This window comes from Saccoglossus kowalevskii, chromosome 12 (genome assembly GCF_978046115.1).
Source record: "Saccoglossus kowalevskii chromosome 12, keSacKowa6.1, whole genome shotgun sequence".
NCBI classification, from domain to species: domain Eukaryota; kingdom Metazoa; phylum Hemichordata; class Enteropneusta; family Harrimaniidae; genus Saccoglossus; species Saccoglossus kowalevskii.
The window spans coordinates 9756866-9828954 of record NC_140652.1 but is presented as its reverse complement, the minus strand read 5'-3'; the positions used below and the strand labels follow the sequence as shown (position 1 = coordinate 9828954).

Below are 72089 nucleotides of genomic sequence, written 5' to 3'. Positions count from 1 at the left end.
GTATTGTCCACGGAAATGTGATTGAAGGAGACAAAGTCTTTTGATTTTGTCAATTTCGGTTACACAAACACTAAGGTTTATGTCACGAGTGGTTTCGGTCACGATTGTATCTTGAATGGGATTGGTTCGTGCGTTTTCCTGTCCTTCATACACGCTTTCGTTTCTGGGCACACACACACACTTGAATATCAGCGGCACTTCCGGTTACACTTTCGTCTTCGATTTCACGATGTTTCGCTGATTTGGATGATAAATTTTCGGATACATCTTTAGAATCAAACAACTTGCATTCCGGCTATTTCTCTCAATCAGACAACCAGCTTGGTCCCATCCACCATAGAGTAGATTGTTCTAAATCTTCTGGGGATAATCTTCGGGTGAGAAGGATTAGATACAGTGTGTACATGTCGAAATTCTTGATTATGTTTTAGAATTCAGACATATTTTGTATTTCTCAACGAACGATACGGCGACGAACACGTCGTGTTCCTACAACTGCTCCCATTAATTCGAGACGGGGAAGAGTAAGAGATTGGTTTTTCACGAGACAAGATTCGCCAGTTTCCGTGAGTATATACGCGGTTGCTCCATATGCACGCATGTAGGCATCGGAGAATACATGAAGCTCGACGTTATTTACATCAGTAGTGAAATATTGTCGTGGTATATCGATATTGCAAATATTATGAAGGTCTTTAGTAGAAATTACCATTCATCCAAGAGTTCACTAGCAATAGGTTGATCCCAGTCATGATTACTTTTCCAGAGGGACTATATGATTAATTTCGCTTGAATTTGTATAGGTGTAGATAGACCAAGTGGGTCATATACCCTGGCAGTATAAGCCACGATTTCACGTTACTTCGTTTAAAGACGGTATCGCAGGTGTTTTAATTTTCATTGTATGATATGAGTATTCCACTGTAATCCCAATATACCAACATTGGTAGCGGTAAGTTAGTCAGAAATAATGTCACGAATAAATGGGATTGAAGTTTGAGAGTAGTTGAAGGATTGAGATGAGAATATAAATTAATCGAATCAAAAATATTAATAGAGTTCAAACGATCAGTTGTAACCTGCTGATGAGTTTACTTGTATAGGTTACCAATTTGCTTGTAGAATGTTGTGAGTTCCCCAACAAAATCCACATTCGATCTTGGTCTCGGCACCAACATTATGTGGTGGATGAGATATAGTTGCGTTGTATATAGTAATAGACGTCCATGAGACAAAGTCAGAACGCTAGTAACGATTGGCTGATTTGTAGATAACGTGGTTATTGTCTCCACGTCCGTCGGCGTCTAGTCGCTTTAACCCAGCAATTCGTTTACTGAGAAAATTTATATTTTTTTTTGTTATTGCAAAACCTAAGTATAAAGTCTAGTTTTTAGCGAGAGTCGTGGGTATTTCAGAATCGAGACACTTAATTTAAATTGCGGAGAAGTTCATATGTTGTTACAGTGGTCAACAGACGATGGCTTGATAGAGGGTCCGTCATTAATGACACTGTTTATCTTACGTTGCGTGAAAATCATAAAATGGCTGTTGCTTCAACTTTGTACTGTGGAATGCGACATTTTAGTTCAATTGTGGAAGGTTGAATTTGACGACTTAAATTAAGTTGGACCATAATAAAAAAAAACTAAATGTATCAAAGTTTAGGGTTGCATTTATTTGCAAAGGTCGTCACTGTTGGCTATTTTTGTGACCTAAAAAACATAAATAGTTGTGGTGTTATGCAAAACGATGCTTGGTATGATAACGTGCACTAATAGCAGTCGAGGTGACCTGGCACTGCAAACCGTATTCAGTCATCAGTTTAGTTGACACGCTAATAATTTGCTGAAATTTACATTCGGAGTTGCTTGTGAATATTCAACATATCAATTAATATATCAGTTTAGTAAATGCCTTCTGAATTCGAACCTATAAGGACATTTGAAAATATAGACCTGAGACATGTGAAGAGGCATGCACAGTTACATTTTGATTACCGCCGTTTCGATTTTCTAGACTGGTATGTCAAAACATAGTTTAAATACATTCAGTCTTTGTTCCACGATATTAGCACACCTCTTCTCCGTTATGGAGAATATGTAATAATTGTTGTTGAACAAAAAAATCTTTCACACATTTATTGTTACTTTTTACGAGAGTTACTATAGGCTGATTTGTAGATATTATGGTCACTGTCTTCATGTCCGATGGCATCAAGTCGTTTCGACTCAGCCTTCTGTTTTATGAGAGAATTTTTAGCATTTGTTAAAAGACCTAACTAAGAAGTCTTAGTTTCCGCTGGAGAATCGAGGCACTTAATTTAAATGGCGGAGAAGTTAATATAGATGTTTCAGTGCACTACACAAAATGTTTTAATCAAGGATCTGTCAATAATGGCACTGTTTATCTTATGTGGAGTGAAAATCAGAAAATGGCTGTTCAACTTTGTACTGACATATTACTAAAGTTTAGTGTAATAATTGTTTAGTATTTTTTTGTTTGTGATGTTTATCTTAAGTTTATCCAATGTTACCTTCCTTTCGATTTAATCGACTATATTTTAAACCTGCCATGATATTAGGAAGATAATTTTTATTCATACACTGTTTGTTCCATGATACAAGGAACATATTCGGAGAATTACACGTCCTCTGTGTTCGGAGAATTTGCCTTGGTTGTTGTTAAAACATACCACCATGGACACAATTGTACGTCGCCTATTACGAGGATTACGATTGGCTAATTTGTAGATAACGCGGTCGCTGTCGCCAGGTTCGTTGGCGTCGGGTCGTTTCTACCCAGCATTTTGTTTTCTGAGTGAATGTTTGGCATTTTGTTTACAAGACTTAATTAGAAAGTCTAGTTCTCGCGAGATTGGTGAGTATTTCAGAATCGAGACATTTAATCCAAATTAAAGAGTTCATATGTTGTTTCAGTGGCCTACAGACTATGGCTTGATCAAGGGTCCGTCATTAATACCACTGCTTATCTAACGTTGGGTGAAATCCTTAAAATGGCTGTTGTTTCATCTTTGAACTGTAGAATAGCGACATTTTAGTTCATTTGTAGAAAGGTGAATTTTACCAATTAAATTAAGTTTGTCCATAATCAAAAAAAAAAATAATGTATCAAAGTTCAGGGTTACATTATGTTTCCAAAGGTGTATTTGAGAATCGAGACACTTAATTTAAATTGCGGAGAAGTTCATATAGTTGTTACAGTGCACTACACAAAATGTTTTGATCAATGATCCGTCTTTTACGACACTATTTATTTTACGTGGCTAGACAATCAGAAATTGGATTTTGCTTCAACTTTGTACTGATATATAATATTGATTAAAGTTTAGCGTGACCATTCTTAAGTGCATTTTTTGTTTGCGGCGTTTTCTTTGAATATGTTTCTTGAATCGGCCAAATCGCTGTTTCCGCAGGACCCTTTATGCAATTTTACCGACATTTTGATTTAATCGATTACATTTTAACCCAGACTTGCATAATTCATGTTTGAGACTACAAGACAGGGATAAACAACCCTGACTCTATCAAATGGCAATTTGATTTTAGTGCACAAAAACTGATTCATATGTAGATGTGTGAATATTGACGACAAATTTATCGCATAATACAAATCGACACAGAGTTTGATTTTATCAATCCTATGTTGAGGTAGCGTCACCTAAAACCATAAATAGTTGTGATGTTATGCAAAACGATGATTGGTTTGATAACGCGCAAAATTGCCAGACAAGTTAGCAGACACTGCTGACTATAGTCACTCATATATTTAATCCACACCCTATTGATTTTCCAAAAACAAAATCGGATTTTACTTGAGATTATTCAATATATATCTGAATATATCAGTTTAGTAAATGCCTTCTAAATTCAAGAACATACGATTTTTTTTAAATATTCACCTAGGTCACAAGAAGATGGATGACAGGCTCGAGTCCGGTTAACTCCGATTCAATTTTCCAGACTGGTACGGCGAAGTTGAACAACTTTAGTCACATGCATTATTTTTTCTACGATATGAGTAGACCGCCTCTGCTTTACGGGAGTATGTCATAATTATTGATAACTATATAAACTTTGACACAATGTACGTCACTTATTACAAACGTTACAATTGGCTGAACTGTAGATAACGTAATCATTGTTTCCGGGCCCATTGGCGTTGAGTCGTTTCTACCAAGCCGTGTTCTTAGGAGAATTGTTAGTAGCTTCTCTGTTACACTGAATAAGTGGACAAACAACAAGCAAGTATACTTCATTGTACAGAGGTGAGTATTTGAGAATAGCGACATTTTAGTGCATTGTGGAAGGGTGAATTTTACCATTTAAATTACGTTGGTCCTAATCAAAAAACTAAATGTATCAAAGTTCAGGGTTGCATTATGTTTGCAAAGGTCGTCACTGTTGGCTATGCTTGTCACCTGAAACCATAAATAGTTGTTGTGTTGTGCAAAACAATGTTTGGTATGATAACATGCACTAAAGCCAGACGAAAGGACCTGGCACTGCAAATAATAGTCAGTCATAAATTTAGTTCACCCGCTACTGATTTGCTCAAATTTAAATTTGGAGTTGCTTGTGAATATTAAATATATCAGTGAATATATCAGTTTAGTAAATGCCTTCTGAAGTCGATACTATGAGGACATTTTTAAATATCAACCTATGACATGAGGAGAGGGATTAGAAGTTAGAGTTTGATTACATTTTTCTCCGTTATGGAGAGTGTCATATTTGCTTTGACACATTGTACGTTACTTTTTTTTACAAGAGTTACTATAGTCTGATTTGTTGAAAACGTGGTCACTGTCTCCATGTCCGTTGGCGTCAAGCCGTTTCTACCCAGCTTTTTGTTTTATGAGAAAATGTTTAAATAATTCAGGTCAATTTGATCAAGGGTCCGTCATTATTAACACTGTTTATCTTACGTGGCGTGAAAATCAGAAAATGGCTGTTGCTTCAATTTTTTACTGACAAATAAATAAAGTTTAGTGTGATAATTCTTTAGTTCAAGTTTTGTTTGTGGTGTCTTATCTTATGTTTATACAATTTTACCATTCTTTCGATTTAATCGACTATATTTTTACCTATACTGCCATAATAGTAGTAAACTAATTTATATTCATACACTGTTTGTTTCATGATATAAGGAACATATTCAGGGAATTGCACCCCCTTTTTGTTCGCAGAATTCGTCATGGTTGTTGTTTAAACAAATCACCATGGACACAATTGTACGTCACCTATTACGAGAGTTACGATTGGCCAATTTGTAGATAACGTAGTCATTGTGTACTGGTCCGTTGGCGTCGAGCATTGTTTTTTACAAACTTAAGTAGGAAGTCTTGTTTTCGCGGGAGTGGTGAGCTTTTCAGAATAGAGACATTTAATTTAAATTGCGTAGAAGTTCATATGGTTTTTATCGTTTCCAATGGCACTGTTTATCTTATGTGGCGTGAATATCAGAAAATGGCTGTTGCCTCAACTTCTTACTGACATATAACTAAAGTTTAGTGTTATAGTTCTTTAGTAGAATATTTGTTTGTGATGTTTTATCGTATGTTTATACAATTTTACCATACTTTCGATTTAATCGACTATATTCTTATCCAGACTGCCATGATAGTAGTAAACTAATTTATATTCATACACTGTTTGTTTCATGATATAAGGAGCATATTCAGGGAATTGCACCCCCTTTCTGTTCGCAGAATTCGTCATGGTTGTTGTTTAAACAAATCACCATGGACACAATTGTACGTCACCTATTACGAGGGTTACGATTGGCCAATTTGTAGATAACGTAGTCATTGTGTACTGGTCCGTTGGCGTCGAGCATTGTTTTTTACAAACTTAAGTAGGAAGTCTTGTTTTCGCGGGAGTGGTGAGTTTTTCAGAATAGAGACATTTAATTTAAATTGCGGAGAAGTTCGTATGGTTTTTATCGTTTCCAATGGCACTGTTTATCTTATGTGGCGTGAATATCAGAAAATGGCTGTTGCCTCAACTTCTTACTGACATATAACTAAAGTTTAGTGTTATAGTTCTTTTGTAGAATATTTGTTTGTGGTGTTTTATCGTATGTTTATACAATTTTACCATACTTTCGATTTAATCGACTATATTCTTACCCATACTGCCATGATAGTAGTAAACTAATTTATATTCAGACACTGTTTGTTTCATGATATAAGGAACATATTCAGCGAATTGCACCCCTCTCTGTTCGCAGAATTCGTCATGGTTGTTATTTAAACAAATCACCATAGACACAATTGTACGTCACCTATTACGAGGTTTACGATAGGCTAATTTGTAGATAACGTGGTCATTGTGTACTGGTCCGTTGGCGTCGAGTCATTTCTACCCAGCATTTTGTTTGGTGAAAAAAAATTAGAATTTTGTTTACAGAACTTAAGTAGGAAGTCTAGTTTTCGCGAGAGTGGTGAGTATTTCAGAATAGAGACATCTAATTTAAATTACGGATAATTTCATACGGTTGTTGTCATCATTAATGGCACTGTTTATCTTACGTGGCGTAAAAATCAGAGAATGGCTGTTGCTTCAACTTTGTACTGAATAATAATTAAAGTTTAGTGTGATAATTCTTTAGTTCAATTTCTGTTTGTGGTGTCTTACCTTATGTTTATACAATTTTACCATCCTTTCGATTTAATCGGCTATATCCTTATCCAGACTGCCATGATAGTAGTAAACTAATTTATGTTCATGCTCTGTTTGTTTCATAATATAAGGAACATATTGTGCGAATTACACCCTCTCTCTGTTGGCAGAATTCGTCATGGTTGTAATTCAAAGAAATGACCATGGACACAGTTGTACGTCACCTATTACGAGGGTTACGATAAGCTAACTTGTAGATAACGTGGTCATTGTCTCCATGTTCGTTTGCATCAAGCCAATACTACCTAGCCTATTGTTTTATGAATAACTTTTGTAGCATCTTTTAAAAGACCTAACTGAGAAGTCTTAGTTTTCGCGTGTATTTGGAAATCGAGACACTTAATTTAAGTTGCCGATAAGTTTATACTGTTGTTATAGTGCACTACACAAAATGTTTTGATCAAGGGTCCGTCATTAATGACCTTGTTTATCTTACGTGGCGTGAAAATCGGAGAATGGCTGTTGCTTCAACTTTGTACTGACATATTACTTGCAGAATTCTTCATTGTTGTTGTTTAAACAAATCACCATGGACACAATTGTATGTCGCCTATTACGAGGATTACGATTGGCTAATTTTTAGATAACGTGGTCATTGTGTCGAGGTTCGTTGGCATCGAGTCGTTTCTACCCAGCATTTTGTTTTCTGAGAGAATTTGAAGCATTTCTTTTACATGACTTAAGTAGGATCTTGTTTTCGCGAGAGTGGTGAGTATTTCAAATACGAGACATTTAATTTAAAATTGGGGAGAGGTTCATTCGGTTGTTATCATCATTAATGGCACTGTTTATCTAACGTGGCGTGAAAATCTGAAAATGGTTGTTGCTTCAACTTTGTACTGACATATAACATACTATAACGTTTAGCATTACAATTCATTAGTGAAAACTTTGTTTGTGGCGTTTTATTGAATATTTTTCCTGAATTGGCCACATTTGTCTTTTCCGCGGTAACCTTTATGCAATTTTACCTACGTTTCGATTTAATTGACTACATTCTTTTCCAGACTGCCTTGATAGTAGTAGCTAACGTGGTCATTTTCTCTAGGTCCGTTGGCGTCTAGTGGTTTCTTCCCAGCTTTTTGTTTTCTAACAGAATTTGTAGCATTTGTTTACAAGACCCAAGTAGTTAGTCTAGTTTTCGCAAGAGAGGTGAGTATTTTAGAATCGAGACACTTAATTTAAATTACGGAGATGTTCATATGGTTGTTATAGTTGGCTACAGAAAATGGCGTGATCAAGGGTCCGCCAATAATGACACTGTTCAATTTACGTGGCGTGAAAGTTAGAAAGTGGCTGTTGCTTCAAAATTGTACTGACATATAATATAGACTAAAGTTTAGTGTGACAATTCGGTTGTGCAATTTTGATTTGCGGTGTCTCATCTGTATGTTTTTCTTGAATTGGCAAAATCTGTCTTTCTGCAGCATACTTCACGCATTTTTACCCTCGCTTCGAATTAATCGAGTATATTCTCAACCTGACTGGCATGATAATATTATACTAAATTATATTCATAAACTTTTTTTGTCCATGATATAAGTAACATATTGGGTGAATATCACCTCTTCTTTTTTACGTACAGTGTGTCATAGTTGTTGTTAAAAAATCACCATGGGCACAATTGTATGTCACACATTGCGAGAGTAACGATTGGCTGATTTGTAAATAACGTTGTCATTGTCTCTAGGTCCCTCGGTGTTGAGTCGTTTTAACCCAGCATTTTGTTTTCTGAGAATATTTTTAGCATGCTTACAAGACATAATTATGAGGTCCGTTTTTCGCGACAGTAGTGAGTATTTGAGGAGCGAGGTAGTTAATTTAAATTGCGGTTGAGTTCATATGTTGTTAAATTGGACTAGAGACAATGGTTGATCGAGGGTTCGTCACTAAAGGCACTGTTTATCTTACGTGGCGTAACAATCATGAATTGGGTGTTGCTTTAACTTTTTCCTGACATATAACATAGACTAAAGTTTAATGTGACAATTCTTTAGTGCATTTTTTTTGTTTGTGGTGTCTTATCTGAATATTTTTTTTGAATTGGCCAAATGTGTCTTTGTTTTTCGGCAACACCCGTAATGCAATTTCACAGTCGATTCAATTTTCTCCACTACATTCTCACCCAGACTGGCATGATATAAAATTGCAGCTGTTACTTTAATTTTGTACTGACATAAAACATAGACTAAAGTTTATCGTGACAATAATTTAATGAACTTCTTGTTTGCGGTGTCTTATCAGAATATGTTAATTTTTCTTTAATTGCACAAATCTGTTTTTCCGCAGTACCTTTTATGCAATTCTATCGTCGTTTCAATTTAATTGAATATTTTCTTACCTAGACCACCATGTTAGTAGCAAAGTAATTTATATTCAGACACCGTTTGCTCCACGATATAAGGAATATATTCACCTCTTTTTGTTATGAAGAATTTGTCATAGTTGTTGTTAAGTAAATCACCATGGACTCAATTGTTCGTCACCTCCTACGAGAGTTACGATTGGCTGATTTGTAGATAACGTGGTCCTTGTCTCCACGTTCGTTGTCATCGAGTCGTTTTTACCCAGCATTATAGTGCATTAGACACAATGGTCTGATCAAGGTCCTTTACTAATGGCACTGTTTATCTTACGTGGCGTGACAATCCTAAATTGGCTGTTGCTTCAACTTTGTTCTGACATATAACATAGTCTATAGTCACAATTTTTTAGTGCATTTTTTATTTGCGGTGTCATATCTGAATATTTTTCTTGAATTGGCCAAATCTGTCTTTCTGCAGCACCGTTAATGCGATTTCATCGTCGTTTTGATTTAATCGACTACATTCTCACCCAGACTGGCATATATTTTTGCAGTTGATGCTTTAATTTTGTACTGACATAAAACATTGACTAAAGTTTATTGTGACAATACTTTAGTGAATCTTTTGTTTGCGGTGTCATATCTGAATATTTTTTTTTCTTGAATTGCACAAATCTGTCTTTCCGCAGCATAGTTTGTGCAATTTTACCGTTGTTTCGATTTAATTGACTACATTCTTACCTAGACTGCCATGATAGTAGTAAACTACATTATTCATACACTTTAGTTTACGATATACGTAACATATTCGGAGAATTACACCTCTTCTTTGTTACGGAGAATTTGTCATAGTTGTTGTTAAAAAAATGAAATGGACACAAATTTGTGTCACCTATTAAGAGGTTTACGATTAGCTGATTTGTAGATAATGTGGTCCTTATCTTCGAGTTCGTTTGCATCGAGTCGTTTCTACCCAGTATTTTGTTTCCTGCGAGATATTTTGGCATTTTGTACAAGACATAACGAGGAAATCTAGTTTTCGCAATAGTGGTCAGTATTTGAGAATGGAGACACTTAATTTTAATTGCGGAGAAGTTAATATGGTTGTTATAATGCACTACAGACAGTGGCTTGATCAAGGGTCCGTCACTAATGGTACCGTTTAACTTACATGGCGTGAAAATTAGAAAATGGCTGTTGTTTCAACTTTGAACTGACATATAACGTAGACTAAAGTTTAGTGTGACATTTTTAGTGCACATTGTGTGTCTCATCTGATTGTATTTCTTTAATTGTTCAAATCTGTCTTTCTGCAGCGTACTTGTCGCATTTTTACCCTCCCTTAGAATTAATCGATAATAATCTCACCCTGCCTGGCATGATAATATCAATCTAATTTATATTCATACACTGTGCGTTCCACGATATAAGAAACATATTTAGAGAATTACACTTCTTATTTGTCACAATTTTTGTTAAAACAAATCACCTTGAACACAATTGTACGTCACCTATTACGATAGTTACGATTGGTTAATTTGTAGATAAAGTGGTCATTGTCTCTATGTTCGTTTGCATCAAGCCAATTCTACCTAGCCTATTGTTTTATGAATAACTGTTTAGCATCATTTAAAAGACCTAAATAAGAAGTCTTAGTTTGTGGTGTCTTACCAGCCAGCTGACAGTTAGCATATGGGTTACGATACGCTTGGTCAAGACTGGCCACTAGCTTTTGATTATTTTGATATCATAGTTGCATCTATGTAAATCCGTCTCCATGGTAATAAAAAAAAAACTTAGTAAAATTTTAAACTAAGAGACCTACCGTTACATGGTTTGGTGCCATGTGTACAAGAAAATAATGTGATTATCGTAGAACACATAGATATACATATAGATTTTGTATGTGCCTTTCTGGTGTATCTTCGGCTTTGGATTACTCCTCTTGTTGTGATGAGGTTGTTTCTTGAAGTCCCCACGCGACTGTCATTTATTTAGTAACTGTAATTTGTCGTTCCTCACTATAGTCTAATGTTTAGAATGTCAAAACATGTTCTCTTTTATTTTAATTTTGAAAGTTTTACTCAGACGATCGATGAAATAAAACAGTGTAGTGACGTGCCGAGTAACCTGCTAAATTCCGACGCCAAATTCTATTTTGTCCAGCCAGTGTACAAACGTGCGCCGGTGTCGGTGAAGATCACGGTGACCAGTAGCCCTGAGTAGAGTACTGTAGGTTGGCCTTCTTCCGCTGATCATTCGGCCCCCACAGTCCTGAGAAGTCGTATAGCCTGAGGATTCGACACCCGCCTACAGATTTATGGCGGAGAACCGTTCTGCAGTTTTCATGATTGTAACTATCTAAAACATCGATCAACCAATCTAGCGATCACAAATACCTTTTTCGCGGCCAAAAAAATGAACCTACAGTACTGGAACGTTGGAGAAAACTAGTTTTGTGCAACGAAACAACGTTTTGTTAATAAATACTTCTTGAACAAGATGGTGGCGTATATTTTCGGTTGACGTTGGAAAATGTCGATTTGATCGCCCGAGTTAAGGTATTTAGAATAGTTAGACGTATCGATCTGCTTATTTTTTAATTGCAAAGCTGAATGCCTTTTCAATCGTAACCCATATGCTGACTGTCAGCTGGCTTTGTTTTTCATAATTGCTTTTTTGAAGGCAGAATTTGAAGTTGACAAAAATAGTATCACATTATTATAAAATAGGTATACAAAATAGTTAGGAACACACTGATTTTTTTCATGATGAATGCTTGGGAATATTTTAGAATAACAGCAAAATAGGGAGGAAATCCATCATACTTGTAGTTACCCCCTCCCCCCGCAAAAAATCGATGTACTGTGTATTTGTTAATTTGTAAGGAATCATAAGGAAACACGAATCAAAACCCAGATAATCTAGTTTTGTTTAATGGTAACATTTTTTATTCGGGCAGTAAATTAAAAATATACTCTCAGGGTGGTAAATTTGTTTGATAGCAGATCATACTTTTTGACTTGATTTGATTTACATATCTAAGTCAGTCATGCCTAGTTTTGGTAATTTTAATGTTGCATTTTCTTTTTGTACACCAGTCACCGTAAAAAATAAACCGGCCATCTAGAGGAATGTTTAGTAAAATGCAAAATATATTATAAATGACAAATAGATCTATTAGAACAGAATTGACAACATGCCATATATTACACCACTGATGCTTGTCAATATGTATGCCTTTTTTGCGTGATTGCAACAATTTTCATTTGCATTAGTACCACAAGTCAAATTTGTTTTCGTATCACAAGTTATATTACATATTTGCAGCATTTGTGTACAGTCCTTTAATATCAATAATGCCTTTAATATGCATTATATACATTGCATGTGCCCAATATTTAACACACTCAACTAACAAGATGTACTAAATGTGGGTGTTACTGTTGAATCTTAGGAGCATTCTGGTAATTAATGATGAATGGAGTACAACAAAGGGAGGTGTGTCCAGTTTTCATCGCCATATATCTATCCTTGCTAAACAAGTGTTAAAGTGTATGTGACTGCACCAAAAGCAACAGACGAAGACAAAAAAGATGCTGAGAAGAACGGAATCAACTTGATTGTTGCTGATGAAAAGGGGCAAAACTCAAACCCAGAGTGTTTGGTCACCTATCGGAACATTCATTTCCCAACATTATATCAAATTGTAAATGTGTATTATTGGACACATTTCAATTACAGGAAATGAGACAACTAAGTTGAATGAAAATTGTTTTGATGAAGCCAAAGTTGTTTTATTTTTGCACGTTATTCCAGAATAAAACATCTTTGCTAAAGAAGCGTACACTCTATTGCAGGTGGAAATGCAGCAACCATGATTTTGGAACAAGCAAATAAGTATGATGTCGTGTTTTCTGTTGGAGTAATGACGTATAACCACTATGACCAAGTATTCAAAACTACACTTGTTGATCACAAACAGTTTTTGCCCCTCCCAGAAGAAGATCTTTTGTCGTTAATATCATAAGGCCGGAAACGCACCACCCTAGAAATGTGCTTCCAGTTGGTCGAGTGGAAGGTGTTGTAAATCTGAAAGGCTATGACATCGTGGCTGAGGCATTGAGTGCGAGTGTAGAGTTATATCATGAAATGGTTAAAAACAAAGCAGTATTCATGCCAACATGGATCTTCCGTGGGCTATCCAAGAATGGAAGTGTTGACAAAAAATAAGTTTTATAAAGTCATCCTTCCTCGACATTTTTTCAGAGTCATGTGGTGGAAAAGAACAAATAAGGAAATATCTTCACCGAAGTCACCTTTTCGTAATGCCAACTCGAAGTGAACCTTTTTAATTAGTTGCTTTAGAAGCAATGGCCGCCGGGGTTTCTTTTCTTGTCATGCAATGTCACGCAATGTTTATTAAGGAATACTTGCTCGAGTTTAGTAGTCAACTGATTGCAGATGTCGGAGTCAATGAAATGAAAAGACAGGATGAAATCGACGAATGGAAGACCAAAGTAAACAGTATTCTTTTTGATGATCACAGCATCGCGTTTGAAGACTCGTTTGAAGAACGTGGGAGCTATTAAAAACTCGAAGAAAGAATTTTTACTGGAATAACGAATTTGATTCTCGTCATGTTGATTCAGATTTATATTCATATTGCCGACTGCTATCCTTACCCGACACATTTCCTTTTAATTTGAAACAAATGGAAAACATATTGGTTTTTAAATGTCATTGCACAACTGTCAATGTGATATCCGTATTTGAATTTCGATGTTGACTTGTACACGACGACAATATTAATAATGTATTTGCATTTTAGTTTCTGTGAGAAACGACCCATAAAATAGAAAATAAAAATAAAGTTCAATGTTCACAAAATACTCAAAGTACTCAAGTACAAGTACTCAAATCATGCTAGCCCTACACTGTGTTATCGGGTAATAAAATGGACAATGCCTTTACATCCCGCCCTAATCAGTCACGATAGTTTTGTATTCGACTGCCAAAAATAGCGACCATGCCTTGGCACACTCAAGACTATCGCCCCGAATTACCTGGATTGATTATTCAAATATATATTTATTGACCTAACGCTGTCACGCGATGACCGTTTTTATGCCGTTATGAAAAAAAAAATAATAGCTTCGTTCAAAACGCCTCTTTCGCGGACGTACGTCCGCCATTCTGAAAGACTACTTTTTAACGTAAGATTACCCAGAATGTTCTATCAGTAATGTCATTTGTAAAAGTTATACAGCCTCGAGACTATAGCCACGATAGACGGAATAACCATTTAAATGGTTAAATATAAGTTTACGTCGATCGATCCTAGTCTATTATGGAGGTATTGAGGCATTCGAAAGAGGTGCTCACAATGTCAAATCTACCATGGAAATGTAGTTTGTTTTAGGAGGAGGGAGATAAAACAATGTATTAATTCACATTGTATACTCCACCCAATAACTGAATTGTACAAATATATGGAGAAATGATGATACTATATGGTATGAATCATGAAGTTGAATGTAAACAAAAACATTACAACTCGAATTAGCACATGCGTTTGATATTATTATTTCCTTAGAACATAGTAAAATATATTGTGTAGTGTCAGAAGCAGTCAATTATCATGGCAGAAGTTTGCATTGTATTCTTTTCCTGGGATGATTGGGCTAAATAGAATAGAAATGTTTAACCATGTATTTTTTTCAGATTAATAATATAAGTAAAATCGAAAAATAATCTCGAAACGCGATCTTAAAATCAACTTAAAATTTGATTTTAATTTGTCATCGATCAAATAGAAAGGCGGTTTAAAAACTTCAATAGTCAATACTGATTTCCGAAGTGATGGATTTTTACCAAAACTAAATAATTGTTCTATTTATATACATGTAATTATTTACGAGCACACATAACGAACTCCTGCCAAAATGAACATCATTTGGTCTACCCGTTCATCAATGTTATGAATTAAAAAATCATTAAAGATAATTCATTTTATTGAATAAAAATTCAATTTTGCAAAACTAAATTCCGTAAATACCATTTCAGCAATTGGCAACTATATTGGTTTATGCTTTGTAACTGTACTATGAATATCTTTATTAAAATTCAGTTTTTACATGCTGGCTGGCACCGCCATACCAAATTTTGATTCAACTATTTTAACTAAATCATCTCGATTTGCTTTCTGAAGTAAGTAGATTAGTGTAAATGGGTTGTTGCTTGTTAGATGTTCTTTTTCGATCAACTTCTCAAACAAGTCAAATGGTCTGCCATTTTCTTTTAGGGTTTCTCTTGCTATCTTTTGAATAGGCGGATTCAATGCACCAGTCATGTCAACCATTGTTTTGAGATCTGTTAAAACAAATAAGTACATATATTATGAACACATGTAATACTGTAAAGTTAATAAAATAGTTAATTTGAACACTTAGCTTATGTCACGTTGCTAAATAAATCAAAATAGTAAAGTATAGATGAATCCGTGTGTCGAGTCATGTAGCAAATTTGACATACGGCTGATCACTTTGACTCAAGTGTCTGTAATTAGTCATGTCACCAGTAGTTTAACTGCAAAAATATGTCTGTCTCTCTAACGTCTGTATCATTCTACAACCAGCTTACAATTGTAGTGTATATTCATCAATATGATACAATATATGCCAACACGTAAAGGGTTTCCTTAATGTGACACGTTTAACTCAAAATTATGGGTCAAATAACATAGTCAGGTTTTCACTTTGAGCAAGTTAAGCTTTTGTGTACACAGTATTAGATGCAAAAGTTATTTACGACAAACGGGAATTTTCAATACAGAAGCAAAATATTTATTCATTAAATTTATCTCATGACGTTGAAAAATATGGAGATCGGATATATAATCTTTTGGTACTTGTACAGTTCTTACTAAAACTTAAATATCTGATTTATCTGCCATTGTAAATGAAATCACGATAACAATAAGTGTTTTCTAATGTATTTCTTTATATTAATAATATATGTAAAATCAAAAATATAATCTCGAAGTGCCATCTTAAAATAAACTTAAAATTTTATTTTAATTTGCAATCGGTCAAATAGAAAGGCGGTTTAAAGATATTTAATACTTATTACTAATTTCCGAAGTGATGGATTGTTACCACAAACAAATAATTATTCTATTTGCATACATGTAATTATTTATGAGCACAAAAAAACGAACTCCTGCCAAAATGAACATAAATTGGTCTACCCGTTCATCAATAAAATGCACTAAAACAAAATTAATTCATTGCAGATAATTTAATTTATTGAATAAAAGTTAAATTATACAAAACTAAATTCCGTAAATATCTTTTCAGCTATAATCAATTATGTTGATTTATGGTTTCTAACTGTATTATGGATATATTTACGAAGCGTGAAATACCTGCTTATATGTAAATTAACAACTTTTTGGCGGAGAATATTAAGATAGAACTACCATTTTTCTATAGTATTATAAAAATGATTATGAAATATGTGTTCACTTACCATCTTTACCAATATCGCCTGCCAACGTGTTTAAAAAATCCCTTAAGGGGTCACAAGGTGAAGTTGCCATTGTCTGTTTTTGTCACTTAAAATGATGTATGTTATGACTATCTAAGAATACAAAATAAAAAGGAGAAAAATGAAATCAATTTTTTATATTGCATTTAAATATGTACAGGTTAAGATTAGTTGAACTAATTTGGGAATGTTTAAATTCCGTTTATATTGTACGCACTGGTTTTGCTTCACGCGAAAAATAAAATAAAATACGATCATGTAACAGTACAAATATGCCTTGAAACATGTATGCTGGCCTGTGATAGCAGCTAGCACTTAAGGGCGTATTATCCCCTACCAAATAGCAAGGGTAATTTAAAACATTAAAATCACAATACAATCAATATAAAACAATTACGCATTGCTGCAAGTGTATGCCAAGATAACCCACTGAGAGTTTCCTGTGCGTGTGCTAAATTAGCTGAAAAATTGGTGTTCGTTTATATCGGTGTTTATCAACAGGACAAGGCGTACTACTGTTCCACAATAATTCGTACATGCCACATTTACAGTAGAATGCGAAGTGTGTTATCCTGGATTTTACATAGTGCATCCTCTACCGTCCATATAATCTCAAATTCAGGCAACTGGTTCATGATACAGGAACACTCGTTTTCTGTTTCATGCCTTGACTTGATACTGTGAATAACAAATTCCAGAGGATCACTCGAGTCTTTGTTTGCCTCTTATTACGACGGCTTGTTTGAATTGCAGCCTTAGCCAAATATGCAAAAACGAAAAATATACCTTGTGCCTGGGTAAAAATAAAATATTTTGAACGATAGGGTGGTGAATAGTTGGCATCAATTCATATTGGAAAGGCACAACGGGAAATGCGTCACCGTATATCCCCATCATTTGAAATGACTGTGGCTGAGGCTTCATAGCAATTCTTGTAGTTAGGTTTAGGATTTTAGGACAGACTAAGCAGGTTGAGAACTTTTCAAATTAAATAGTGGCAAATTCGTCAGAAAAGTTCAGTAAAGTTATGATGTAAACGTGGTTGATTAAACTTCCCATGTTGGTGGTATCTTTTCATTCGTTGGGCATAGAATGGTGAATAATATTGGTACTGAGTTGAAGAATACGCTCACGCTCAGAATGGTTTTTAATTTTATGACATATCATCGGCCTTCAACAAGTTTTATTCGTTTCTGTGAATAAATCACATACTTATATGGTTATCCCCTCATCAATAGAGTGGCTGAGCGCAAAAGGTTCATTTTCTATGGGAATTAGGGTTATTAAAATGTAGCTCATTGCGAATATCATTTGTGTTACTAATATTGAATTTATGCATTTTTTTATTTTAAAAGACTATCACTAACAGTACAAAAAACTCTTTGAAACCCTGTAAGCTGGTCGGTGACACCGATTCCTACTTAAGGTATCAAATCCCTTGCCCCATATCAAAAGAAAATCAAAACAAAACGTGTGTGTGTGCAGATAACCCGCTTTGCTCTTGTGTGTTATCTAAACTTGTCTGTACCCTTGTCTAAGTGCGCGTCAGTAAATACAATATTTACCATGAAAAGAAAACTAATTGTTTTCTTGACTCCGGCAAGCAAGTTTCATTTCATCGTAAAAATGTACCTTCCAGCGTATTCATCGCAAAAAATGAAATGCGTTATCCTGAATGTGAAACAAGGAATTCTCCAATTTCTACGTACTGTTAAACTTAGGCAGCGATTTATAACAGTACTCGTGACTATTTATGACCCGTTTTAAGCCTTGACTTAAAAAGTTTGATTGAAAAATTCCAGAAGGTCACGGCAACCTTTGTTCTGCCGCTTGTTACTGGAGTGAATCACAACTTTAGCCATGCAGAAGCAAAAAAAAACTGCCTAAAATAAACTGCTTTGACTGATAGGTACAATGATTATGAACCACCAAACGACTCGACGCTAACGGACCTTGAAACACTGGACACGTTATGCACAATTTAGCCAATCGTAACTCTCGTAATAAGCGATGTACAATGTGTCAAAGATCAACAACTATGACATATCCCTCTTAACGGAGAAGAGGGGTACTCATATCGTTCAACAAACAGTGTATGTAATTAAATTATTTTAACTTTGACATAACAGTCTAACAAACCGAAACGGCGGTAATCAAACTGTAACTTTGCATCTCTCTTCTCATGTCTTAGGTGGATATTTAACAATTTCCTCATTGTCTCGAATTCACTAATATATTGAATATTCACTAGAAACTCCGAATTTAAATTTCAGCAAATCATTAGCAAGTGGACTACATTTATGATTGACTATGGTTTGCAATGCTAGGTCACTTCGTCTGGCATTAGTGAACGTTAACATACCAAGCATCGTTTCGAATAACACCACAACTAATTATGGTTTCAGGTGACAAAAATAGCTAACAGTGACGAAATAATGCAACCCTATACATTTAGTTTTTGCATTATGAAGCAATTTAATTGAAATGGTAAAAGTTACCCTTCCACAATTGAACTAAAATATCGCTATTTTCAAATACTCACCAACGTACAATAAAATATACGATCTTATTGTTCGTCCACTTATGTAATGTAATAGAAAAGCTACTAACAATTCCCTTAAGAACACGGCCAGGTAGAAACGACTCGACGCCAACGGGTCTGGAAACAAAGTTCACGATATCTACAGTTCAGCCAATCGTAACGTTTGTAATAAGTGACGTACATTTAGTTAATTTAGTTATCAATAACTAAAACATATTCCTCGTAATGCAGAAAAGGGGGACTCATATCGTAGAATAAACAGTGCATGTAACTATTTTTTTCAACTTTCCCGTAACAGTCTGTAAAATTGAAACGGTGGTAATACTTCAACATTTGCGCACATTCTTGAATTTTGAAGGCTTCTACTAAACTAATATATTAGCTGATATATTTGTATTATGCAATAAATTTGTCTTAAAATTTCGCACATCTTCATTTGAATCATTTTGTTTGCACTAAATTAAATTGCAATTTGATAGAATGATGACCGTTTAGCCCTGTCTTGTAGTTCCAAACATGAATATGGCATCTGTAGCAATAATGCACCATATGTCATCACTAGTCCTTGCTATTTGCACTTAAACAACTCGAGAATAACAACACTGATATTCAATGACCGTAACTGTCGCCTGGCGGAAAAACATTATTTAAAAAATAATACAACTCTTTCAGGTCACTTTTTTATTATAGAAGAAGTGAACAGTAAACACCACATCGTATTCTTGTGTTGTATTCCCACTTAATTCAATAGTATTGAATTACATGTACAATCACGACTGGTTATATACTATTATCATGTCTTATGTAGTGGCAAATTATAAAAATAAATCGCGCACTATGAAAAAAGTTATGCGTGTGTTGACGCTTTAAATTGTACATTGAATACGTTCGATGAGAACAAAAGAGATAATAGCGAAAACTGGACTTTCTCGTTGTTTGGCAACTTATGGATAGAAACAACTCTATGACAACGTAGTGCTGAATAGTTATCACATTGAACGTTGAACAATGTAAATACTAGTAGTCAATACAAAATTGAAGCATATTTTCTGATTGTCACGCCATATAAGACAAACCTTGCCAATAGTGACGGAAACTTGATCTAGCCATTGAATGTAGAGCACTATAACAACCATATGAACCAAGTAACTTTATATGGTTCAATTCACTCTTCCGCAATTTAAATAAAATGTCTCTAAAATACTCACCATTATCACGAAAATTAGATTTCCTATTTATGTACTAAAAATGCTTTAAAAAATGCTCGGTAAAAACGACTCGACCTAATGACAATTACCACGTTATCTACAAATGTAGTCGATTAAATCTAAACGTCTGTAAAATTGCATAAAGATACCGCGGAAAGACAGATTTGGCCATTTCAAGAAAAAATAAAAATATTCAGATACGACGCCACAAACAAAAATTACTGAAGTATTGTTACACTACACGTTATGCTATGTTATATGTCATTACAAAGTTGAAGCAACAGCCATTTTATATAATGCCAGTCTGGGTTAAAATATAATCAATTAAATTGTCTGTAGTCCAATATAACAATCATATGAACTTCTCCACAATTTAAATTAAATGTCTTGATTCTGAAATACTCACCACTATCGCGAAAAATAGACTTCCTACTTAAGTCATGTAAAAAAAAATACTAAATATTCCCTCAGAAAACAAAATGCTGGGTAGAAACGATTTGACGCCAACGGACCTGGACACAATAACCACTTTATCTACAAATTAGCCAATCGTAACCCTCATGATAGATGACGTAACATTGTGTTCACGGTGATTTGTTTAAACAACAATCATGACAAATTCTGCGAACAGAGAGGAGGTGTATTTCGCCGAATATGTTCCTTATATCATGAAACAAACAGTGTATGAACATAAATTAGTTTAGTACTATCATGGCAGTCTGAGGAAGACTAGTCGATTAAATCGAGCGGATGGTAAAATTGTATAAACATAAGATAAGACACCACAAACACAAATTCTACTAAAGAATTGTCACACTAAACTTTAGTTATATGTTAGTACAAAGTTGAAGCAACAACCATTTTCTAATTTTAACGCCACGTAAGATAAACAATGTCATTAATGACGGACCCTTGATCAAAACATTTTGTGTAGTGCACTATAACAACTGTATGAATGTATCGGCAATTCAAATGAAGTATCTCGATTTCCAAATACACGCGAAACTAAGACTTCTTAGTTAGGTCTTTTAAAATATGCTAAAAAGTTATTCATAAAACAATAGGCTAGGTAGTATTGGCTTGATGCAAACGAACATGGAGACAATGACCACGTTATCTACAAATTAGTTTATCGTAACCCTCGTAATAGGTGACGTACAACTGTGTCCATGGTCATTTGTTTGAATTACAACCATGACGAATTCTGCCAACAGAGAGAGGGTGTAATTCGCACAATATGTTCCTTATATTATGAAACAAACAGAGCATGAACATAAATTAGTTTACTACTATCATGGCAGTCTGGATAAGGATATAGCTTAAATTAAATTTAGATTAAATCTAAAGGATGGCAAAATTGTATAAACATAAGGTAAGACACCACAAACAGAAATTGAACTGAAGAATTATCACACTAAACTTTAATTATATGTCAGTACAAAGTTGAAGCAACAACCATTCTCTGATTGTTACGCCACGTAAGATAAACAGTGCCATTAATGATGACAACAACCGTATGAAATTATCCGTAATTTAAATTAGATGTCTCTATTCTGAAATTCTCACCACACTCGCGAAAACTAGACTTCCTACTTAAGTTCTGTAAACAAAATTATAATTTTTTTTTCAGCAAACAAAATGCTGGGTAGAAATGACTCGACGCCAACGGACCAGTACACAATGACCACGTTATCTACAAATTAGCCTATCGTAAACCTCGTAATAGGTGACGTACAATTGTGTCTAAGGTGATTTGTTTAAACAACAACCATGACGAATTATGCGAACAGAGAGGGGTGCAATTCGCTGAATATGTTCCTTATATCATGAAACAAACAGTGTATGAATATAAATTAGTTTACTACTATCATGGCAGTATGGGTAAGAATATAGTCGATTAAATCGAAAGTATGGTAAAATTGTATAAACATACGATAAAACACCACAAGCAAATATTCTACCAAAGAACTATAACACTTAACTTTAGTTATATGTCAGTAAGAAGTTGAGGCAACAGCCATTTTCTGATATTCACGCCACATAAGATAAACAGTGCCATTGGAAACGATAAAAACCATATGAACTTCTCCGCAATTTAAATTAAATGTCTCTATTCTGAAATACTCACCACTCCCGCGAAAACAAGACTTCCTACTTAAGTTCTGTAACAAAAATGCTCGACGCCAAAGGACCAGTACACAATGACTACGTTATCTACAATTTAGCCAATCGTAACCCTCGTTATAGGTGACGTACAATTGTGTCCATGGTGATTTGTTTAAACAACAACCATGACGAATTGTGCGAACAGAGAGGGGGTGCAGTTCTCCGAATATGTTGCTTATATCATGAAACAAACAGTGTATGAATATAAATTAGTTTACTACTATTATGGCAGTATAGGTAAAATATAGTCGATTAAATCGAAAGAATGGTAAAATTGTATAAACATAAGATAAGACACCACAAACAAAACTTGCACTAAAGAATTATCACACTAAACGTTAGTTATTTGTCAGTACAAAATTGAAGCAACAGCCATTTTCTGATTTTCACGCCACGTAAGATAAACAGTGTCATTTATGACGAAAACAACCGTATGAAATCTTCTGCAATTTAAATGTCTCTAATCTGAAATACTCACCACTTTCGCGAAAACTGGGCAAAAAATGCTTAAAATTTTCTCAGCAAACAAAATGCTGGGTAGAAACAACTTGACGCCAACGAACCAGGACACAATGACCACGTTATCTACAGATTAGCCAATCGTAACCCTCATAATAGGTGACATAAAATTGTGTCCATGGTGATTTGTTTTAACAACAACATCTATGACAAATTCTGCGAACAGAGAGGAGGTGTAATTCTCCTAATATGTTCCTTATATCATGGAACAAACAGTGTATGAATTTGAATTAATTTACTACAATCATGGCAGTCAGGGTAAAAATGTAGTCGATTAAATCGAAAGGATTGTGAAAATGTATAAATGGTACTGCGGAAAGACAGATATGGCCAATTCAAGTAAATACAAATATTCAGATGAGACACCACAAACAAAAATTGCACTAAAGTATTGTCATACTATACTATGTTATATGTCAGTACAAAGTTGAAGCAATAGCCATTTTCTGATTTTTACGCCACGTAATACAACAGTGTTATTAATGACGGTCCCTTGATCAAATTGACTTAAATTAACTAAAACTAAGACTTTTTTAGGTCTTTGAAAAAAATGCTAAACATTTTCCTATAAAACAAAAAGCTGGGTAGAAACAGCTTGACGCCAACGGACATGGAGACAGTGACCAAGTGTACTGCAAATCAGCCTATAGTAACTCTCGAAAAAAAAGTAACGTACAATGTGTCAAAGCTATTTTTTCAACAACAAATATGACACTCTCCATAAAAAATGTGCTCATATTGTAGAACAAAGAGTGCATGTATTTAAACTATTTTTTGACATAGCAGTCTAGAAAATTGGAACGGCGGTAATCAAACTCTAACTTCTAATCCCTCTCCTCATGTGGATATGTAAAAATTCCCTCATAGTCTCGTATTCAGAAGGCATCTACAAACTAGCCAATCATAACCTTCGTAATAGGTGACGTACAATTGGGTCCATGGTGATTTGTTTTAACAACACTAAATAATGGTCACGCTAATCTTTCGTCTATGTTATATGTCAGTACGAAGTTGAAACAACATCCAATTTATGATTGTCACGCCACGTAAGATAAACAGTGTCATTAGTAAAGGACCTTGATCAGAAAATTGTCTCTAATGCAATATAACAACCATATTAACTTCTCCGCAATTAAAATTAAGTGTCTCCATTCTCAAATACTGACCACTATTGCGAAAACTAGATTTCCTCGTTATGTCTTGTACAAAATGCCAAAATATCTCGCAGGAAACAAAATACTGGGTAGAAACGACTCGATGCAAACGAACTCGAATATAAGGACCACATTTTCTACAAATCAGCTAACCGTAAACCTCGTAATAGGTGATATACAATTTTGTCCATTTCGATTTTTTAACAACAACTATGACAAATTCTACGTAACAAAGAAGAGGTGTAATTCTCCAAATATGTTACGTATATCGTGAACAAAAATTGTATCAATATAAATTTGTTTACGTCTATGAAGGCAGTCTGGGAAAGCATGTAGTCAATTGAATCGAAACAACGGTAAAATGGCACGAACTCTGCTGCGGAAAGACAGATTTGTGCAATTCAAGAAAAAAAAATATTCAGATGTGACACCGCAAACAAAAAGTTCACTAAAGTATTTTCACAATAAACTTAGTCAATGTTTTATGTCAGTACAAAATTAAAGCATCAACTGCAAATATATATGCCAGTTTGCGTGAGAATGTAGTCGATTAAATCGAAACGACGATGAAATCGCATTAACGGTGCCGCAGAAAGACAGATTTGGCCAATTCAAGAAAAATATTCAGATAAGACACCGTAAATAAAAAATGCACTAAAGAATTGTGACACTAAACTTTAGACTATGTTATGTCAGAACAAAGTTGAAGCAACAGCCAATTTAGGATTGTCACGCCACGTAAGATAAACAGTGCCATTAGTAAAGGACCTTGATCAGACCATTGTCTCTAATGCACTATAATGCTGGGTAAAAACGACTCGATGACAACGAACGTGGAGACAATGACCACATTATCTACAAATCAGCCAATCGTAACTCTCGTAGTAGGTGACGAACAATTGAGTCCATGGTGATTTATTTAACCATAACTATGACAAATCCTCCGTAACAAAAAGAGGTGAATATATTCCTTATATCGTGGAGCAAACGGTGTCTGAATATAAATTACTTTACTACTAACATGGCGGTCTGGGTAAGAAAATATTCAATTAAATTGAAACGACGGTAGAATTGCATAAATGGTACTGCGGAAAAACAGATTTGTGCAATTCAAGAAAAATTAACATATTGTGATAAGACACCGCAAACAAGAAGTTCACTAAAGTATTGTCACGATAAACTTTAGTCTATGTTTTATGTCAGTACAAAATTAAAGTAACAGCTGTAATTTTATATCATGCCAGTCTGGGTGAGAATGTAGTGGAGAAAATTTAAACGACTGTGAAATTGCATTACGGGTGTTGCCGAAAAACAAAGACACATTTGGCCAATTCAAAAAAAAAAATATTCAGATAAGACACCACAAACAAAAAATGCACTAACGAATTGTCACACTAAACTTTAGTCTATGTTATATGTCAGGAAAAAGTTAAAGCAACACCCAATTTATGATTGTTACGCCACGTAAGATAAACAGTGCCGTTAGTGACGAACCCTCGATCAACCATTGTCTCTAGTCCACTTTAACAACATATGAACTCAACCGCAATTTAAATTAACTGCCTCGCTCCTCAAATACTCACTACTGTCGCGAAAACCGGACCTCATAATTATGTCTTGTAAGAATGCTAAACATATTCTTAGAAAACAAAATGCTGGGTTAAAACGGCTCAACACCGAGAGACCTAGAGACAATGACAACGTTATTTACAAATCAGCCAATCGTTACTCTCGTAATGGGTGACGTACAATTGTGCCCATGGTGATTTTTAACAACAACTATGATACACTGTACGTAAAAAAGAAGAGGTGTAATTCTCCCAATATGGTACTTATATCATGGACAAAAAAGTGTATGAATATAATTTAGTTTAATATTATCATGCCAGTCAGGTTGAGAATATACTCGATTAATTTGAAGCGAGGGAAAAAATGCGTGAAGTATGCTGCAGTAAGCAGAGAGACAGATTTTGCCAATTCAAGAAAAACATACAGATGAGACACCGCAAATAAAAAATGCGCAAACGAATTGTCACACTAAACTTTAGTCTATATTATATGTCAGTACAATTTTGAAGCAACAGTCATTTTCTAACTTTCACGCCACGTAAACTGAACAGTGTCATTATTGGCGGAGCCTTGATCACGCCGTTTTCTGTAGCCAATTATAACAACCATATGAACATCTCCGCAATTTAAATTAAGTGTCTCGATTCTAAAATACTCACCGCTCTTGCGAAAAACTAGACTATCTACTTGGTTCTTGTAAACAAATGCTACAAATTCTGTTTGAAAACAAGAAGCTGGGAAGAAACTACTAGACGCCAACGGACCTAGAGAAAATAACAACCTTATCTACAAATTAGCCAATTGTAAACCTCGTGATAGGTGACGTACAATTGTGTCCATGGTGATTTGTTTTAAAAACACTAAAGAATTGTCACGCTGAACTACGCTCTATGTTATATGTCAGTACAAAGTTGAAGCAACATCAAATTTATGATTGTCACGCCACGTAAGATAAACAGTGCCATTAGTGACGAACGTTGATCAGACCATAGTCTCTAATGCACTATAATAACCACATTAACTTCTCCGCAATTCAAATTAAGTTTCTCGATTCACAAATACTAACCACTTTTGCGAAAACTAGATTTCCTCGTTATTAAAAAATGCCAAAAGATCTCGCAGAAAACAAAATGCCGGGTAGAAACGACTCGATGCAAAAGAACGTGAAGACAAGGACCACGCTATCTACAAATCAGCTAACCGTAAACCTCGTAATAGGTGACATACAATTTTATCCATTTCGATTTTTTAACAACAACTATGACAAATTCTCCGTAACAAAAAAGAGGTGTAATTCTCCAAATATGTTACGTATATCGTGAACAAAAAGTGTATGAATATAAATTTGTTTACTCCTATCAAGGCAGTCTGGAAAAGAATGTAGTCAATTAAATCGAAACGTAGGTAAAATTTCATAAAGGTTACCGCGGAAAAGACAAATTTGGCCAATTCAGGAAAAATATTCAATAAAACGCCACAAACAAAATTTTCACTAATGAATTGTAATGCTAAACGTTATGCTATGTTATATGTCAGTACAAAGTTGAAGCAACAACCATTTTCAGATGTTCACGCCACGTTAGATAAACAGTGCCATTAATGATGATAACAACCGAATGAAACTCTCCGCAATTTTAAATTAAATGTCTCGTATCTGAAATACTCACCACTCTCGCGTAAACAAGATCCTACTTAAGTCATGTAAAAGAAATGCTACAAATTCTCTCAGAAAACAAAATGCTGGGTAGAAACGACTTGATGCCAACGAACCTCGACACAATGACCACGTTATCTATAAATTAGCCAATCGTAATCCTCGTAATAGGTGACGTACAATTGTGTCCATGGTGATATGTTTAAACAACAACAATGAAGAATTCTGCAAGTAATATGTCAGTACAAAGTTGAAGCAACAGCCATTCTCTGATTTTCACGCCACGTAAGATAAACAAGGTCATTAATGACGGACCCTTGATCAAAACATTTTGTGTAGTGCACTATAACAACAGTATGAACTTATCGGCAATTTAAATTAAGTATCTCGATTTCCAAATACACGCGAAAACTAAGACTTCTCAGTTAGGTCTTTTAAAAGATGCTACAAAAGTTATTCATAAAACAATAGGCTAGGTAGTATTGGCTTGATGCAAACGAACATGGACACAATGACCACGTTATCTACAAATTAGCTTATCGTAACCCTCGTAATGTGTCCATGGTCATTTGTTTGAATAACAACCATGACGAATTCTGCCAACAGAGAGAGGGTGTAATTCGCACAATATGTTCCTTATATTATGAAACAAACAGAGCATGAACATAAATTAGTTTACTACTATCATGGCAGTCTGGATAAGAATATAGCCGATTAAATCGAAAGGATGGTAAAATTGTATAAACATAAGGTAAGACACCACAAACAGAAATTGAACTAAAGAATTATCACACTAAACTTTAATTATTATTCAGTACAAAGTTGAAGCAACAGCCATTCTCTGATTTTTACGCCACGTAAGATAAACAGTGCCATTAATGATGACAACAACCGTATGAAATTATCCGTAATTTAAATTAGATGTCTCTATTCTGAAATACTCACCACTCTCGCGAAAACTAGACTTCCTACTTAAGTTCTGTAAACAAAATTCAATTTTTTTTTCAGCAAACAAAATGCTGGGTAGAAATGACTCGACGCCAACGGACCAGTACACAATGACCACGTTATCTACAAATTAGCCAATCGTAAACCTCGTAATATGTGACGTACAACTGTGTCTAAGGTGATTTCTTTAAACAACAACCATGACGAATTCTGCGAACAGAGAGGGGTGCAATTCGCTGAATATGTTCCTTATATCATGATACAAACAGTGTATGAATATAAATTAGTTTACTACTATCATGGCAGTATGGGTAAAAATATAGTCGATTAAATCGAAAGTATGGTAAAATTGTATAAACATACGATAAAACACCACAAACAAATATTCTACTAAAAAACTATAACACTAAACTTTAGTTATATGTCAGTAAGAAGTTGAGGCAACAGCCATTTTCTGATATTCACGCCACATAAGATAAACAGTGCCATTGGAAACGATAAAAACCATATGAACGTCTCCGCAATTTAAATTAAATGTCTCTATTCTGAAATACTCACCACTCCCGCGAAAACAAGACTTCCTACTTAAGTTCTGTAACAAAAATGCTCGACGCCAACGGACCAGTACACAATGACTACGTTGTCTACAAATTAGCCAATCGTAACCCTCGTTATAGGTGACGTACAATTGTGTCCATGGTGATTTGTTTAAACAACAACCATGACGAATTCTGCGAACAGAGAGGGGGTGCAATTCTCCGAATATGTTGCTTATATAATGAAACAAACAGTGTATGAATATAAATTAGTTTACTACTATTATGGCAGTATAGGTAAAATATAGTCGATTAAATCGAAAGAATGGTAAAATTGTATAAACATAAGATAAGACACCACAAACAAAACTTGCACTAAAGAATTATCACACTAAACTTTAGTTATTTGTCAGTACAAAATTGAAGCAACAGCCATTTTCTGATTTTCACGCCACGTAAGATAAACAGTGTCATTAATGACGATAACAACCGTATGAAATCTTCTGCAATTTAAATGTCTCTAATCTGAAATACTCACCACTTTCGCGAAAACTAGGCAAAAAATGCTTAAGATTTTCTCAGCAAACAAAATGCTGGGTAGAAAAAACTCGACGCCAACGAACCAGGACACAATGACCACGTTATCTACAGATTAGCCAATCGTAACCCTCATAATAGGTGACATAAAATTGTGTCCATGGTGATTTGTTTTAACAACAACATCTATGACAAATTCTGCGAACAGAGAGGAGGTGTAATTCTCCTAATATGTTCCTTATATCATGGAACAAACAGTGTATGAATTTGAATTAATTTACTACAATCATGGCAGTCAGGGTAAAAATGTAGTCGATTAAATCGAAAGGATTGTGAAAATGTATAAATGGTACTGCGGAAAGACAGATTTGGCCAATTCAAGAAAATACAAATATTCAGATGAGACACCACAAACAAAAATTGCACTAAAGTATTGTCATACTATACTATGTTATATGTCAGTACAAAGTTGAAGCAATAGCCATTTTCTGATTTTTACGCCACGTAATACAACAGTGTTATTAATGACGGTCCCTTGATCAAATTGACTTAAATTAACTAAAACTAAGACTTTTTTAGGTCTTTGAAAAAAATGCTAAACATTTTCCTATAAAACAAAAAGCTGGGTAGAAACAGCTTGACGCCAACGGACATGGAGACAGTGACCAAGTGTACTGCAAATCAGCCTATAGTAACTCTCGAAAAAAAAGTAACGTACAATGTGTCAAAGCTATTTTTTTCAACAACAAATATGACACTCTCCATAAAAAATGTGCTCATATTGTAGAACAAAGAGTGCATGTATTTAAACTATTTTTTTGACATAGCAGTCTAGAAAATTGGAACGGCGGTAATCAAACTCTAACTTCTAATCCCTCTCCTCATGTGGATATGTAAAAATGCCCTCATAGTCTCGTATTCAGAAGGCATCTACAAACTAGCCAATCATAACCTTCGTAATAGGTGACGTACAATTGGGTCCATGGTGATTTGTTTTAACAACACTAAATAATGGTCACGCTAATCTTTCGTCTATGTTATATGTCAGTACGAAGTTGAAACAACATCCAATTTATGATTGTCACGCCACGTAAGATAAACAGTGTCATTAGTAAAGGACCTTGATCAGAAAATTGTCTCTAATGCAATATAACAACCATATTAACTTCTCCGCAATTAAAATTAAGTGTCTCCATTCTCAAATACTGACCACTATTGCGAAAACTAGATTTCCTCGTTATGTCTTGTACAAAATGCCAAAATATCTCGCAGGAAACAAAATACTGGGTAGAAACGACTCGATGCAAACGAACTCGAAGATAAGGACCACGTTTTCTACAAATCAGCTAACCGTAAACCTCGTAATAGGTGATATACAATTTTGTCCATTTCGATTTTTTAACAACAACAATGACAAATTCTACGTAACAAAGAAGAGGTGTAATTCTCCAAATATGTTACGTATATCGTGAACAAAAATTGTATCAATATAAATTTGTTTACTTCTATGAAGGCAGTCTGGGAAAGCATGTAGTCAATTGAATCGAAACAACGGTAAAATGGCACGAACTCTGCTGCGGAAAGACAGATTTGTGCAATTCAAGAAAAAAAAAATATTCAGATGTGACACCGCAAACAAAAAGTTCACTAAAGTATTTTCACAATAAACTTAGTCAATGTTTTATGTCAGTACAAAATTAAAGCATCAACAGCAAATATATATGCCAGTTTGCGTGAGAATGTAGTCGATTAAATCGAAACGACGATGAAATCGCATTAACGGTGCTGCAGAAAGACAGATTTGGCCAATTCAAGAAAAATATTCAGATAAGACACCGCAAATAAAAAATGCACTAAAGAATTGTGACACTAAACTTTAGACTATGTTATGTCAGAACAAAGTTGAAGCAACAGCCAATTTAGGATTGTCACGCCACGTAAGATAAACAGTGCCATTAGTAAAGGACCTTGATCAGACCATTGTCTCCAATGCACTATAATGCTGGGTAAAAACGACTCGATGACAACGAACGTGGAGACAATGACCACATTATCTACAAATCAGCCAATCGTAACTCTTGTAGTAGGTGACGAACAATTGAGTCCATGGTGATTTATTTAACCATAACTATGACAAATCCTCCGTAACAAAAAGAGGTGAATATATACATTATATCATGGAGCAAACGGTGTCTGAATATAAATTACTTTACTACTAACATGGCGGTCTGGGTAAGAAAATATTAAATTAAATTGAAACGACGGTAGAATTGCATAAATGGTACTGCGGAAAAACAGATTTGTGCAATTCAAGAAAAATTAACATATTGTGATAAGACACCGCAAACAAGAAGTTCACTAAAGTATTGTCACGATAAACTTTAGTCTATGTTTTATGTCAGTACAAAATTTAAGTAACAGCTGCAATTTTATATCACGCCAGTCTGGGTGAGAATATAGTGGAGAAAATTTAAACGACTGTGAAATTGCATTACGGGTGTTGCCGAAAAACAAAGACACATTTGGCCAATTAAAAAAAAAAATATTCAGATAAGACACCACAAACAAAAAAAATGCACTAACGAATTGTCACACTAAACTTTAGTCTATGTTATATGTAAGGAAAAATTTAAAGCAACACCCAATTATTGATTGTTACGCCACGTAAGATAAACAGTGCCGTTAGTGACGAACCCTCGATCAACCATTGTCTCTAGTCCACTTTAACAACATATGAACTCAACCGCAATTTAAATTAACTGCCTCGCTCCTCAAATACTCACTACTGTCGCGAAAACCGGACCTCATAATTATGGCTTGTAAGAATGCTAAACATATTCTTAGAAAACAAAATGCTGGGTTAAAACGTCTCAACACCGAGGGACCTAGAGACAATGACAACGTTATTTACAAATCAGCCAATCATTACTCTCGTAATGGGTGACGTACAATTGTGCCCATGGTGATTTTTAACAACAACTATGACACACTGTACGTAAAAAAGAAGAGGTGTAATTCTCCCAATATGTTACTTATATCATGGACAAACAAGTGTATGAATATAATTTAGTTTAATATTATCATGCCAGTCAGGTTGAGAATATACTCGATTAATTTGAAGCGAGGGAAAAAATGCGTGAAGTATGCTGCAGTAAGCAGAGAGACAGATTTTGCCAATTCAAGAAAAACATACAGATGAGACACCGCAAATAAAAAATGCGCAAACGAATTGTCACACTAAACTTTAGTCTATATTATATGTCAGTACAATTTTGAAGCAACAGTCATTTTATAACTTTCAGGCCACGTAAACTGAACAGTGTCATTATTGGCGGAGCCTTGATCACGCCATTTTCTGTAGCCAACTATAACAACCATATGAACATCTCCGCAATTTAAATTAAGTGTCTCGATTCTAAAATACTCACCGCTCTTGCGAAAAACTAGACTATCTACTTGGTTCTTGTAAACAAATGCTATAAATTCTGTTTGAAAACAAGAAGCTGGGAAGAAACTACTAGACGCCAACGGACCTAGAGAAAATGACAACCTTATCTACAAATTAGCCAATCGTAACCCTCGTGATAGGTGACGTACAATTGTGTCCATGGTGATTTGTTTTAACAACACTAAAGAATTGTCACGCTGAACTACGCTCTATGTTATATGTCAGTACAAAGTTGAAGCAACATCAAATTTATGATTGTCACGCCACGTAAGATAAACAGTGCCATTAGTGACGAACGTTGATCAGACCATAGTCTCTAATGCACTATAATAACCACATTAACTTCTCCGCAATTCAAATTAAGTTTCTCGATTCACAAATACTAACCACTTTTGCGAAAACTAGATTTCCTCGTTATTAAAAAATGCCAAAAGATCTCGAAGAAAACAAAATGCCGGGTAGAAACGACTCGATGCAAAAGAACGTGAAGACAAGGACCACGCTATCTACAAATCAGCTAACTGTAAACCTCGTAATAGGTGACATACAATTTTATCCATTTCGATTTTTTAACAACAACTATGACAAATTCTCCGTAACAAAAAAGAGGTGTAATTCTCCAAATATGTTACGTATATCGTGAACAAAAAGTGTATGAATATAAATTTGTTTACTCCTATCAAGGCAGTCTGGAAAAGAATGTAGTCAATTAAATCGAAACGTAGGTAAAATTGCATAAAGGTTACCGCGGAAAAGACAAATGTGGCCAATTCAGGAAAAATATTCAATAAAACGCCACAAACAAAGTTTTCACTAATGAATTGTAATGCTAAACGTTATGCTATGTTATATGTCTGTACAAAGTTGAAGCAACAACCATTTTCAGATTTTCACGCTTTGTTAGATAAACAGTGCCATTAATGATGATAACAACCGAATGAAACTCTCCGCAATTTTAAATTAAATGTCTCGTATCTGAAATACTCACCACTCTCGCGTAAACAAGATCCTACTTAAGTCATGTAAAAGAAATGCTACAAATTCTCTCAGAAAACAAAATGCTGGGTAGAAACGACTCGATGCCAACGAACCTCGACACAATGACCACGTTATCTACAAATTAGCCAATCGTAATCCTCGTAATAGGTGACGTACAATTGTGTCCATGGTGATATGTTTAAACAACAACAATGAAGAATTCTGCAAGTAATATGTCAGTACAAAGTTGAAGCAAGAGCCATTCTCTGATTTTCACGCCACGTAAGATAAACAAGGTCATTAATGACGGACCCTTGATCAAAACATTTTGTGTAGTGCACTATAACAACAGTTTGAACTTATCGGCAATTTAAATTAAGTGTCTCGATTTCCAAATACACGCGAAAACAAAGACTTCTCTGTTAGGTCTTTTAAAAGATGCTACAAAAGTTATTCATAAAACAATAGGCTAGGTAGTATTGGCTTGATGCAAACGAACATGGAGACAATGACCACGTTATCAACAAATTAGCTTATCGTAACCCTCGTAATAGGTGACGTACAACTGTGTCCATGGTCATTTGTTTGAATAACAACCATGACGAACTCTGCCAACAGAGAGAGGGTGTAATTCGCACAATATGTTCCTTATATTATGAAACAAACAGAGCATGAACATAAATTAGTTTACTACTATCATGGCAGTCTGGATAAGAATATAGCCGATTAAATCGAAAGGATGGTAAAATTGTATAAACATAAGGTAAGACACCACAAACAGAAATTGAACTAAAGAATTATCACACTAAACTTTAATTATATGTCAGTACAAAGTTGAAGCAACAACCATTCTCTGATTTTTACGCCACGTAAGATAAACAGTGCCATTAATGATGACAACAACCGTATAAAATTATCCGTAATTTAAATTAGATGTCTCTATTCTGAAATACTCACCACTCTCGCGAAAACTAGACTTCCTACTTAAGTTCTGTAAACAAAATTCTAATTTTTTTGCAGCAAACAAAATGCTGGGTAGAAATGACTCGACGCCAACGGACCAGTACACAATGACCACGTTATCTACAAATTAGCCTATCGTAAACCTCGTAATATGTGACGTACAATTGTGTCTATGGTGATTTGTTTAAACAACAACAATGACGAATTCTGCGAACAGAGAGGGGTGCAATTCGCTGAATATGTTCCTTATACCATGAAACAAACAGTGTATGAATATAAATTAGTTTACTACTATCATGGCAGTATGGGTAAGAATATAGTCGATTAAATCGAAAGTATGGTAAAATTGTATAAACATACGATAAAACACCACAAACAAATATTCTACTAAAGAACTATAACACTAAACTTTAGTTATATGTCAGTAAGAAGTTGAGGCAACAGCCATTTTCTGATATTCACGTCACATAAGATAAACAGTGCCATTGGAAATGATAAAAACCATATGAACTTCTCCGCAATTTAAATTAAATGTCTCTATTCTGAAATACTCACCACTCCCGCGAAAACAAGACTTCCTACTTAAGTTCTGTAACAAAAATTCTCGACGCCAACGGACCAGTACACAATGACTACGTTATCTACAAATTAGCCAATCGTAATCCTCGTAATAGGTGACGTACAATTGTGTCCATGGTGATTTGTTTAAACAACAACCATGACGAATTCTGCGAACAGAGAGGGGGTGCAATTCTCCGAATATGTTGCTTATATCATGAAACAAACAGTGTATGAATATAAATTACTTTACTACTATTATGGCAGTATAGGTAAAATAAAGTCGATTAAATCGAAAGAATGGTAAAATTGTATAAACATAAGATAAGACACCACAAACAAAACTTGCACTAAAGAATTATCACACTAAACTTTAGTTATTTGTCAGTACAAAATTGAAGCAACATCCATTTTCTGATTTTCACGCCACATAAGATAAACAGTGTCATTAATGACGATAACAACCGTATGAAATCTTCTGCAATTTAAATGTCTCTAATCTGAAATACTCACCACTTTCGCGAAAACTAGGCAAGAAATGCTTAAAATTTTCTCAGCAAACAAAATGCTTGGTAGAAACAACTCGACGCCAACGAACCAGGACACAGTGACCACGTTATCTACAGATTAGCCAATCGTAACCCTCATAATAGGTGACATAAAATTGTGTCCATGGTGATTTGTTTTAACAACAACATCTATGACAAATTCTGCGAACAGAGAAGAAGTGTAATTCTCCTAATATGTTCCTTATATCATGGAACAAACAGTGTATGAATTTGAATTAATTTACTACAATCATGGCAGTCAGGGTAAAAATGTAGTCGATTAAATCGAAAGGATTGTGAAAATGTATAAATGGTGCTGCGGAAAGACAGATTTGGCCAATTCAAGAAAATACAAATATTCAGATGAGACACCACAAACAAAAATTGCACTAAAGTATTGTCACACTATACTATGTTATATGTCAGTATAAAGTTGAAGCAATAGCCATTTTCTGATTTTCACGCCACGTAATAAAACAGTGTTATTAATGACGGTCCCTTGATCAAATTGACTTAAATTAACTAAAACTAAGACTTTTTTTAGGTCTTTGAACAAAATGCTAAACATTTTCCTATAAAACAAAAAGCTGGGTAGAAACAGCTTGACGCCAACGGACATGGAGACAGTGACCAAGTGTACTGCAAATCAGCCTATAGTAACTCTCGCAAAAAAGTAACGTACAATGTGTCAAAGCTATTTTGTCAACAACAAATATGACACTCTCCATAAAAAAATGTGCTCATATTGTAGAACAAAGAGTGCATGTATTTAAACTATTTTTTTGACATAGCAGTCTAGAAAATTGGAACGGCGGTAATCAAACTCTAACTTCTAATCCCTCTCCTCATGTGGATATTTAAAAATGCCCACACAATCTCGTATTCAGAAGGCATTTACTGAACTGTTATATTCACTGATATTTTTAATTTTCACAAGCAACTCCAAACTTAAATTTGAGAAAATCATTAGCGGGTGAACTAAATTCATGACTGACTATGGTTTGTACTGCCAGGTCACTTCGTCTGGCATTAGTGCATGTTATCATACCAGGCATTTTTTTGCATAACACCACAACTATTTATGGTTTCAGGTGACAAAAATAGCCAACAGTGACGACCTTTGCAAACATAATGCAACCCTAAACTTTGATTCAATTAGTTTTTTTGATTGTGGACCAACTTAATTTAAATGGTAAAATTCTCCCTTCAACAACTGAAGTAAATGTCGCTATTCTCAAATACTCACCACTGTACAATGAAATATATATGCTTGTTGTTTGTCCACTTATTCAGTGTAACAGGGAAGCTACTAATAATTCTATTAAGAACACGGCTGATTAGAAACGACTCGTCGCCAACGGGCCTGGAAACAAAAATCACGTTATCTACAGTTCAGCCAGTTATAACGTGTGTAATAAGTGACGTACATTATGTCAAAGTTCATTTAGTTAACACTAATTATGACATACTCCCCGTAATGCAGCAGAAGTTTACTCATATCGTAGAAAAAAATAGTGCATGCAACTACAGTTTTTCAACTTCGCCGTACCAGTCTGGAAGGTTGAAACGGCGGTATTCGGACTCGAGTCTGTCATCCATCTTCTTGTGTCCTAGGCGAAATGTCGCCATTCTACAGAACAAAGTTGAAGCAACAGCCATTTTCTGATAATTTTCACGCCATGTAAGTTAGACAGTGCCATTAGTGACCGTATCCTTGATCAATAAATTGTCTGTACTCCAGCATAACAACAATATGAACTTTCCCGCAATTTAAATTAAATGTCTCTATTCTGAAATACTCACCACTCTCGCGAGAACTAGACTTCCTTATTAAGTCTTGTCAAAAAATTGCTAAAAGATCGCTCAGAAAACAAAATACTGGGTAGAAACGACTCGACGCCAACGAACCTAGAGACAGTGACCGCGGTATCTACAAATCAGCCAATCGTAACCCTCGTAATTGGTGACGTACAATTGAGCCATGGTGGCATTTTAACAACAACTATGACAAATTCTTCTTAACAAAGAAGAGGTTCAATTCTCCGAATATGTTCCTCATATCGTGGAGCAAACAGTGTATGAATATAAATTAGTTTACCACTAATATGGCAGTCTGGGTGAGAATGTAGTCAATTGAATAGAAACGACGGTAAAATTGCGTAAATGGTGCTGCGGAAGGCCAGATTTGTGTAATTCAAGAAAAAATAAAATATTCAGATATATTTTGCGTATTCAAGAAAAACACGAGACACCGCAAATAAAAATCGCGCAAACGAATTTCCACATTAAACTTTAGTCTATGTTTTATGTCAAGACAAAGTTGAAGCAATAGGCATTTTCTAATTTTCACGCCACGTAAATTGAATAGTGCCATTAGTGACTGCCCATTGATCAAGCCATTGTTTGTAGCCAACTATAACAACCATATGAACTTCTCAGCAATTTAAATTAAATGTCTCTATTCTGAAATACTCACCACTCTCGCAAAAACTAGACTTGCTACTTGAGTTCTGTAAAGAAAATTCTAAAAATTCTCTCAGAAAACATAATGCAGAGTAGAAACTATTCGACGTCGACGGACCTGAAGACAATGATCACGTTATCTGCAAATTAGCCAATCGTAACCTTCGTAATAGGTGACGTACAATTGTGTTAATAGTGATTTGTTTAAACAACTACCATGACAAATTCTCCGAATAGAGAGGAGGTGTAATTCTCCGAATTTGTTCTTTATATCATGAATCAAACAGTGCATGAATATAAATTATTTTACTACTATCATGGCAGTCTGGGTAAGATTATAGTCGATTAAATTGAAAGGATGGTAAGATAAACGTAAGATAAACAGTGCCATTAATGACGAACCCTTGATCAAAACATGTTGTGTAGTGCACTGTAACATCTATATAAACTACTCCATAATTTAAATTAATTGTCTCTATTCTCAAATACTCACGACAACTAAGACTTCTAAGTTTGGTCTTTTACAAATGCTAAGAATGGCTAAGAATGTAGTTAATTGAATCGAAAGGACGGTAAAATTGCATGAACGGTGCTGCATTCAAAAAAATTCGTCCAATTCAATAAAAAAATAACAATATTCAGATGAGACACTGCAAACAAAAATTGCACTAAAGAATTGTCCCACTAAACTTTAGTCTTTGTTATATGTCAGTACAAAGCTGAAACAACAGCCATTTTCTGATTTTCACGCCATGTAATTTAAACAGTGCCATTAGTGACGGACCCGTAATCAAGCCACTATCTGTAGTTCACTATAACAACCATATTAACTTCTCCACAATTTAAATTAAATGTCTCGATTCTGAAATACTCACCACTCTCGCGAAAATTAGACTTCCTACTTAAGTCTTATAAAAAAATGCTAAAAATTCTCTCAGAAAACACAATGCTGGGTAGAAATGACTCGACGCCAACGGACCTGGAGACAATGACTACGTTATCTACAAATCAGCCAATCGTAACCCACGTAATAGGTGACGTACAATTGTGTCCATGGTGATTTGTTTAAACAACAACCATGACGAATTTTCCAAACAGAGAGAAGGTGAAATTCTCCGAATATGTTTCTTATATCATGGAACAAACAGTGTATGAATTTAAATTAGTTTACTACTATCATGGTAGTATGGGAAAGAATATAGTCGATTAAATCGAAAGGATGGAAAAATAGTATAAACATAAGATAAGACACCACAAAGAATAATTACACTAAAGAATTATCACACTAAACTTTAATTATATGTCAGTACAACTTTGAAGCAACAGCCATTTTCTGATGTTCACGCCACGTAAGATAAACAGTGTTAATAATGACGGACCCTTGATCAAATTGACCTGAATTATTTAAATATTTTCTCATAAAACAAAAAGCTGGGTAGAAACGGCTTGACGCCAACGGACAAGGAGACAGTGACCACGTTTTCAACAAATCAGACTATAGTAACTATTGTAAAATAAGTAACGTACAATGTGTCAAAGCAAATATGACACTCTCCATAACGGAGAAAAATGTAATCAAACTCTTACTTCTAATCCCTCTCCTCATGTCATAGGTTGATATTTAAAAATGTCCTCATAGTATCGACTTCAGAAGGCATTTACTAAACTGATATATTCACTGATATATTTAATATTCACAAGCAACTCCAAATTTAAATTTGAGCAAATCAGTAGCGGGTGAACTAAATTTATGACTGACTATTATTTGCAGTGCCAGGTCCCTTCGTATGGCTTTAGTGCATGTTATCATACCAAACATCGTTTTGCACAACACAACAACTATTTATTGTTTCAGGTGACAAACATAGCCAACAGTGACGACCTTTGCAAACATAATGCAACCCTGAACTTTGATACATTTAGTTTTTTGATTAGGACCAACGTAATTTAAATGGTAAAATTCACCCTTCCACAATGCACTAAAATGTCGCTATTCTCAAATACTCACCTCTGTACAATGAAGTATACTTGCTTGTTGTTTGTCCACATATTCAGTGTAACAGAGAAGCTACTAACAATTCTCCTAAGAACACGGCTTGGTAGAAACGACTCAACGCCAATGGGCCCGGAAACAATGATTACGTTATCTACAGTTCAGCCAATTGTAACGTTTGTAATAAGTGATGTACATTGTGTCAAAGTTTATATAGTTATCAATAATTATGACATACTCCCGTAAAGCAGAGGCGGTCTACTCATATCGTAGAAAAAATAATGCATGTAACTAAAGTTGTTCAACTTCGCCGTACCAGTCTGGAAAATTGAATCGGAGGTAACCGGACTCGAGTCTGTCATCCATCTTCTTGTGACCTAGGTGAATATTTAAAAAAATCGTATGTTCTTGAATTTAGAAGGCATTTACTAAACTGATATATTCAGATATATATTGAATAATCTCAAGTAAAATCCGATTTTGTTTTTGGAAAATCAATAGGGTGTGGATTAAATATATGAGTGACTATAGTCAGCAGTGTCTGCTAACTTGTCTGGCAATTTTGCGCGTTATCAAACCAATCATCGTTTTGCATAACATCACAACTATTTATGGTTTTAGGTGACGCTACCTCAACATAGGATTGATAAAATCAAACTCTGTGTCGATTTGTATTATGCGATAAATTTGTCGTCAATTTTCACACATCTACATATGAATCAGTTTTTGTGCACTAAAATCAAATTGCCATTTGATAGAGTCAGGGTTGTTTATCCCGGTCTTGTAGTCTCAAACATGAATTATGCAAGTCTGGGTTAAAATGTAATCGATTAAATCAAAACGTCGGTAAAATTGCATAAAGGGTCCTGCGGAAACAGAGATTTGGCCGATTCAAGAAACATATTCAAAGAAAACGCCGCAAACAAAAAATGCACTTAAAAATGGTCACGCTAAACTTTAATCAGTATTATATATCAGTACAAAGTTGAAGCAAAATCCAATTTCTGATTGTCTAGCCACGTAAAATAAATAGTGTCGTAAAAGACGGATCATTGATCAAAACATTTTGTGTAGTGCACTGTAACAACTATATGAACTTCTCCGCAACTTAAATTAAGTGTCTCGATTCTCAAATACACCTTTGGAAACATAATGTAACCCTGAACTTTGATACATTATTTTTTTTATTATGGACAAACTTAATTTAATTGGTAAAATTCACCTTTCTACAAATGAACTAAAATGTCGCTATTCTACACTTCAAAGATGAAACAACAGCCATTTTCAGGATTTCACCCAACGTTAGATAAGCAGTGGTATTATTGACGGACACTTGATCAAGCCATAGTCTGTAGGCCACTGAAACAACATATGAACTCTTTAATTTGGATTAAATGTCTCGATTCTGAAATACTCACCAATCTCGCGAGAACTAGACTTTCTAATAAAGTCTTGTAAACAAAATGCCAAAAATTCACTCAGAAAACAAAATGCTGGGTAGAAACGACCCGACGCCAACGAACCTGGCGACAGCGACCGCGTTATCTATAAATAAGCCAATCATAACCCTCGTAATAGGCGACGTACAATTGTGTCCATGGTGGTATGTTTTAACAACAACCAAGGCAAATTCTCCGAACACAGAGGACGTGTAATTTTCCGAATATGTTCCGTGTATCATGGAACAAACAGTGTATGAATAAAAATTATCTTCCTAATATCATGGCAGGTTTAAAATATAGTCGATTAAATCGAAAGGAAGGTAACATTGTATAAACGTAAGATAAACATCACAAACAAAAAAATACTAAACAATTATTACACTAAACTTTAGTAATATGTCAGTACAAAGTTGAACAGCCATTTTCTGATTTTCACTCCACATAAGATAAACAGTGCCATTATTGACAGATCCTTGATTAAAACATGTTGTGTAGTGCACTGAAACATCTATATTAACTTCTCCGCCATTTAAATTAAGTGCCTCGATTCTCCAGCGGAAACTAAGACTTCTTAGTTAGGTCTTTTAACAAATGCTAAACATTCTCTCATAAAACAGAAGGCTGAGTCGAAACGACTTGATGCCATCGGACATGAAGACAGTGACCATACTATCTACAAATCAGCCTATAGTAACTCTCGTAAAAATTACAATTATTACATATTCTCCATAACGGAGAAGAGGGGTGCTAATATCGTGGAACAAAGACTGCATGTATTTAAACTATTTTTTGACATACCAGTCTAGAAAATCGAAACGGCGGTAATCAAAATGTAACTTTGCATGCCTCTTCACATGTCTCAGGTGGATATATTCAAATGTCCTTATAAGTTCGAATTCAGAAGGCATTTACTAAACTGATATATTCACTGATATGTTGAATATTCACAAGCAACTCCGAATGTAAATTTCAGCAAATCATGAGCGTGTGAACTAAACTGATGACTGAATACGGTTTGCAGTGCCAGGTCAACTCGTCTGCTATTAGTGCACGTTATCATACCAAGCATCGTTTTGCATAACACCACAACTATTTATGGTTTTTTTAGGTCACAAAAATAGCCAACAGTGACGACCTTTGCAAATAAATGCAACCCTAAACTTTGATACATTTAGTTTTTTATTATGGTCCAATTTAATTTAAGTCGTCAAATTCAACCTTCCACAATTGAACTAAAATGTCGCATTCCACAGTACAAAGTTGAAGCAACAGCCATTTTATGATTTTCACGCAACGTAAGATAAACAGTGTCATTAATGACGGACCCTCTATCAAGCCATCGTCTGTTGACCACTGTAACAAAATATGAACTTCTCCGCAATTTAAATTAAGTGTCTCGATTCTGAAATACCCACCACTCTCGCTAAAAACTAGACTTTATACTTAGGTTTTGCAATAACAAAAAAAATCTATAAATTTTCTCAGTAAACGAATTGCTGGGTTAAAGCGACTAGACGCCGACGGACTTGGAGACAATAACCACGTTATCTACAAATCAGCCAATCGTTACTAGCGTTCTGACTTTGTCTCATGGACGTCTATTACTCTATACAACGCAACTATATCTCACCCACCACATAATGTTGGTGCCGAGACCAAGATCGAATGTGGATTTTGTTGCGGAACTCACAACATTCTACAAGCAAATTGGTAACCTATACAAGTAAACTCATCAGCAGGTTACAACTGATCGTTTGAACTCTATTAATACTTTGATTCGATTAATTGACATTCTCATCTCAATCCTTCAACTACACTCAAACTTCAATCCCATTTATTCGTGACATTATTTCTGATTAACTTACCGCTACCAATGTTGGTATATTGGGATTACAGTGGAATACTCATATCATACAATGAAAATTAAAACACCTGCTATACCGTCTTTAAACGAAATAACGTGAAATCGTGGCTTATACTGCCAGGGTATATGACCCACTTGGTCTATCTACACCTATACAAATTCAAGCGAAATTAATCATATAGTCCCTCTGGAAAAGTAATCATGACTGGGATCAACCTATTGCTAGTGAACTCTTGGATGAATGGAAATTTCTACTAAAGACCTTCATAACATTTGCAATATTGATATACCACGACAATATTTCACTACTGATGTAAATAACGTCGAGCTTCATGTATTCTCCGATGCCTACATGCGTGCATATGGAGCAACCGCGAATATACTCACGGAAACTGGCGAATCTTGTCTCGTGAAAAACCAATCTCTTACTCTTCCCCGTCTCGAATTAATGAGAGCAGTTGTAGGAACACGACGTGTTCGTCGTCGTATCGTTCGTTGAGAAATGCAAAATCTGTCTGAATTCTAAAACATAATCTAGAATTGTACACACATGTGTACAAGAAATGTACACACTATATCTAATCCTTCTCACTCGAGGATTATCCCCAGAAGATTTAGAACAATCTACTCTATGGTGGATGGACCAAGCTGGTTGTATGATTGAGAGAAATGGCCGGAATGCAAGTTGTTTGATGCTAGAGATGTATCCGAAAATTCATCATCCAAATCAGCGAAACATCGTGAAATCGAAGACGAAAGTGTAACCGGAAGTGCCGCTGATATTCAAGTGTGTATGTGCCCAGAAACGAAAGCGTGTATGAAGGACAGGAAAACGCACGAACCAAACCCATTCAAGATACAATCGTGGCCGAAACCACTCGTGACATAAACCTTAATGTTTGTGTAACCGAAATTGACAAAATCAAAAGACTCTGTCTCCTTCGGTGCAATTTTTGTTTCCGATGTCTTACGTGATAATTTTTATTTTTCTTGAATTCGCCAAATGTTAATTTTAACGCACCGTGCATGCAATCTTACCGTTCTTTCGATATAGAAGACTATATTATTACTTAGACTGGCATGATAATATCATAATAATTTAGATTCATACACTGTTTGTTCCACGATATATTTAACATATTGGGAGAATTACACCTATTCTCTGTTACAAATAATTTGTCATTGTTGTTGTCAAAAAAATCAACATGGACAAAATTGTACGTCATCTTTTACGAGAGTTGCGATTGGTTGGGTTGTATATAACATGGTCATTGTTTCTAGGTCCGTTGGCGTCGAGTCGTTTCTACCCATAATTTTTTCAAAACAAAAGTATATCTAATTTTCGCGTTAGTGGTAAGTAGTGGAGATATTACTTTTATTTCGGATTCTATCCTTTGCCGGAAACTATCAAATTCAACATCAGTTAAAAAATTAATACGTGGTTGGCGTTCATAGCACATGTAACTTTGTAGTCCTATAACCAGCGAGAGTAATGTTTTGGAAGGGTAGCAAGTTCCGTCTACCTTCCTCGCCTCTGAAATGAATTTAATCAACCAATAACCAATATATCCATTACATCGAGACTTTGCAGGATTTTTACGTGCTCGTCAGAATTGGGTTCTATACATCAGTTATTGTGGACCATGGCCCATTCGTTGAATGCATGAAGTGTCCTCATGTAGCACATTTGCAACTGCTTGTTCTGTAGAATCGGTCACAGGGTCAGTAACACGTCCACGTGAGTGTCCGTGGAACAATATAAATAAATGACATATCATTCATTTTTTTATATCTTTCATAAAACAATAAACGGTGATAGTTATTATTAATTATAATCAATGAGCACGATATCACATACCTTAGGAACTCATGCAAATCATCGTTTTTCAAGCCGAGTTCGTTCAGATACTCGGCAGCCTGGGTAGACTCGATCAACTCGTCCTCACTGACGTCTGGAAATACAGTGTAACTCATGGTCCCAACAATGCCAAAAATAGAGAACATGCTTCAAGGGTTCCTTATGTATACCCCTCGATAGCGTGTTTGGCGAATCACATCACTTTTAGAATCACCTGGGTTATATTTCAATCAATCTGATTGGTTAAAATCTGTCCATTTGTCCAAGATGTTTAAATCGATTCTAAGGAAATTGCGAAAAATAGGGTGAAACCATTTGTTCTGATATCGACCTCAAATGAGAATACAATTGATTTGGGGTTATTTCGTTATACAATAAAGGGTGTTCCCCTGAAACTCATCGTCTGTGGCGTCGGTCAATATTATGACTATTGCTTCGATTGTCGTGCTATATTTCACACAAAAAATACTCATATCTTGTAATAGTGTTTCAAAATTATTTTAATATTTTCATACCAGTCTGGAAAATTGAAATGGCGGTAATCAGACTCCAGGTTGATGTCCCTCTTCTCGTGTTTTAGATGAATGTTTAAAACTTTTCACGTGTTCTCAATTTTAAGGGCATTCAGTAAAAGTAATAAACTGATGAGTAAATATCGAACTCTCCTTTGTCATAGAGTAATAGATATAGCATATCAATAGGGCTTGGAATAAATATGTTATTGACTATAGTCTGCAGTGCCAGATCGCTTCGTCTAGCAATATCTAGCATCCGTTTGTATAGTAACATGACTATTTATGGTTTCAGGTGACGCTACTTAAATATCTGTGGCGATTTGTGTTTTCTGTAAATCTATCGTAGATTTGTGCACTTCAACATTATATTCAGGTTGTGTGTGACACACTCAGGTATATGAAATCAATAAGTTCAGACATACTGGACTAGCATATATATATATATACTGGCTACAAACCTCCTGGATACACTATACTTCCTAGCCAAAGGCTATTAATAAGTACTTCTAACTTTTAAGAATATTTTTCTACTCATTTCTGACTGCCTGTGGCTGTTAATTGTAATATTTGTAAATATTCATGAATGTAGATCCTATTTAGAACGCGATGATGCTAATATTGGCATAAGAGTGAACGTGATGAAACAGAGAATATAACATTATTTGAATGACATTTAGGTGCAACGTACCAAGCTAATCATTTGTATATATTATCAATCACTTCATATTGTATAATAATGCAACACAATTTCTACATTGACGATGAAATACCACGTACAGTGTTACAGTAATGATGTAATGTCACGGTAAAATTGTACTACATTGATACTAGCATATCCAAATACCGGCACAGAACTGCAGTTATAGGTATACCAAAAATGTGATACTGCAATAAAAGCCATACCCATAAAAATAATTTTATACTATTAATAGTACTGATACTCTTTGTAATAGTGATACTATAATACCGATTAAATTATTACTACTAAGGTAATTACGTAATAAATAAGCTTTAGTAAAATGACAATGTTACTTTTATAGTGTCATATTATATTATTATAATATTACTGGCATCTTTAATGGTAACGTAATACTAACCATACTCATATAGTAAAAGTTTTATAAATCGCGTTAATACATAAAAACTGCATTGTATATGCTAGTGTAATACTTTAATAACCTTACAATAGTGACACTGTAACTCCAATTGCACTGGTGCAGTAAAATAATCTTACTCTAGATTCTCAGTAGGCAAGATCGTAAATCATTCCACTTAATATACACTTTGTCTTAGAGTAGACAATATTCATGAAATTGTTGTGATACACACATGGCGGTTTGTAACTATACAATTTTTTCATCAACACCGAGGGATTTTGCAGTTATTTTTGGTGTCGGTCGTCCTCGCTTATGTCTATATTCCGGTGTCCAATGCAGGGCTGTGCTGGTGATGTTGTTCTTCTCTCTACTGATGACGTAAAAAGAAATCCCAATTAAAACACAAATTCATAAATATTTAACAATCACACTATAACATTAAACTGTGTATAAACATGCACACGTATGCCAATTTTTAATATATATTACATACTTGGAATTATAAAATGCAGATTCATATCTTTTTCAAAATCGATACATAGGAATAATGTACTTTAGAACCATAATCTGAAGCCAATATATGTCATGGACTTTGGTTTGCGCAAATACGAAATCCGCGGTGTATGGCCTTTTCAGCAGATAGTTGCATGTCAAATTCATCGAAACAAGTATCGTGACTTGTCATATCAATCAGTAAGTCAATACAGATAAACACGCTGTCGATACAGGTACAGACATCCGTATACCCTGTATGAAATAGAAACATTGGCAACCGTTTTGTACTAAATAAACATACCAACATTGCAAAATACTTCCTACATTGGAAACTCAAAATCAGACACATTGTACTCACTCGAATTTGCTCAAGGAGAAACCAGAGATTGATAACTCTTAAAGTTGTATTGTTGGCAAGGTTTTGTTTGCCATCGCCATGTTATGTGATATGTGCACTGTAATATATTCAGCAGGTATTCGCCTTACCAAACAACACCGCGCATGTTCCGTAACTCTGGTTGTTATTTTTGAATTTTAGATTGTCATAAAATCACTGAAACGCATTTGGTATTCTTTTTACCACTGTCGAAGAATCATCGACATTATCGATTATTACAAACACAATCTTTATGATTAGTTTTGATTAGACTGAATCGCCATGCACATCAGACATTTACTGGATTACTGTATAACAATTATACTTATTTTTTAATATGTAGCATATTCCACTCATCATAAAGCGGGAGGGTCTTGCCCTGCGCACGCGCGGGAATTGAGTCCCAAGCGATGATAACAACACACGCTGAAAACGGAAAGACTCACGGGCAGACGCTTGTTTGTAAACAATGACACACTATGGCCATCTGATGCATGTGCAGGTGACGGCTCCCCTGCTTTAATAAAAAGTCCGAACAAACGTCAAACATTAATTTAATTGTGCTTTTAGGCAATACCCGTTGCACTGTTGTTGTAAGACACGGTCACCTTAGTATAACAAACAAAATGGTGTTTATTCAAAACATTATGGTTTACAAATGTTGCGCTGTGGTCCGTCTTAAATGCATAATTATACAGCATCTGCGCATCTACAGATCTAACTAGGTTGCATCATACTACAAATATATGATTAAAAGTCTCGACCCATCACCATTAACTATAATTTAAAGCAGCAATGCATGCATCGATTCGCTGTTATAAAGACAAATAATATCTTAAGAAGTGGATAATTGACACTACTGCAGCAAGCTTTCTATTATTCTACAAACCTTTGTGGACTAGTACACATAATTTCCAACCAATGGGATTATTAGTACAACTGGAATAGTTAGTACAAAAGTAACAGGAAATAATGAAGCATCGGAATATTACCTTTATTGAATATCTTTTGCAAGTTTAACAACCCTCTAAATGCTCTTCGCGAATATCTGGGACTCGAACTTGAGACTCGTTAGCCAGCTTTGAATTGGACGTGTTCTCGCTCCATTTAACGGCAAACTACCCAATTGGTAGTCTTAATATGGAAACTTGCTATTTTATAGAGGTTGGTGATCACGTCTGTGATTTAGCTAATTAGTAACGCCTAAACCTGCAGCAATTTTGGTAGGTTTATTTAGTACAAAACGGTGGCTAATGTTGCTAATACATCCACGTTATACATACGCCTGTATATGTATCGACAGCGTGTTTATCTGTGTTGACTAATTGTTACGGGATTCGTTTAGATGTATGAGACATGCAACTATCTGATGAAAAGGACAAACACCGTGGATTTTGTATTCGCACAAACCAAAGTTCACAACATACATTGACTACAGATTATGGTCGTCGTGGAGACCAGTGTCCTACGGTACACTATTTATGTGTAACTATTAAAAAAATAGTATGAAATTACATTTTATAATTCAAATTATGTAATATTCATTAGGCATACGTGTTTATGTTTATACGCAGTTTATTGTTTTAGCGTGATTGTTAAATACTTTTGAATTATTGTGTTTTAATTGCGATTTCTTTTTATATTTACACACTGTATCTATTTATATCGACGTACACCATTCAATTAATAAGTAAATTTATTCGGGTATACAATAACTAACAAATAACTCGGCATTGAAGAACGTTTAATAAAGGCAGATTGTCACGTGCTTATCATAACAGTTTAATGAATATTTCAGTGAATATTCATTAAAATAAAACAAACATAGCGTATTCTATTACAATCTTGCCGATTGAGAATCTAGAGTAAGTAGCGAATAAAAACTCCCAACGAATACAAATAAAGGGATACTGACCCCTGGTATTACCTGTTCTTCGCATGTCAAAAATGGGAATTGAAGTTATGCACCAACGCAATAATATATCTATCCAGAATTGCCACCAGTAAATATTTGTTAAGATGGGAACTCTGATGAACTATCACGTCATAGTAATAAACAATTAATACTTATTCATGTTCCTCAGGAATACTATACGTTCAGTTTGAAATCAAGGTCTTAAATACTATACCATGAATTGTATACAAATCGCAAAAGATAATGCAGCAATACGTTTAATCAATATTAGGAACATGTACGAAGAAATTACTCTGTACTTTTTGCTGATGGCGGTGATATTAGTTAGTTAATTTAACAACAACAAGAAACATTTTATCAGCGTCTTGAAAATACGTATATAGAACACAATTAAACAAATTGACAAGTTCAAAACCTCATTAATAGAATGTCTAATTTTGGAAGTAGAAACAACAACAATGAAAGCACATACACATACATTTACACTCTTATATACCTGTCTCTCAATCTGGGATCTTTATAATCTAAACGCACATTACAAGTATAACTAATACAGTATTCAAAATGTCTGGATATTGTAACATACAAATGTGTAGCTGTTTCCATGACAACCCCGAAGGTCGATTTAGGTCAGTAGCCAATTTTGTTTAAAATATAAAAACGTTATTTGTAATAGAAAATCCATAATATTAATTTAAAATGAAAATTATCAGTTGTAAAAATCTTTATTATTGATAGAATTGCATTTGAATATTTGAATAATTGCGATAGCTCCTAACATTGCCCAGTGCTTTCTACCAATTTTACAGCAATATTTATGATCTATATTCCCTGTATAGATTACATGAATACAAATATTTTTATTCAAAACATGGACGATTTGCAAGGTGGACCGGGAAAATTGGGTACCAAACTGCAATATTCGCAATAGAAGCCACAATAAACAGTGAAAGCGAGCCAGTGTCAAAGAAAATGACTGAAGTTAACTGACCACAATTGACTTATTTACAGTCAGTATTCATCTGCTAAGGCTAGTGATTGGTTGTTCGCAATCGCCATTTTAAATTTAAACGTTTATAAACAATTTTGAGCAATAACTATGAATGTAATTGGTAATAGAAAATCCATAATTAGTCCAATTTACAGGTATACTTGTCAGTCTCAGGTTCGAAGCGTAGTTCTGTGGCTCGTTTGTCTCACACGATAATGTAAAGAAAACGCAATCAATTTGTGTTGGTGGTGGCGCTGTTTAATGCTCCTTACGCTGTGATAACCTGTGGGTCTCTTTGTCAACGATGCATTTAAAATCGACGAGGCAATAATACATAGATATCTAGTGAGTGAAAACATGACATCTGATTAATTAAACACGTGAGGCAATTCGCCCAAAACTCAGAAAATATGAAAATTGTTATCCACACATTTCATGAGAGATCGGCAAAAACACTTTTTACGGTTTCTGAAATAAATGTTACCATTTATTACTAAACAGATAGTAATATAGCATGATGGTTGCCGATGATTGGGTACAAGAGCATAGAAATGTAAAATGAAAATTGTTATCCATAACAAATATGAAACCATCAAAAGTGCCCTTATAAACAAACATTTAATTCATAGATCGGTTTGCAGAGTAAGCCGGTGCATTTTTTATTACGGTTTGACCACCGAGTTTGTCATTCCCTATGACCATTTCCAGATAAAAATAGCTCCAACCAATATCAGACTTGACTTGTTCTAAGGTGTGGTACATGAAAATGAGTGTTGTGACATGTGACACAAAACACAGACATATAAATACTAACTTCCTAGGATTGTTATTTGCTCTAAATAATCCAGAGTAGAACGAGATGAATCAACGCTATAGTCCGCTATCGTTATTTTAATATTGGATGCAACCATTATTTTATGGAGAACCACGGGTCATTACTTGAGCAGAGTTAACAACCATGATTTCAAAAATGCCTTGATCAATAATAGTCAATAAGAAGTTACAGGTAAACATTGTTTTTTTTTATTTTTTTTTCATTAGAACAAAAAATGCATTTGACAGATAAATATAAAGATGATTCCCCACATATGCTAGAGGGCTCGCCGACCAAAAAATTGCAATAATTTACTCTTGCAGAATTGAATGCCAATAGTAATGTATGTATGTAGATGTACCTGACTAGCATGCACAAAAAAGTTGTTAAATTGAGAGAACAAATGTCTCAACATATATTTGATACTTATTTTAGTTTAAAAAAAATAGACTGGTGCTTATTTTATAGAAATTATCTGATAAGTAAAATTATCTTATGTTAGAAGTGAGTTTTGCACGAGTTTACAAAACGTGCAAGTTCAACATGCAAACACTGAACGTGTCATTTTCTTTAAAGGATTGACATCATTCTCTTGTTTTACTCGAATACAATATAGAAACATTGTTCTCTTCTAGTCCCATTCTATCGGTGGTTCAATGAATACCTCAAGAATGACCACGTTTTTTTAACCTAACATGACCAAATATTCTCTATTTAAGTAGAGAATAGTTGATATCGTTACAAAATGAAAACAGTCTTAATAAGATTAATCTAAGATACCTACATACCAAGTATTAAATTAATTGAAGTATACAAGACGTCGTCGGTAGTAGCTGCGTTGGCCGAACTACAATATGTTTTATCCTTAAATACATTGTGTTTTTTTGGGATCATACTTGTTTTTGTCACTATAATACTAATTTAATAACTTGATTCTACATATGCTAAAGTATTGCGCCATTTACATTCGAAGTTAACAGGGCAGTCCCAAATATTCTGACTTTTACAATGACACGCAGGCAAAAATATCTACACTTTGTACAAGTGTACTCGACTAGCATTGGTTTTAGAAGAACACCGGGAAGTATATCACACCGGAACTAATATCGCACGTTAACGTTTGACATTAATTCCCGGCTTGATTCGTGATACATTTGATTCACATTTGGTACACATGTATTTTAATCTGGAGAGTGATCAAATAACTTGCGGTTGAGAATTTCCCCATTCATTTCAAAAATGTTGTTCTTGAGTGATTCACACAGCGGAAACACGATTACAAAAAAGAGTACCCGTGTCTGAAAATAACATTTACTGAGTGTATTTCGCAGTTTTTGTTTTCAGAAAAATATGTATGTATGTTATTGAGTAATTTGCGTTTGATAATGAACACTTGACTGCACTGAATACAATGAGTATAATTGTACTCTGTAACTGGTACTCACGTTTAACAAGTTAATTTACAAATGTAATAAATTCATGTGATTTATTTTTTTCGTCTGATGCCACAATATTGTTGTTTATGGTGAATATATGTGGCTATGTGTTGTTTGCATTTCAATTTCATTGGAGCCTCGCCATAGTTAATTTATAACTGAATGATTTCAGATTCGATGTGTCAATGCCTAAATAATAGTAGATGGCCCAAGCGACTGAATTAACTCAGATAATCTACGTATATTTAATATATTCCAGGGCGGAAACAGGACATTTTCACCGTCTGGCAATAATAACGGTGAAAACAAATGCCATAGACTCAGAAAACGGTACCTTGGGATATTCGAGACTCCTGAACAGTATAACAATATATGTTCAGGATTACCTAAAAGTTGAGCTTGTACCGTTCTCGATTTTAGCTGTTTTCTGCGGCTCTTCCGATGTTCCAGAGAAAAACTCGCAGAACTCATAGAAATGCACACACTCCTAACACTCTCCGCGCTCTCATTTCCGTTCTGCTCATTATTAATGTACGGTTGTATATATAGCTAACGAAGCCTGCCGATGCATGTAGTAAGGTCAGTTGCTGATGTATTCTGTAAACAGACATATTATACTCTCATGTCAGAATAGTCATTATAATTCAGATACAGATACAAGGTTAAGCATAAAACAATATATTTATATATACTCATATATTCTGCACATTTTACGTTTTTTACATCCCATCGCAAGATCAAATTCGTCACTATACGTCGATAGTTGTGAACATTATTTCAAATATATGACAAATGGCACAGTTTGCAGCATTTTTGTCGTTACCACCACAATAAACTCTCAATAGATAATGTGAAGGTATTTCGAGAACAAAGTTCGCAAATAATACTGAAAGAATATTGACTGTGGTCGATGCAACCACATATTGTACAAGTTTAAAAAGGGTCCGATCCATTTTTCCCGTTCTGATTTTGTTTATTTCACATTCCGTTATTTGCTTTAGAGAACTTGTATGAGCGCTGATAAGAATGCTGTGATTTGTTATCATAATAGTGAATAATGTGAGCTGGTGGGCCTGAATTTCAAAACTGTGATTGCACACGTAGATCGGCGGTCACATTTCTATAAGCCAACACGGAAGTTGCCAATATTACGAATAAAAGTATAACATGTCACGTGAATTTTAGAGCTATGATTAATATCCAAAAAAATATTTGATTAGAGTAATGTTTGAAATTAGTTTGCGTTTAGTCAGGTAGATTGATGACCATGGTGATTTTAAATAAACCTTGAAGGGCTCTTCTTCCTGGGGTCTCATGATCAGTGATGTATAATTAATCAAAAGTATAGCACATAACATTGTTATTGTGCTATAATTAATGTTTAATCCGCAATTTAGCAAGTCCTGTGTATGAAAACGTACATTTAATTTTGAAATATTTGTAGCAATTGGTATCGACAAAGCCAGTTTTAGGGAAATCTGGTTCTCCGTGATGAAACAAATGTTCTAGTAGCAATCGCAAAGACCTGAAGTCATGAACTCACACAGTTAGGGTATACTGGTATTCACCGATGTTCTAACCCCCTTTTTCACGGTCAGGCCGATCTTTTGTTGGCCGATGTTAGGAATAGAAACGTTTAAATCACATTTTTAGGGCAAAAATGTAAATTTTGAGCGAAGCGCCCTCAATGGCGATCTAATTGAGTACCGAGAAGATTCCAGATACACTTTTGCTAACGCTGACATAAGATATGTCACAAGGGTAATACCCCTTCCCAAAATGCACCAGAAGCTGTTGACCTTTAAACCGATATTCATATGTACATACCGATGGCCTTCGAACGCTTCCACTCATATAAAGTTTCTGATCAAGCATTGTAAATATGCGCCTGTGATTGCCTGTGTGTTAATCATTCATCTGCCACGTGACGTGATTAAACGGAAAGGCTCATATACATATGTTAAAGCCACTGATTTTATAGAATCTACAGGCGGGTTCGCACAAATGCGATCCGGTTCAAGGACACATGTATATACATTCGTGGAGGAAACAGTGGCGGCGTCGACGTCGAATACGCAAAATATATCTGAATATTTTAATTTGTTCTTGAATTGCACACATCTGTCCTTCCGCAGCACCATTTACGCAATTTTACCGTCGTTTCTATTCAATTGACTACATTCTTACCCAGACTGCCATATTAGTGGTAAACTAATTTATATTCATACACTGTTTGCTCCACGATATGAGGAACATATTCGGAGAATTGAACCTCTTCTTTGTTAAGAAGAATTTGTCATAGTTGTTGTTAAAATGCCACCATGGCTCAATTGTACGTCACCAATTACGAGGGTTACGATTGGCTGATTTGTAGATACCGCGGTCACTGTCTCTAGGTTCGTTGGCGTCGAGTCGTTTCTACCCAGTATTTTGTTTTCTGAGCGATCTTTTAGCAATTTTTTGACAAGACTTAATAAGGAAGTCTAGTTCTCGCGAGAGTGGCGAGTATTTCAGAATAGAGACATTTAATTTAAATTGCGGGAAAGTTCATATTGTTGTTATGGTGGACTACAGACAATGTATTGATCAAGGATACGGTCACTAATGGCACTGTCTAACTTACATAGCGTGAAAATTATCAGAAAATGGCTGTTGCTTCAACTTTGTTCTGTAGAATGGCGACATTTCGCCTAGGACACAAGAAGATGGATGACAGACTCGAGTCCGAATACCGCCGTTTCAACCTTCCAGACTGGTACGGCGAAGTTGAAAAACTGTAGTTGCATGCACTATTTTTTTCTACGATATGAGTAAACTTCTGCTGCATTACGGGGAGTATGTCATAATTAGTGTTAACTAAATAAACTTTGACACAATGTACGTCACATATTACACACGTTATAACTGGCTGAACTGTAGATAACGTGATTTTTGTTTCCAGGCCCGTTGGCGACGAGTCGTTTCTAATCAGCCGTGTTCTTAATAGAATTATTAGTAGCTTCCCTGTTACACTGAATAAGTGGACAAACAACAAGCAAGTATATTTCATTGTACAGTGGTGAGTATTTGAGAATAGCGACATTTACTTCAGTTGTTGAAGGGAGAATTTTACCATTTGAATTAAGTTGGTCCACAATCAAAAAAAACTAATTGTATCAAAGTTTAGGGTTGCATTATGTTTGCAAAGGTCGTCACTGTTGGCTATTTTTGTCACCTGAAACCATAAATAGTTGTGGTGTTATGCAAAAAAATGCCTGGTATGATAACATGCACTAATGCCAGACGAAGTGACCTGGCAGTACAAACCATAGTCAGTCATGAATTTAGTTCACCCGCTAATGATTTGCTCAAATTTAAGTTTGGAGTTGCTTGTGAAAATTAAAAATATCAGTGAATATAACAGTTCAGTAAATGCCTTCTGAATACGAGATTGTGAGGGCATTTTTACATATCCACATGAGGAGAGGGATTAGAAGTTAGAGTTTGATTACCGCCGTTCCAATTTTCTAGACTGCTATGTCAAAAAAATAGTTTAAATACATGCACTCTTTGTTCTACAATATGAGCACATTTTTTTATGGAGAGTGTCATATTTGTTGTTGAAAAAATTAGATTTGAGACATTGTACGTTACTTTTTTTTGCGAGAGTTACTATAGGCTGATTTGCAGTACCCTTGGTCACTGTCTCCATGTCCGTTGGCGTCAAGCTGTTTCTACCCAGCTTTTTGTTTTATAGGAAAATGTTTAGCATTTTTTTCAAAGACCTAAAAAAGTCTTAGTTTTAGTTAATTTAAGTCAATTTGATCAAGGGACCGTCATTAATAACACTGTTGTATTACGTGGCGTAAAAATCAGAAAATGGCTATTGCTTCAACTTTGTACTGACATATAACATAGTATAGTATGACAATACTTTAGTGCAATTTTTGTTTGTGGTGTCTCATCTGAATATTTGTATTTTCTTGAATTGGCCAAATCTGTCTTTCCGCAGTACCATTTATACATTTTCACAATCCTTTCGATTTAATCGACTACATTTTTACCCTGACTGCCATGATTATAGTAAATTAATTCAAATTCATACACTGTTTGTTCCATGATATAAGGAACATATTAGGAGAATTACACCTCCTCTCTGTTCGCAGAATTTGTCATAGATGTTGTTGTTAAAACAAATCACCATGGAAACAATTTTATGTCCCCCATTATGAGGGTTACGATTGGCTAATCTGTAGATAACGTGGTCATTGTGTCCTGGTTCGTTGGCGTCGAGTTGTTTCTACCCAGCATTTTGTTTGCTGAGAAAGTTTTCGCGAAAGTGGTGAGTATTTCAGATTATAGACATTTAAATTTCAGAAGATTTCATACGGTTGTTATCGTCATTAATGGCACTGTTTATCTTACGTGGCGTGAAAATCAGAAAATGGCTGTTGCTTCAATTTGTTACTGACAAATAAATAAAGTTTAGTGTGATAATTCTTTAGTTCAAGTTTTGTTTGTGGTGTCTTATCTTATGTTTGTACAATTTTACCATACTTTCGATTTAAGCGACTATATTCTTACCCATACTGCCATGATAGTAGTAAACTAATTTATATTCATACACTTTTTGTTTCATGATATAAGGAACATATTCAGCGAATTGCACCCCTCTCTGTTCGCAGAATTCGTCATGGTTGTTATTTAAACAAATCACCATAGACACAATTGTACGTCACCTATTACGAGGTTTACGATAGGCTAATTTGTAGATAACGTGGTCATTGTGTACTGGTCCGTTGGCGTCGAGTCATTTCTACCCAGCATTTTGTTTGGTGAAAAAAATTTAGAATTTTGTTTACAGAACTTAAGTAGGAAGTCTAGTTTTCGCGAGAGTGGTGAGTATTTCAGAATAGAGACATCTAATTTAAATTACGGATAATTTCATACGGTTGTTGTCATCATTAATGACACTGTTTATCTTACGTGGCGTAAAAATCAGAGAATGGCTGTTGCTTCAACTTTGTACTGAATAATAATTAAAGTTTAGTGTGATAATTCTTTAGTTCAATTTCTGTTTGTGGTGTCTTATCTTATGTTTATACAATTTTACCATCCTTTCGATTTAATCGGCTATATTCTTATCAAGACTGCCATGATAGTTGTAAACTAATTTATGTCCATGCTCTGTTTGTTTCATGATATAAGGAACATATTGTGCGAATTACACCCTCTCTCTGTTGGCAGAATTCGTCATGGTTGTTATTCAAACAAATGACCATGGACACAGTTGTACATCACCTATTACGAGGGTTACGATAAGCTAACTTGTAGATAACGTGGTCATTGTCTCCATGTTCGTTTGCATCAAGCCAATACTACCTAGCCTATTGTTTTATGAATAACTTTTGTAGCATCTTTTAAAAGACCTAACTGAGAAGTCTTAGTTTTCGCGTGTATTTGGAAATCGAGATACTTAATTTAATTGCCGATAAGTTTATACTGTTGTTATAGTGCACTACACAAAATGTTTTGATCAAGGGTCCGTCATTAATGACCTTGTTTATCTTACGTGGCGTGAAAATCAGAGAATGGCTGTTGCTTCAACTTTGTACTGACATATTACTTGCAGAATTCTTCATTGTTGTTTAAACAAATCACCATGGACACAATTGTACGTCGCCTATTACGAGGATTACGATTGGCTATTTTTTAGATAACGTGGTCATTGTGTCGAGGTTCTTTGGCATCGAGTCGTTTCTACCCAGCATTTTGTTTTCTGAGAGAATTTGTAGCATTTCTTTTACATGACTTAAGTTGGATCTTGTTTTTGCGAGAGTGGTGAGTATTTCAGATACGAGACATTTAATTTAAAATTGGGGAGAGGTTCATTCGGTTGTTATCATCATTAATGGCACTGTTTATCTAACGTGGCGTGAAAATCTGAAAATGGTTGTTGCTTCAACTTTGTACTGACATATAACATAGCATAACGTTTAGCATTACAATTCATTAGTGAAAATTGTTTGTGGCGTTTTATTGAATATTTTTCCCGAATTGGCCACATTTGTCTTTTCCGCGGTAACCTTTATGCAATTTTACCTACGATAGTAGTAGCTAACGTGGTCATTTTCTCTAGGTCCGTTGGCGTCTAGTAGTTTCTTCCCAGCTTTTTGTTTTCTAACAGAATTTGTAGCATTTGTTTACAAGACCCAAGTAGTTAGTCTAGTTTTCGCAAGAGAGGTAAGTATTTTAGAATCGAGACACTTAATTTAAATTACGGAGATGTTCATATGGTTGTTATAGTTGGCTACAGAAAATGGCGTTATCAAGGCTCCGCCAATAATGACACTGTTCAGTTTACGTGGCGTGAAAGTTAGAAAGTGGCTGTTGCTTCAAAATTGTACTGACATATAATATAGACTAAAGTTTAGTGTGATAATTGGTTTGTGCAATTTTGATTTGCGGTGTCTCATCTGTATGTTTTTCTTGAATTGGCAAAATCTGTCGTTCTGCAGCATACTTCACGCATTTTTACCCTCGCTTCGAATTAATCGAGTATATTCTCAACCTGACTGGCATGATAATATTATACTAAATTATATTCATAAACTTTTCTTGTCCATGATATAAGTAACATATTGGGAGAATATCACCTCTTCTTTTTTACGTACAGTGTGTCATAGTTGTTGTTAAAAAAATCACCATGGGCACAATTGTATGTCACACATTGCGAGAGTAACGATTGGCTGATTTGTAAATAACGTTGTTATTGTCTCTAGGTCCTTCGGTGTTGAGTCGTTTTAACCCAGCATTTTGTTTTCTGAGAATATTTTTAGCATTCTTACAAGACATAATTATGAGGTCCGTTTTTCGCGACAGTAGTGAGTATTTGAGGAGCGAGGCACTTAATTTAAATTGCGGTTGAGTTCATATGTTGTTACAGTGGACTAGAAACAATGGTTTGATCGAGGGTTCGTCACTAACGGCACTGTTTATATTATGTGGCGTAACAATCATAAACTGGGTGTTGCTTTAACTTTTTCCTGACATATAACATAAACTAAAGTTTAGTGTGACAATTCTTTAGTGCATTTTTTTTGTTTGTGGTGTCTTATCTGAATATTTTTTTTTGAATTGGCCAAATATGTCTTTGTTTTTCGGCATCACCCGTAACGCAATTTCACCGTCGTTTCAATTTACTCCACTACATTCTCACCCAGACTGGCATGATATAAAATTGCAGCTGTTACTTTAATTTTGTACTGACATAAAACATAGACTAAAGTTTATCGTGACAATAATTTAATGAACTTCTTGTTTGCTGTGTCTTATCAGAATATGTTAATTTTTCTTTAATTGCACAAATCTGTTTTTCCGCAGTACCATTTATGCAATTCTACCGTCGTTTCAATTCAATTGAATATTTTCTTACCTAGACCGCCATGTTAGTAGCAAAGTAATTTATATTCAGACACCGTTTGCTCCACGATATAAGGAATATATTCACCTCTTTTTGTTACGAAGAATTTGTCATAGTTGTTGTTAAGTAAATCACCATGGACTCAATTGTTCGTCACCTCCTACGAGAGTTACGATTGGCTGATTTGTAGATAACGTGGTCCTTGTCTCCACGTTCGTTGTCATCGAGTCGTTTTTACCCAGCATTATAGTGCATTAGACACAATGGTCTGATCAAGGTCCTTTACTAATGGCACTGTTTATCTTACGTGGCGAGACAATCCTAAATTGGCTGTTGCTTCAACTTTGTTCTGACATATAACATAGTCTATAGTCACAATTTTTTAGTGCATTTTGTATTTGCGGTGTCATATCTGAATATTTTTCTTGAATTGGCCAAATCTGTCTTTCTGCAGCACCGTTATTGCGAATTCATCGTCGTTTTGATTTAATCGACTACATTCTCACCCAGACTGGCATATATTTTTGCAGTTGATGCTTTAATTTTGTACTGACATAAAACATTGACTAAAGTTTATTGTGACAATACTTTAGTGAACTTTTTGTTTGCGGTGTCATATCTGAATATTTTTTTTTTCTTGAATTGCACAAATCTGTCTTTCCGCAGCATAGTTTGTGTAATTTTACCGTTGTTTCGATTTAATTGACTACATTCTTACCCAGACTGCAATGATAGTAGTAAACTACATTATTCATACACTTTAGTTTACGATATACGTAACATATTCGGAGAATTACACCTCTTCTTTGTTACGGAGAATTTGTCATAGTTGTTGTTGAAAAAATGAAATGGACACGATTTTGTGTCACCTATTAAGAGGTTTACGATTAGCTGATTTGTAGATAATGTGGTCCTTATCTTCGAGTTCGTTTGCATCGAGTCGTTTCTACCCAGTATTTTGTTTCCTGCGAGAAATTTTGGCATTTTGTACAAGACATAACGAGGAAATCTAGTTTTCGCAATAGTGGTCAGTATTTGAGAATGGAGACACTTAATTTTAATTGCGGAGAAGTTAATATGGTTGTTATAATGCACTACAGACAGTGGCTTGATCAAGGGTCCGTCACTAATGGTACCGTTTAACTTACATGGCGTGAAAATTAGAAAATGACTGTTGTTTCAACTTTGAACTGACATATAACGTAGACTAAAGTTTAGTGTGACATTTTTAGTGCACATAGTGTGTCTCATCTGATTGTATTTCTTTAATTGTTCAAATCTGTCTCTATGTTCGTTTGCATCAAGCCAATTCTACCTAGCCTATTGTTTTATGAATAACTGTTTAGCATCTTTTAAAAGACCTAAATAAGAAGTCTTAGTTTCGCGTGTATTTGGAAATCGAGACACTTAATTTAAATTGCCGATAAATTCATACAGTTGTTATAGTGCACTACACAAAATGTTTTGATCAAGGGTCCGTCATTAATGACATTGTTTATCTTACGTGGCGTTAAAATGGTTGTTGCTTCAACTTTGTACTGACATATAACTAAAGTTTAGTGTGATAATTCTTTAGTAGAATTTGTGTTTGTGGTGTCTTATTTTATGTTTATACAATTTTACCATCCGTTCGATTTAATCGACAACTGTCTTCCCCAGACTGCCATGATAGTACTAAACTAATGTATGTTCATACACTGTTTGTTTCATGATATAAGTAATATATTCGGAGAATTGCACCTCCTCTCTGTTCGCATAATTTGCCATGGTTGTTGTTTAAACAAATCACCGTGAACACAATTTTACGTCATCCATCACGAGGATTACGATTGGCTAATTTGTAGATAAAGTGGTTATTGTGTCCAGGTCCGTTGGCGTCGAATCGTTTCTACCCAGCATTTTGTTTTCTGAGGGAATATTTAGTATTTTTTTTACATGACTTAAGTAGGAAGTCTTTTTTTGCGCGATAGTGGTGAGTATTTCAGAATCAAGACATTTAATTTAAATTGTGGAGAAGTTCATATGATTGTTATATTGGACTACAGACAATTTAATTGATTACATTTTAACCCAGACTGGCATTATATAAAATGGCTGTTGCTTCAACTATGTACTGACATATAACATAGCTTAACGTTTAGTGTAACAATACTTCAGTAATTTTTGTTTGTGACGTCGTATCTGAATAATTTTATTTTTTCTTGAATTGGCCAAATCTGTCTTTCCGCGGTATCTTTATGCAATTTTACAGACGTTTAGATTTAACCGACTACATTTGTAGATAACGTGGTAAAATGTCTTTAGGTCGAGTCGTTTATACCGAGCATTTTTTTAAAGCATTTTCAGTACATAAATAGGAAATCTAATTTTCGTGATAGTGGTGAGTATTTTAGAGACACTTTATTTAAATTGCGGAGGAGTGAATTGAACCATAGATATCGATATATAGTTGTTGTTGATCTTTGACACATTGTACATCGCTTATTACGAGAGTTACGATTGGCTAAATTGTGCATAACGTGTCCAGTGTTTCAAGGTCCGTTAGCGTCGAGTCGTTTCTACCCAGCCGTTTTCTTAAAGATATTGTTACCAATTTTCTTATTATATTACATAAGTAGACGAATAGCAAGAAAGTATTTTGTCTATGACGTTGATGAGTATTTGAGAATCGCGACCCTTAAATTCAATTGTGAAAGGTGAATTGTAACATTTAAATTAAGCTGGTTAAGAATCAAAAGACTAAATGTATAAAAGTTGAGGGTTGCATTATGTATATAGTACTGCACAGAAGACAATGGCTATATCAACGGACCATTGTCGGTAATGTTTGTTATACGTTGCGTGGCAACCAGAAAAAAAGGCTGAAATAAAACCTATTATCAGGCTCAGTGCGGCTTTTTTTTGTTTTCTCTGCAGTTGTAAACACTGTAATAACGTTTTGTCGTCCATTTGTATAATTTAACGGGTCATAAATAGTCACGAGTACTGTTATAAATCGCTGCCTAAGTTTAACAGTACGTAGAAATTGGAGAATTCCTTGTTTCACATTCAGGATAACGCATTACATTTTTTGCGATGAATACGCTGGAAGGTACATTTTTACGATGAAATGAAACTTGCTTGCCGGAGTCAAGAAAACAATTAATTTTCTTTACATGGTAAATATTGTATTTACTGACGCTCACTTACACAAGGGTACAGACAAATTTAGATAACACACAAGAGCCAAGTGGGTTATCTGCACACACACACGTTTTGTTTTGATTTTCTTTTGATATGGGGCAAGGGATTTGATACCTTAAGTAGGAATCGGTGTCACCGACCAGCTTACAGGGTTTCAAACAGTTTTTTGTACTGTTAGTGATAGTCTTTTAAAATAAAAAAAATGCATAAATTCAATATTAGTAACACAAATGATATTCGCAATGAGCTACATTTTAATAACCCTAATTCCCATAGAAAATAAACCTTTTGCGCTCAGCCACTCTATTGATGAGGGGATAACCATATAAGTATGTGATTTATTCACAGAAACGAATAAAACTTGTTGAAGGCCGATGATATGTCATAAAATTAAAAACCATTCTGAGCGTGAGCGTATTCTTCAACTCAGTACCAATTTTATTCACCATTCTATGCCCACCAAATGAAAAGATACCACCAACATGGGAAGTTTAATCAACCACTTTTACATCATAACTTTTCTGAACTTTTCTGACGAATTTGCCACTATTTAATTTGAAAAGTTCTCAATCTGCTTAGTCTATCCTAAAATGCTAAACCTAACTACAATAATTGCTATGAAGCCTCATCCACAGTCATTCCAAATGATGGGGATATACAGTGACGCATTTCCCGTTGTGCCTTTCCAATATGAATTGATGCCAACTATTCACCACCCTATCGTTCAAAATATTTTATTTTTACCCAGGCACAAGGTATATTTTTCGTTTTTGCATATTTGGCTAAGGCTGCAATTCAAACAAGCCGTCGTAATAAGAGGCAAACAAAGACTCGGGTGATCCTCTGGAATTTGTTATTCACAATATCCAGTCAAGGCATGAAACAGAATACGAGTGTTCCTGGATCATGAACCAGTTGCCTGAATTTGAGATTATATGGACGGTAGAGGATGCACTATGTAAAATCCAGGATAACACACTTCGCATTCTACTGTAAATGTGGCATGTACGAATTATTGTGGAACAGTAGTACGCCTTGTCCTGTTGATAAACACCGATATAAACGAACACCAATTTTTCAGCTAATTTAGCACACGCACAGGAAACTCTCAGTGGGTTATCTTGGCATACACTTGCAGCAATGCGTAATTGTTTTATATTGATTGTATTGTGATTTTAATGTTTTAATTTACCCTTGCTATTTGGTAGGGGATAATACGCCCTTAAGTGCTAGCTGCTATAACAGGCCAGCATACAGGTTTCAAGGCATATTTGTACTGTTACATGATCGTATTTTATTTTATTTTTCGTGTGAAGCAAAACCAGTGCGTACAATATAAACGGAATTTAAACATTCCCAAATTAGTTCAACTAATCTTAACCGTACATATTTAAATTCAATATAAAAAATTGATTTCATTTTTCTCCTTGTTATTTTGTATTCTTAGATAGTCATAACATACATCATTTTTAAGTGACAAAAACAGACAATGGCAACTTCACCTTGTGACCCCTTAAAGGATTTTTTAAACACGTTGGCAGGCGATATTGGTAAAGATGGTAAGTGAACACATATTTCATAATCATTTTTATAATAATATAGAAAAAAAGTAGTTCTATCTTAATATTCTCCGGCAAAAAGTTGTTAATTTACATATAAGCAGGTATTTCACGCTTTGTAAATATATCCATAATACAGTTAGAAAGCATTAATCAATATAATTGATTATAGCTGATTGATTATAACAATCCATCACTTCGGAAATTAGTAATAAATATTAAATATCTTTAAACCGCCTTTCTATTTGACCGATTGCAAATTAAAATAAAATTTTATGTTTATTTTAAGATGGCACTTCGAGATTATATTTTTGATTTTACATATATTATTAATATAAAGAAGTACATTAGAAAACACTTATTGTTATCGTGATTTCATTTACAATGGCAGATAAATCAGATATTTAAGTTTTAGGAAGAACTGTACAAGTACCAAAAGATTATATAACCGATCTCCATATTTTTCACCGTCATGAGATAAATTTAATGAATTAATATTTTGCTTCTGTATTGAAAATTCCCGTTTGTCGTTAATAACTATTGCATCGAATACTGTGTACACAAAAGCTTCAATTGCTCAAAGTGAAAACCTGACTATGTTATTTGACCCAGAATTTTGAGTTAAACGTGTCACAATAAGGAAACCCATTACGTGTTGGCATATATTGTATCATATTGATGAATATACACTACACTTGTAAGCTGGTTGTAGAATGATACAGACGTTAGATTGGCAGACATATTTTTGCAGTTAAACTACTGGTGACATGACTAATTACAGACACTTGAGTCAAAGTGATCAGCCGTATGTCAAATTTGCTACATGACTCGACACACGGATTCATCTATACTTTACTATTTTGATTTATTTAGCAACATGACATAAGCTGTTCAAATTAACTATTTTATTAACTTTACAGTATTACATGTGTTCATAATATATGTACTTATTTGTTTTAACAGATCTCAAAACAATGGTTGACATGACTGGTGCATTGAATCCGCCTATTCAAAAGATAGCAAGAGAAACCCTAAAAGAAAATGGCAGACCATTTGACTTGTTTGAGAAGTTGATCGAAAAAGAACATCTAACAAGCAACAACCCATTTACACTACTCTACTTACTTCAGAAAGCAAATTGAGATGATTTAGTTAAAATAGTTGAATCAAAATTTGGTATGGCGGTGCCAGCCAGCAAGTAAAAACTGAATTTTAATAAAGATATTCATAGTACAGTTAGAAAGCATAAACCAATATAGTTGCCAATTGCTGAAATGGTATTTACGGAATTTAGTTTTGCAAAATTGAATTTTTATTCAATAAAATGAATTATCTTTAATGATTTTTTTAATTCATAACATTGATGAACGGGTAGACCAAATGATGTTCATTTTGGCAGAAGATCGTTATGTGTGCTCGTAAATAATTACATGTATATAAATAGAACAATTATTTAGTTTTGGTAAAAATCCATCACTTCGGAAATCAGTATTGACTATTGAAGTTTTTAAACCGCCTTTCTATTTGATCGATGACAAATTAAAATCAAATTTTAAGTTGATTTTAAGATCGCGTTTCGAGATTATTTTTTGATTTTACTTATATTATTAATCTGAAAAAATACATGGTAAAACATTTCCATTCTATTTAGCCCAATCATCCCAGGAAAAGAATATAATGCAAACTTCTGCCATGATAATTGACTGATTCTGACACTACACAATATATTTTACTATGTTCTAAGGAAATAATAATATCAAACGCATGTGCTAAATCGAGTTGTAATGTTTTTGTTTACACTCAACTTCATGATTCATACCATACAGTATCATCATTTCTCCATATATTTGTACAATTCAGTTATTGGGTGGAGTATACAATGTGACTTAATACATTGTTTTATCTCCCTCCTCCTAAAACAAACTACAGTTCCATGGTAGATTTGACATTGTGAGCACCTCTTTCGAATGCCTCAATACCTCCATAATAGACTAGGATCGATCGACGTAAACTTATATTTAACCATTTAAATGGTTATTCCGTCTATCGTGGCTATAGTCTCGAGGCTGTATAACTTTTACAAATGACATTACCGATAGAACATTCTGGGTAATCTTACATTAAAAAGTAGTCTTTCAGAATGGCGGACGTCTGGATATTGAAACATACAAATGTGTAGCTGTTTCCATGACAACATTTATGGTCAATTTAGTCAGTAGACAATTTTGTTTAAAAACTTTATTTGTAATAGAAAATCAATAATATTATTATAAAATTAAAAACCTTTATTATTGATACAATTGCATTTGAATAGTTTACATAACTTCGAAATTAATGCAAGTCATACTTCCGATAGCTCCTAACATTGCCCAGCCGTTTCTACCAATTTTACAGCGATATTTATGAACTATATTCTCTGTATAGATTATATGAATACAAATATTTGTATTTAAAACATGGGTGATTTGCTGCAAGGTGGACCGGGAAAATTGGGTACGAACTGCAATATTCGCTATAGAAGCCACAAAGAACAGTGAAAGCGAGCCAATGTCAAAGAAAAGGATTGAACTTCTGTACAGTCAGTATTCATCTGCTAAGGCTAATGACTGGTTTGTTCACAATCGCAATTTGAAATTTTAAACGTATATAAACAAATTTCAGCAATAACTATAAATGTAATTGGTAATGGAAAATCCATAATTAGTCAAATTTTCAGGTATAATTGCGAGTCTCGGTTTCGAAGCTGTAGTTCTATGTAGTTTGTCCCCCACGATAATGTAGAAAAAAACGCAATCAATCTGTGTTGGTGGTGGCGCTGTTTAATGCTCCTTACGCTGTGATAACATGTGGGTCTCTTTGTCAACGATGCGTTTAAATTCGATGAGGCAATAATACATATATATCCAGTGAGTGAAAACATGACATCTGATTTATTAAACACGTGAGGCAATTCTCCCGAAGCTCAGACAATATGAAAATTGTTATCCACACATTTCATGAGAGATCGGCAAAAACACTTTTTACGGTATCTGAAATAAATGTTACCATTTAATACTAAACAGATAGTAATATAGACACCTGTTTAGCATGATGGTTGCCGATGATTGGGTACAAGTGCATAGAAATGTAAAATGAAAATTGTTATCCATAACAAACATGAAACCATCAAAAGTGCCCTTATAAACAAACATTTAATTCATAGTAGGGTTGACAGAGTAAGCCGGTGTTCATTTTTATTACTGTTTGACCACCGAGTTTGTCATTCCTCATAACCATTTCCAGATAAAATTAGCTCCAACCAATATCAGACTTGACTACTTGTTGTAAGGCGTGGCACATAGAAATGAGTGTTGTGACATGTGGCAAAAACAAAGGCACATAAATACTGACTTTCTAGGATTTTGATTTGCTCCAACGAGATGAATCAACGCTGAATAGTCCGCTGTCGTTATTTTAATATTGGATGCAACCATTATTTTATTGGGGACCACGAGACCAATACTTGAGCAGAATTAACAACCATGATTTTAAAAATGCCTTGATCAATAAGTTACAGAGAAACATTTTTTTTTTTTCATTAGAACAATAAATGCATTTGACAGAAAAATATAAAAATGATTCCCCACATATGCTAGAGGGCGCTCCGACCAAAACATTGCAATAATTTACATTTACAGAATTGAATGGCCATAGTAATGTATGTAGATGTACCTGACCTGCATGCACAGAAAAAGTTGTTAAACTAGACTGGTGCTTATCTTACAAAAATTATCTGATAATTAAAATTATCTGATGTTAGAAGTGAGTTTTGCACGAGTTTACAAGACATGAAAGTTCAACCTGCAAACACTGCACGTGTCATTTTCTTTAAAGGACTGACATCATTCTCTTGTTTTACAAGAATACAATATAGAAACATTGTTCTCTTCTAGTTCCATTCTATCGGTGGTTCCATGAACACCTCAAGAATGACCACGTTTGGTTTACCTAACATGACTAAATATTCTCTATTTAAGTAGATAATAGTTGATAACGTCACACAATGAAAACAGTCTCAATAAGATTAATCCAAGATACCTAAATACCAAGTATTTAATTTAAGTGAAGTATCCAAGACGTCGTCGGAAGTAGCTGCGTTGGCCAAACTACAATATTGACACAAAATGTGAACGAGATCCACCAAAAGCACTTGTATACAAATCATCAAACCCTTATTCTACTGGTTTTCATGAAGAAGATGGCAATTCAAAGATTGACGATAGGCTGAACGACAGTTAATCAGTATAATGTGACCAGCTTCGTTGCTGTATCACCTTCGATGACACGTAAATGGTGTTTGGCCGAGTATGTACATTCAATATTATTTTATCAAAATAGCTTACAATAAACCATGATGATCCTTGTTTTGTGTGAATATTTCTGTTATTTTATCTTTAATTACATTGCTTTTGGGATCAGACTTGTATTTGTCACTATAATACTAATTTTACTAACTTGATTCTACATCTGCTAAAGTAATGCGCCATTTACATTCGAAGTGAACAGGGCAGTCCCAAATATTCTGACTTTTACAATGACATGTAGGCAATGATATCTACACTTTGTATAAGTGTACTCGACAAGCATTGGTTTTAGAAGAACACCGGGAAGTATATCATACCGGAACTAATATCGCACGTTAACGCGGGACATTAATTCCCGTCTTGATTCGTAATACATTTGATTCACATTTGGTACACATGTCATAAATGGATACATATTAAGAAAGAATAAAAGTTACATGTATCTAATACAATGATGCTTCATGTTAATAAAATAGTATTATTAATCACATCTCACTGCTATTACGCATGATGTAATTAATTGAGACTCTGTCACATGATATTGAATAAAAATGGATATTACATGGTATATTGCCCGCCAAGTGTATATTACATGGGAATATCACATGGATGACGTCGCTGAAACTACTGCGCAGCGGTACTTCGCATAACAAGTTGTCGTTCGCTGCACTGGTGCTGCCCCGGCTGCTGTTGTTTTTGGACTGGTTTCAAGGTTTTAAAGGAACATTAGCCATCTGAAATAGACAGCAAACCTGCCAGAATGGATAATAAGTAAGATATCTGTTTTTATGTTCAGGATATTTTTTATATCAAGCAAAAATTTTCGGCAAAGCCGCCATTGAAACGTCGCAGCTGGGATCGCTGCGGTGCGTTCTACGCTGTGAGCATTTCTACGCGTTCCACGCCCGTATTATAACCGAAAACGATCTGAAGCTGTGTGACTTGTGAATAGAAGGTGTGGTACTTTAGTGAGAAAGTAAGTTCAGTCACTTCCACGGCACTCTGATATTTTTATCTGGAGAGTGATCAAATAACTTGCGGTTGACAATTTCTCCATTCATTTTAAAAATGTTGTTCTCGAGTGATTCACACTGAGGAAACACGGTTACAAAAAAGAGTATCCGTGTCTGAAAATAACATTTACTGAGTGTATTTCGCAGGTTTTGTTTTACAAAAAAGAGTATCCGTGTCTGAAAATAATACTGAGTGTATTCCGCAGTTTTTGTTTTCAGAAAACAATGTATGTATGTTATTGAGTAATGTGAACTTGTTATAACAGATAAAATAAAATACTGTATACTTCAAATATAAGTGTCGTTATTTTATAGTTGCTGATCAATTTTATTCAGCGTTTGATAATGATCACTGGACTGGACTGACTACAATGTGTATAATTGTACTCTGTAACTGGTACTCACGTTTAAAAAGTTAATTTACAAATGTAATAATTGATATATTTTTTGGCTGATTCCACAATATTGTTGTTTATGGTGAAATTATGTGGGTATGTGCTGTTCGCATTTCAATTTTATTGAAGCCTCGCCATAGTGAATTTATAACTGAATTATATCAGATTCGAAGTAATAGTACACTGTCCAAGCGACTGAATTAACCCAGTTAATCTACGTATATTTAATATATTCCAGGGCGGAAAACCGGACATTTTCACCGCTTGGCAATAATAACGGTGAAATCAAATGCCGTAGACTCAAAAAACGGTTACTTGGGATATTTGAGACTCCTGAACAGTATAACAATATGCGTTCAGGATTACTTCAAAGTTGAGCTTGTACCGTTCTCGATTTTAGCTGTTTTCAGCGGCTCTCCCGATGTTTCAGGGAAAAAACTCGCAGAACCCATAGAAATGCACACACTTCTAACACTCTCCGCGCTCTCATTTCCGTTCCGCTCATTATTAATGGACGGTTGTATATAGAGTTGACGAAGAATAGTCATATTCACCAGAATAGTCATTATAAGTCATCACTACAGTACAAGGTTAAGCATAAAACAATATATTTATATATACTCATATATTCTGATTCTTTTACGTTTCTACGTTTCCCCTGGTCAAATTCATCACTATACGTCGCTAGTTGTGAAATTTTTTTTTCGAATATATGACAAATGGCACAGTTTGAAGTATTTTTGTCATTTTTGTTACCATCATAGTAAACTTTCAATAGATAATATGGAGGTATTTCGAGACCATCGCAAACTATACTGAAAGAATATTGACTCAGGACGATGCAATCACGCATTGTCCAAGCTTAAAAAGCTAGGATCCAGTTTTCCACGTTCTGATTTTCTTACTTCTCATTTCGTCTTTTGCTTTAGAGACCTGCTGATAAGATTGCTGTGATTTGTTATCATAATACTGAATAATATGAGCTAGTGGGCCTGAATTTCAAAACCGTGATCGGCACGTAGATCGGCGGTCACATTGCTTTAAGCCAACACG

The 72089-nt window shown here is 34.7% G+C and overlaps 1 protein-coding gene and 1 long non-coding RNA gene across 3 annotated transcripts; one reads left to right on the top strand and one right to left on the bottom strand.

Moving 5' to 3' along the window:
* Positions 1–14576: 14576 nt before the first annotated feature.
* LOC146735500 (uncharacterized) lies at positions 14577–27440 on the bottom strand. Of its 2 annotated transcripts, none has more exons than XM_085506117.1 (3): positions 27380–27440; positions 16537–16647; positions 14577–15378 (listed from the first exon to the last, which is right to left on the bottom strand). In XM_085506117.1, exons 2-3 carry the CDS (start codon positions 16604–16606, stop codon positions 15140–15142), a joined length of 309 nt encoding a protein of 102 aa, XP_085362243.1. In that variant the 5' UTR covers positions 16607–16647; positions 27380–27440; the 3' UTR covers positions 14577–15139. The 2 variants fall into 2 exon arrangements, with proteins under 2 accessions (XP_085362243.1, XP_085362242.1); XM_085506116.1 differs by lacking the exon at positions 27380–27440 and adding an exon at positions 22433–22550.
* Positions 27441–65219: 37779 nt separating this feature from the next.
* Positions 65220–66327, top strand: LOC146735499 (uncharacterized). The gene is made up of 2 exons (XR_014931091.1): positions 65220–65285; positions 66249–66327. It is a non-coding gene; the product is annotated as an uncharacterized LOC146735499 (long non-coding RNA).
* The last annotated feature ends 5762 nt before the right edge of the window (positions 66328–72089 follow it).

Excerpts from the sequence above, each read along its gene's own strand:
- LOC146735500 (XM_085506117.1), bottom strand. The coding sequence starts at position 16,606 with ATGGCAACTTCACCTTGTGACCCCTTAAGGGATTTTTTAAACACGTTG. Across the intron at positions 15,379-16,536 it reads AGGCGATATTGGTAAAGATG|ATCTCAAAACAATGGTTGAC; the intron begins GTAAGTGAACAC and ends TTGTTTTAACAG.